The sequence below is a fragment of the Talpa occidentalis genome, unplaced genomic scaffold, assembly GCF_014898055.3.
Source record: "Talpa occidentalis isolate TD23 unplaced genomic scaffold, MPIMG_talOcc4v2.1 talOcc4.13, whole genome shotgun sequence".
Classification (NCBI taxonomy): domain Eukaryota; kingdom Metazoa; phylum Chordata; class Mammalia; order Eulipotyphla; family Talpidae; genus Talpa; species Talpa occidentalis.
In genome coordinates, this window is record NW_023601322.1 from 3,075,403 (window position 1) to 3,147,491 (window position 72,089).

Here is a 72,089-nt window from a genome sequence, read left to right on the forward strand (position 1 = left end):
AAGATCATTATTTTTTTGGCAACTTATTCACGGAAAAATGAAGAAGTATTAGGTATAAAGGATGATTCTTTCAGAAGGAAAAGCAGTGATCATTTCATTTTTCAAATGAAATTACTAAATACAGAGCACTTATAGTGACCAGATCTCATCATGTCTACCCAATGCTGCTTCTTCTTCAGCAAACAAAAAAAAAAAAAGGAAAATCAGGCTTTGGTTACCACCATCGTCAGGGTAATAGTGTTTACTGTGGATATTGGTTGAGAGAAATCCTGCTTTCCAGGAGACCTCCTCGGGCTTCCCAGAGGCACTGTTATACATATTTGGCATGTATAAATTTGGCACATCACACATTTTTGTACAGAGCACATTTTTGTGTCCCTTATCAGCGTGGAGCCTGTTTGGCGTTGGGCCGACTCCATCTTGTTTTTCCGCGGCCATCTTGAGCTTCTAGGCGGAAGTGATGGTCTGGCTCGGCCTCCCCCAGACCCCATAAAAACGGGAGGCCTGCAGGCAACGATAGCGGCCCCCACAAAGCAGCCTCTGTCTGGAGACATGCCCACCCGTCATGGTCAGACCCACGGGCATAAGCAGCAGACAAAGGTGTCGCAGGAAGCGGCTGCAGCCCGTCAGGTCGCGTCCCTGACGGGCACTTCCGGCCCCGGGCCCCGGAGCTTCACGCCGCCCTCTTGGGCCTGGGCCCGGTCGTGCTTCCGTCTGGCATAAACGCCTTCCTGTTTATACTGCAACCCGGTTATTTTGTCTTCAGTGATATTTGTCTTCAGTGATTGTCTTCAGGCATAAATATTTAATTGTTTGTGTGTATTTATAAATTGAACTGTGGTGATCCAATTGCTAAAATGGAAAGTTGCTGCTGAGTAACTGGAATAGTCACTCGTCAAGGTTGTGCGAGGTGTCAAGTCCACGTTTTTATATCGCTGACATTTTTATATCACTTTTGCTTTTAATCTTTGCAGAAATCTGCCTCCTCAGTCTTCTTTATGAATGATAATGACTGGAAGTGAAGGGAAGAACTTTTTTGCCCTCTAAAATGAGGAAACTATAATCAGTGGTCTACATTAGCACGATATAATCAGTGATTTACAATTAAAAAAAAACTGCTTGGAGCCTGTGGAGCCAAGGTCTGGCTCATGGAGGAGGTACGAGCAGAAAGTAACCTGAGGACCACGCAATGCAGACCACTGGCGCGACAGATAAGAAAGGAAAGGCTGCAAAATTCAAATGACTTTCCAAGGACTTTCAAGATATCAGAGAATATAATTTCATTTTTTCTAATTGCTGGTTTGGTACTATTTACATAATGTACAATAAAGACTACAAAGCAAAGGATGTGTGGAAGAAATAAGACAGATTCCAAAGCATCTGCAAAGCAGATTGCAATTGCAAGACTGTGTTTTATTCAGCACTAACAAATCCAACAGGAGAAAACATCATCTCTTTAAAGAGAAAAAAAGGAATGCTAGTCATGATGTTATGGAATTTAATAATCTCTTGAAATAAGGTGAGTTGGAGGGCTTGGGAGGCCCGGAGGAAATGTCTGGTGAGCCATTTGGCATCCTGCTTATCACGTGCCTTGACACAGAGCCCTCCGTGTTGCTATTGTCACAGCAGATAAAACACATCCTTTAGGCTCCTGGACTCTTTGGCATTCTTTCATGTAACCAGATGGATTCTAATGAATGCAGTAACTATACACAACCTTCTTTTTATTCCTAACTGGCAGCCTGAGATCCATTTGGGATTTACCTAAAGAATCTATTCCAGGAAGCCACCATTTGCATTAATTAACTCTCTGCTATGAAGAAAGGGAGCAAAATTTAGAGGGTTGTTAAAATGAAGGGGAGAATGATACTCTCAATTCTCTGCACCTTTCGACTGTCCAAATTAAGAACTCTGTTTTAAAAGAAGGAAGCTACCCCCAAGCCCTCAGCCTCTAGAAGAGTGTTGCCACAATTCCAGGATTTTCCTCCTAAATCTCACCTCTGTGGAGAGCATCACTGTGCTCCATCCTGTTCATCCCCAGCGAGGCATGGCCACATGAGCCAGCTTGACTCAGTGGCAGATGTGTAAGTGAGTAAAAGTCATCTGAGTTTTGACCAAAAAGAATAGGACTCAAGGGCCTCCCCTGGTGGTGCAGGTGGTTGAGCGCAGTGCAGTGAAGCTGTCAGCAGCCTCTGCAGCAGTGGTTGGATCCTGGGCCCCCAGGGAGGGTCCTACATGGAGCAGCAGACTTTTCCTGTCTCAACCGCTGCTCCCCTCAGCAGTAGATTTTGTTGGTCTGCCTGTTCTGTTCCCCTCTCTGTCTCTAGTGAATCCTCTCACCCTCCAGCGGCTCTGGCCTGTACCCTGGTTCTTGTATAAATAAATAAATAAATAAATGGATAAATAAATAAATAAATAAATAAATAAATAAATAAATAAATAAATAAATAGATTAAAAAAAAGAATAAGACTCAAGCAGCCTATAATTTTAACTTTCCTTCTACCCACTTGGGCGGTAGATATGGTGCTTGAAGTGGGAGTGATTGCTTTGATTTTATAAGGATAAAACCCCCAGAGAAGGGTGGTGGACAGAGGGTCAAGAGGCCCAAGCAGCAGCACATTGGACTGGTCTCTGCCTGAAGACACAACTCCCCATTTTCCTAATAAGCTACTCCTTGATACCCCACATCCAAGAGGGTTCAAGTTGTCCTTGAAATAACTTTGTCAGTTAAATGAAAGAAAGTCCTGTGTTTTAAGGGCTTCTTTGCTTGCTTGTAACAAGGTTTGTCCTGAAGGAGCTTGAAAATACAAGTGAAACACCTCAGGCTCTCACTTTCCCCTCTGCACTGCTGCCATCACCCACCAATGCAGAGGTGGGTCAAGAAGACTTGACTGAACACTTGAGGATCATGGGAAATACCTGTATTGTTGAATCCCCATTGACATCCAAACTCACATGGTAGAGTTTTTTACTGTTGCCTTTCGGACACCACAAAATGGGAGTTTTTCTTGACAATTTTCCATGAAATGAGAGGATCCTGCTTTTCCCTGGCTCCTCCTTCTCTCCAACTCTCAACACTCACTTCTATGGGCTTGTTTTAAGTTTACTTTATTATAGTGTCAAGGGGACTCACAAGTATTGTACTTTTCCTGCTGACAGAATCCTAATATTTAGAGGGGATTTTTTCCCCAACAGGCCTTGGTTTTCAGAACCAACGTGGAAGCTACTATGCTCCCTTGGCAAATTAGACTTACTGTGTTATTTCTCTCCCCTCTGGTAGAAAACAAAAAGTTTGTCCCAAAGGGGAACTTAGGATAATGCTGTAAGTCACTTATTTCTGTATGTTTTCCTTTATTGAGGCAACATTGGTTTACAATACTCTGTATGAGAAAATGAGTGGAACTGGAGGGGATGATCCTGAGTGAATTAAGTCCGGAGCGAAGACACCGAATGATTCACTCGTAGGTGGGAAATAGAGAAAACAAACACACAAACAAACAAACAAAAAAAGCACAAAGGAAGTGAAAAAATGAAAACAAATTAACCCTAGAAGTGTGACTGTGGAATCCAGGCTGCTGGGGAGGGGTGGTGGGGACCACAGAGGGAGGGGCGAGAGGGACCACAGAGGATCTTTGTTAAAGAACTAGGGGTGCTCAGAGGGTGGGGAGCCTGAAGACACACCTGAGGAAGTGTGAACCTGTTCCGCTCAATCACTTTTACATTTGCCACACCTTCTTTTTGAAAGCTTGAGGGCACGTAAGCTGGTGCCCATGCTGCTTTATCTCGCGAGCAATGCTTTTCCTGAAGCCATCATAGCAGCACAAGCCGCACCAGCCGTATCTTAAAGGACTGCATTTGTGTCTTTATAGTTTTCAGAAAACTTTTATTATTGTTTTGCCAAAGACAACATTGGTTCTAGTTATTAACATAGACTGTTCACACTTTTTTATAAGTAAAACAACGCTATGTATACATACAACGTGAATTTCTGTCCACTTCCAGATTTCTAAAACTGTCTACTTATTTTATGGGCCTTGGTAATTAAATTTCTACATCAAAGGGCAGACATCGTCTTTATAAACACCTCCTAAAATAGCAAGAGATTCTCAGGAGATTTTGCAGGGTTGGCTAAGCGTTGCACAGTGAGAAAGTGAGAATGGCCACTTCGTGGCTGTGTCTTGATATCTCTGCATCGCTCTGATTTCTTCTCTTTTAAACAGAAATAATAACACTGTGCTTATTACCTGACTTCAAAGATGGTAGGAGACTAAAAAGTTCAAAGCTCTGGAAACAAGAAGGAACTGCTGTCAAAGGTTAGGTTTGTTGCATTGATTTTCTGTGGAGAAACGTGATAAGTTAGATTTTGATGTGTGGGCTGATTTTTAGGCAAAACTCATTCTGAATGTCGGTCATTGTGGTTTGCCTGACATTTCAGTTATCCGTGTCTATTCCATGGTGTGTAATTCAAGAGATGAGCTTCTTGTCTCAGGGAGAGACTGTCATGCCCGCGGGTGACATGTGACTGGTAGTGACTTCTGCTAAACCACAAAGCAAGGGCAGCAGTTACAGTTGTCTTGGGTAGTGAGTGCCTGACACCAGGCACCCCCACTAGCACCCCAACATTAGTAACCCCGGCATGACTCATTGGAAGCACTCCCCTTTTCTGCGAGGGTAAGCATCTGCAGATAGTTAAAAAGGGAAGAGGTGGTTAGGGAGGGCCGGTGCAACTCAGCTGATGATCATTAACCTAAATTAGCACCCGCCCACCCCAGAAACACTGAGCTGCTAAAACTAGGCAGTTTTCCTGTTCGGATTTCAGAGTTTTTACAACCCTGTGCTAGGAATACCTATGGCTCCATCCCTCTGGAAGAACTGAGCTTTTCTATCTTAGAATCAGTGTCAAGATTTTGTTTAGAATGCAAACAGGACAAATGCATAGGCTTTGTCTGTTTACTTACTACAAATAATAGTCTACCATCTAGTAGATAAAATAGATAAATATTTCTCATGCTTTTAAATTTCTTCAAGAAAGGAAACTCCATTTTATCTTGAAATTCTTATCTATCCCTCTGAATTGGTAAGTTATTCTTTTTCCTTTACTACTCGATTGTTTTGGCAGGAGATACAGAGCGATCATATAGAGGGGTGTACATTGCTTTGGGACACAATTTTGCATTTAAAAGGTCTCTAGTAAAAATAGAATGTATGCTGCAGGCATATCAATGTTTTCTCATCATATAGAATGATTTTCTCATCCCAGTGACACTTGGCAACAATGACATACAGAAAAGGGAGCTGAAATTTTTAAAAAAATGTTTTCTTCCATCATCTATTTCCTGAAAGGCATACTTCATGGTTGAGGGTTAGGCAGAAGCAGGTTGTTCAATGTTGTGCAGACTTCATCCACTCCTCAGAAGCAGGAATTCCTCATGAATGGAACTTTACTAAGAATATTTTTATAATATATAAAACCTACATTATACAATACCAGAAAATACATTAAAAGACTTTATTAACTCACTTGGAGATATTCTCATAGATCTTGGAAATAGCCACATTTCTGTAAATTGAAGTACCAAGGATCTGTAACATTACAGAGGTTTCCAGTTGTATTATGAGTTGGCATCTGTACTTACTCCAATGAGATTACCACCACAAATCCAGAAAGAGGATTGAAATAGACTCTAATATAGCTTATTGCTTAAATGTACATAATAGTGTAGGCATTTGAATTTTTTTAATAGCTACTGTTTATTAAGTGATTTCTATCTGCCAGGAACCATACTCAGCAAACAGGCATTTTCTATCCAACACCCACAGCTCCCCTATGAAATGAATATTATTAATGTGCCCATTTTAAAGCTAAGAGTCCTGAGAATTTGAAAGGTTGAGGGTCACTTCACTGGGAATTGTCTTGCCTTCTTTTAATTGCAGAGCTCATATTCTTAACAAAGGCATGCTTGCTTGCAAATATCCTGCCAATTTCCTTATTATTTTCTTTAATACAAGTCTTTTATCTCTGTGTGTCTGGCTAATAATCTTCTTTAGTATTTTTAAAATGATTTCTGAAATGCTTATGATAAGACTCTGGCATTTAGAAGTGCTTGTCTTGGCTCAACATATTCCTAATGGAGACACAGCATTGACTTTGTGTTCAAATGCCAAGCTCTGTAGGAAGGATACCATGGAGTTCTCCACCTGATCACACTGGCATGTCTACCTTAACCCCATGAGAATCTGGCTGGGCCGAAATTCCAGGACAGGAGGTCTGTGGTCAGAACTCGCCTTCTCTGACTTAAGAGCCATTAACTGCCTATGTGCATAGTGAGTCACCCACATCCTGCATCTGTTCCAATGGACGATTTGGGGTTTTCCAATCTAATAACATCACAAAGTTAGTCAGCCCAAAATTCAAGCTAGGCTTGAAAATAACTTCCCTGGGAATCTTCAGTTTTATTATTGAGTCCAGTTCTCCATCTAGAAAATGGAACTTATAATGGTTAGATAGAGCACAGTGGGGTGTTGTGGACATCCAGACTTCCTGTGTGGGGAGCTTTATTATTTATTATCCAGCTGGATGGCTCTGTCCAGAGGGAAGGTTGTGGCGTCTGTTAAGACCTGTCTGTCAAGGTCTGTCAACTGTGGAGTCTTAACTCCTCACTCTCTTGTGATGCAGTGGTGAAATGGGACCTCCTTTTTTACTGTATAATTGTTTAGAATAGAGAGATTATTGTCTAAAATACTAAAATGTTATCTCTCAGAGCTCCCGGCCATTCCAGACATTTGGCCAGAATGCATACTTTTAAAAGTTTTTTTTTTTTGTTTGTTTGTTTGTTTGACTGTACCCATTCACGTTTCTGGATGTTGGTAGAACTCTCCAGTTCCACATCTGCAACACACAAGGAAAAAGAAAGCTCAGGAACTCAGTTAATTCCTTCCTTGCATTTCAAGATCACTAGCTGGTCTACTATTGTCTCGTCACCTTTCAGAGTCTTCAGAGTTTTATAATATCCAGAGTTTTATTAGTGGTTAGTAGTAGAAAAGGGGGAAAAATAAACTTCTGCAGTAGCTTCACTAAAGCTGAAGTCCTCTAAGGGTTATTTAAAAATATGTCTACAAACATGTCATTCCATTGATTTAATGGAAAGGCAAAATGTCCTGTTCAGTGACAATTCAAAAACCTTGTGGGGCATTCTTCCCTGGCCTGCAGCAGAGAAGGGATGAAAGGATCCATATCCTTTGTATTTAGAAAGAGAGGAAATGCATCTTTTCTATATTAATAGTAATATAAAATTACAAATGCTCAGATATGGCCACCAGTTATATTTGCAATTAAAAGAAGCTCATATTTACCTTAACAAACTAAAGATGGAGATACCTTATGATCCAGAAATCTCACTCCTGGGCATCTATTCAAAGAACATAAAACCATCAAAAAGCTCATGCTGTCCAGTGTTTACTGCAACATTACTTACAATCACATGGAAACATCCCAGGTACCCTCTGATAGGGGGTTGGATGAAATGTGGTCTAGCTACCCAATGGAACATTGTTTAGCCATAAGGGAAGATTTAACACTGCCATCTACAACAAAATGGGGGAATTCAGGGGAATTGTGTAGTAAAGCAAGTTAAAATGACAAAGTCAACTATTGGGTATTTACGTAGCACACAATTCAAAAAGCAAATATTTATAGAAAACAGTGGACATTAATAAACAAAGGTTTCCAAGGTTAAAAGGCAGGGAAGAGGGAGAAAGGATCGAGGAGATATAAGGGATGGTGGTGGAGAAAAACTGAAGTCTTCAAAAGCAGAGATTCTTTTTATAGTGGAGTGTGGCTTGGAAGCTGCAGACTTGAGTTTGAATTTCCAATCATGGAAGTTAGATTTTAATTCTCTCACTTGACCTCCATGAAGTTTATTGCTCCTCTTTTAAAAAGATGAATTTCAAGATTGAGTGATTAAGGAGCTTATTTGAGTACTTCAGAGCATTTTCTGGGTCCGCACAGTTTCACTCAATATCTAGTGGAAACAAATGTAAAGGAAACAGCATTTCAAGAAAACAACTTCCTCCCCTGCTCTCCAGACCCATTCTGTTCACTGAATGGAAAATCACAGCTGTTAGCCTGCAGCTGTGCCGATGCCCCCTGCAGAGTGGGGCAGCATCATGAAGTCAAACTAAGATGTGATCATCTCGCCCTGCAGCAGGCGTCAGAGATACATTTTGCATTCCCAGAACCCTGAGGGCTCCACCCTCATCCTTTTCGAAGAAGGGAAAGAGAGCGCAAGCATCTCGGCCAGCAGACCATCTCTTCCCCAAGCTTCGGGTCAGCACCAGCGGTAACTGAAAGCTCACCCAGCCTTTCTGGGTTGTTAGGACGTTGTTAGAATCTTCCTGCCATTCCATGTAAAGGCACGTGTAGGAAACGGGACAAATTTCCCTAATGATGACATGACTTGAAATTGATTTTCCAGACACACAAAGCTTCAAGAGTGGACAGAATCACTAAACATCTCTAGAGACTTTTAAACTCATTCCTAATGTAGTTTCCAAATTCTTGAGGAGGTGTAAGAGAGACATCTACTGGGGAGGACAAGGCATGTCTTCCTGTAGGACGAAATTTCAGTTTCAGGAAAATTTTACAAATTGATTTCCAGAACCCTGAGATTTTATAACACATGCTTCAGAGGTCACCTTGTTACCAAAGTTATGAAGATTCATTTATGAAATTTGTGAATGTCATGTGGTTAATTGTCTGGAGAAGGCTCCATTGATTCAAAATCTGAATATGGAAACCACTTAGGTAAATAAACCAATGCTGCTTGTCTCAATGGTGCAGAGGAAACACCAGCCGGATACCAGCTGACAACTGCACAGCTTCCTGATGGATCTTGCTCATGTTAGGTCCTGCTCACCGCACTGGGAGTGGCTGTGGTGAAGAGTTCTAAGTCACTGAAAGTCTCAGAGAGCTTGCTGGAAGCTCAGTTCATAATCATCACGAGTCTCACCTTATATAAACAAACAGAACAATCCCTCTTTGCTTTAGCCTGGACATGTGCTAAGGACAGTCTTGCAGGCAAACACAATACAGTGTACTCAAGGAGGCTGTGGATGATGTCTTGTCCGTTCTAGCTGCTATAACGAAACACCGCAGACTACCTAACTTAAACGACACAAATCTACGTCTCACAGTTCTGGAGGCTGCAAGTCCAAGATCCAAGTGCCTGGTGATTTGGTTCCTGGCCAGGGCTCTCTTTCTGTTTTCCAGAGACCCTCTGCCAGAGCCTCACCTCCAGGAGAGAGCAAGATCCCTTCTCTGACTTTGCTACGAGGACACTAACCCCATATTGATGGCCCCACCCTCCCACCTAATCACCCCCAAAACTCCCGCCTCCAAACACTGTCACACTGGGCACAAGCAGTTCAGCATGTGCATGGAGGCCACTGTGGGCAGCGAGGATGTGCTGGGAGTTCAGGACCTTCTCACATGCATTTCTGGAAATCTCCACAGGAGTTGCACTTTTCCTAAGCAAACATACCCTATTAAAGGCAGATTTCCTTTCTGATTTGCCATCTCTTTAGCCCCACTCTGAAATAGTAGATTTAAACAAGACTTGTGAAATTCTGCAAGTTTTAAAAACTAGTACTTTTTTTCTTTATAAAGTGAAAGAAAGATACCTCAGTATTTTTCTAGGAATGCTAGATTTCTGAAAGGTATTTTCTGAGGGGAAAGATACTTTTGTTCTGGCTACATTCAATATCCTGTGTTGGAAAGACAAAGATCAAGAGTTGTCAGAGGGGAAAATTGGACACTTGCTGAGAATGGGTTGTGTGTGCTGTGAAATGATACTCTTAAGGAGATAATAAAATAGCTTAAAATAATTAGTTTAAAATATTAAAATAAGCTTTACCAAGAAAGTGCAGTTTCAAGAAATCTCAACCATTCACAATAAAGGTCTCGCCAAAGCCAGTGGAACATGGCACATTTTCTGGTGCCACCGGGAGGCCCCTCCAGGTGGCACTTACCCTAGGAATTATTATCTGAAGTTAAAAGCAATCGGAATGTTCTCTGGTCAATAAATCATTTTAGCAGCGAGAGCACCAAATTCACCTTTGCATTCTGACAATATTTGGCAGTAAAGGATTTATGAGCTCCCTTCTAAAATTTTCCACTGAATAAGCTAAGCAGACTTTATCCAAATATTAACAGATCTCATTGCTTCTTTCAGATTCATCATTTGAAGTTATTATAAAATAAGATGAGTAAATATATTTCCTGCTAACATTTTTACCTTTCCATATTTATTCATGCTTTTTGTCTTTCACTGTCTTCTAGACACTCTAGGACACTGATGTCCTTGCCTTTTTCTTTTATAAACAAATATAAACCCATAGCTTGTACAGATGTGGAATTCTTCACCTCACCTACTGCTCTTAGCGTCATATTAACTTCATAAATAGAACATTTTAACCAAAATTATTCATTTTTATTTTGCAGAGAAAATAGGAGTGTGCATTGACAGTGACTGCCATTTTCAAGAATTTTGGAAACTAATAAAAGCTTCATGAAATCCTAGAGCTATACACATTTCTTGCCTACTTTCTCAAAGTGGCAAAAATAAACACATGCGGGAGCACGACCCTATAATGTACCTTTTCTCAGCAATGACAATTAGAAGCGAGGGCATATAGACTACATTTATGTTTAGAAAAGATGCTTCATTTTCCCAGCCTAATTAGAAATCCTCAGCGTGTTAAAGAATTACCTTACACTGAGATCCATTTCACATTCGTGTATGGTTTTAAGTGACCTAAAGATAGTGGAAAATAGATTGATGCCAATAGACTTTGAAATCCAGTTAGAATTGATATAAAAGTTTTATAATGAAAGTAATTCATTTTAGTTGTGGATAAATAGGAGAAATATTTTCTTAATTGTTCAGTAAACTTGTAAAACATAGGGAAATTCAGATTAACCATTCTCTACTGAGAAAATGAAACATAATTTACACTGATACTGTTTGTAAACTTTGTGGTCAGACCAAAAAAAAATAGAACTGATTTTAAAGACCCATCACTTTACTAATAAACCTTATTTCTCAAAACTTTCATTTTGTGAACATGGATTCCTAAATTGTATCAGTGTTATCAATTCCTAATTAAACATTAGGATGTTTAATTTCATAGGATTTTAGGAATATATTACATTTACAGAAGCACTTATTTATCCCTTTGAACTGAGTTCCTTTACTTTAAGAGGGTTAAAACCTAATTTATGACTGTTTGTATTAAGAAAAACACTTAAACTCACACAACTTCTCATGTAAGGGGCTGTGGATGCATAAGGGGTGTAGAGCTTTAATGTTACAACTTCGGCTACATGTGAAAAGTAAGAGCAGAAAAAAGAAAATCAAGTTACCAGGTCAAAGTGGACGTAATATTCTCCTTCTGAGTAGGCTATGAATTCTTAAATGATTGGGGCTCAAAATAACACAAACATAGGTAAATACTAAAAAACTAGAATCTGTGTTTACTTATAGACAATAGAAAACCAGTCCCCAGTCACTGTCGCTACCAGAAGGAAACAGTGTGTAGATCACATACAAGCCAGAAACAAATAAACAAGCTAAAAAACAAACGTCCCCAGCCCCACCACTGCATTTTTTTAAAAACCCTGCAGGAACAGAATTTCAGATCTGTTCTTTAGAATTCACTCTGGAGGGGCCTCCCCTGTGGCGCAGCGGTTGAGCGCTGGGTTGCAAAGCTGCCTGCAGCCTCTGTGGCGCTGGTTCGATCCCCGGCTGCTCCCCGGCCACCAGAGGAGGGTCCCACATGGCGCGCAGACCTCTCCTGCCGCCCGCTGCTCCCCTCAGCAGTGTCCTTCGGTCCTCCTGCCTGCTCTGCTCCCCGCTGTGTCTCTGATGAATTCTCTCACCCTCCCGCGCTTCTGACTGTACCCAGTGCATGTATAAACAAACAAATAAATAAAACATGCCTCTAGAATTCACTCTGGCACCAGAAAAAGAGGGGCCTGGGCTGAGTTTGGCCCTGAGGTGACCTCAAGGAAGGCAGTGGTCCCTCCTCTAGGCAATTCAGTCTACCTGCTAGATGGGTGAGTCCACTGGGCATCTCCAGCACCCAATAGGTTAGCTTTTAAGATATGTGACATTGTGACCTTCAAACAAATGTAAAATAAGCACACGCCAAAGATGTTGAAGTCATTAGTAAACGATGTAATCAATGAGAAGATAGTCATTTCAAAGACTAGTCCAAAGGCCCACACCCACACACACAGGCATGCACACGTGCACACACACACCTCCATCAGTGCACACACATGCACACCCACCTCCTCCCCCATCAGTGATGATGATCGCTAACATATGCTAAGAAGTGTCCTGGGTCAGAAAGTGCAATGGTGGGCATATCTTCCCAAAGGTGGAAATTAACTGAATCTTCAATAAAAATCAGATTCCGTTTGAACCTTTATTAAAAAAAATAAATAGAATATATATTAACAAATTTTAGCATTGCTACTGGGTTTCTGTAACTTACATTGTTATAAAACAGCTCAGTCCCAAAAATGAAATATCTAATACCGACAGGATCAGCTAATCCCAACCGTCTGCTAGATGCCCCGTTGCTCCAGTTAAAGAAAACAAAGAAACCCTTCACTCATTTTGAAACTCTTTAACATTTTTTTCCTGATGGAACTGAATCAGGTTTTTATGATAAAATAACTTTGCATCATAGATAGCTGTGTGAAATTTGGAATATATCTTGAAAGACGTTCAAATAGATCAATGACATTGTTAAATCTTTCTGAGTCGGGATTTTAAACACTTTTCTCTGTAAAAGCAAAATATGGAAATAAAATTATACCCAGTTCTACCTTATTCTAGCAAGAAACAGTATTTTTTAAAAAGATTTATTTATTTATTTATACAAGAACCTGGGTACAGGCCAGAGGTGCGGGAGGGTGAGAGGATTCACCAGAGACAGAGTGGGGAACAGAACAGGCAGACTGACAAAATACACTGCTGAGGGGAGCAGCGGGGAGACAGGAGAGGTCTGCCCCACCATGTGGGACCCTCACCGGCTGGCTGGGATCGAACTGGCTCTGCAGAGGCTGCCGACAGCTTCACAGCGCTGCACTCAACCGCCTGCGCCACCAGGGAGGCCCACAAGAAATAGTATTAAGGCACACCTGAAATTCTTGAATCTAAAAAGGTAGCCTCATCTATCTCATTTCGAGATTCATTTCCAATGAAGGGTTGCCTTTTCTATGTCTAATACAACATTAGTAATGTGTTTTCAGTCCCCTTTTGCTAACAATGATTGCAATAGTAAGTTAATCTAAATTAATTTTACCCCTCAATGCCTTTTTGGAATGAGGAAATTTTTTTAAACTAAATGCAAATGCTCAATTATGTGGGAGATATCTATTGACAGGGCATCAGTAAAACCTGCATATAAACATTTTTTGATGTTCTATAAATTCTATAAATGAAGACCTATAAATTCAAGGAGAAACTGATCAATGCAGAGTTGTTGGCTTTTAAGGGAGAGCTTTCACCAATGTTTTAAGTGGCTTATGGCAGGTATCAAATTGCTATTATATTATATTAATTCATTGGCAACATTCAAATGATCCCGTAATAGTTTAATTTTGCATTGTACAAATATACTTTAATCTAAAATTTACATACATTACAACAATGTATATTATGATGAAAAATTAGAGAATATGAGGGCCCACAGTTTTTGAAAAATGTAACAAGTGGAAAGGAATAAAAGGACAACAATCAAAAGAAAGAGAGACAGAGGCAGGAGGGAGGCAAGAGTGTCATGGGGTTGCTGTGAGTCACAGGCCACGTCACCTGTGGGAGAAACAGACCTACCAGAAAGGAGAAACCTTGATTAGTCAATGCAGGTCCTTGGCAGAGCGAATGGAACTCGTGAACACCCATCGGCCACCAAGAGTCTGTCCACCTCCCTATGGTGTCACGAAGATGTGTGGATGGATTCTCTCAACACATTTTATGAACATTTATCTTATCCAGGAAAATGTGCCTTATCCAGGAATCACTTGTGGATCCTGTTTTCAGTCAGACTCCATCTTGCCTCCTCACCGCCATGTTGAGACTTCTGGTGGAAATTAAACAATCTGAGTCAGCATTTCCAGGACGATAAAGAGAGAAAGCGACTTCTGCGGATGGTGACGGCAAACTCCACACTGTAATTTTCTGTCCGATGACCTTTGCCCACCAATCAGAGATGGACCAATGGACGTGAGATCCAACCCAGAAGTGTCTCCTCAGCTGTCCTAACCCCAGACCCTGTCCTGCCTGATCATTTACGCCCTTGTGCCCTGATTCCTCTTGGTCTTATTACACCCTGGTTCTGCCCCAGCCAGCACTGTGGTGGCTTGGATCCTTCCTCAACATATCTTCTCTCCTCTCTCCTCCTTTGCCCGGCACATTTTCCAAAGCAGCCAGCATAGGTGTTCATCAGAGAAGACTAAAGCCATGGTCCCTGGAAGCTTCTCAGGCTCGTGGTGTAAAGACCCTGTGCAGCACCTCTCACACCTCACCTTCCACCCCACCTCCTTGAATAGCCCCTTCACTTGTACCCTTTGGATTTGTTTCTAGCTCACCTTCCTACTCCCTTTTCCCCACTCAGCTTTTTCTCATCACATTTTAGATCAAATAAGACCACTTGAGGGAATACTTTCCTCGCCAGCCAGATCAGATCAGGTTTCTGATTTTACTTTCCTCTCGCACCACATACCATTGATTTATAGAACTTAGCCTTTATAGTACATATTTATTTGAGTAATCAATATATTTGCAGGAAGATTTGATGTACTTCAGTCTCTCCCATGAGACTGTCAGTCCTGAGAAAGTGGGGTACCACATGCTTTTGTGCACTACAAAGCTATCGCAGCCACTGCAGCATGTGTTTGATCCCCGAGGGAGCTCCCCACATGGCGCGGCAGACCTCTCCTGTCTCCCCACTGCTCCCCTCAGCAGTGTATTTCAGTCTGTCTGCCTGTTCTGTTCCTTACTTTGTCTCTGGTGAATCCTCTCACCCCCTGACCTCTGGCCTGTACCCCAGCTCTTATATGCATAAATAAATAAATCTCAAAAAAAGAAAGAAATAACCTCCCTTCCCACCAGGCCTTCTCCTGTCCTATATGAAAAGCCAGCAGCTATGTCAAAGATTGAGGACTTGCCAGGCTGGGCACAGTCTTATTGAAGTCTAGGAGGAGCTGTTTAATATCTTTGCAGAAACTGGGACATTGCTCTCCTCTTCCATGGATGTCAGAGAAGAAGGTAATAAGCTGAGAGGTTTGACATTACCCTGTCTGACTGAAGGGGACATGGCCAGCTGATGGCTGGATGATCACTCATTGTCCCCTCCAGCTTCATGAGTCTCTGAAATCCCTCATCAAAAGGTGGGTTTTTAGTGTAAACTTGGGAGGGATGAGTATGTGTGTGTGTGTAGATGTGTTTATATGCCTTGTAAGCATATTGGCTTTTCACTTTTGCTAATGAGTTATATGACACTTCCATAATTTATTAAGAAGCATTTTTCACTTTTGTCAACTAAGCTCCAATAATCATTCCAGTTATGACAAAATATCAATGTCTATTAATGTCATCTTCCTTTTCATTGTCTTGACCAGAGAGCTGCCCCCAATTTTTTGTCCCTCGAAGGTAGAGCGTCAATAGAGGAAATGGATAATAAAAGAGAGAACAGGCAGGGAGAGTTGGCTAAGAGAGATGGACAGGGGGGGAATGTGGCTACTCCATGTTGCCAGAACCAATCAATATGCTCTTGACATAAAATTATGCTCATTTTTTTCTGTCCAACTATTGAAAGCTAAATGCACATTTTAACAAGCAAAATTTAGTATCAAAAAGGGAGCCAGTTACTTAATAAAATGATTTGTGGAATAACAGGAGTTGTTTTAAAGGTCTCATAAAACATCATGAAATATATTTACTTTGAGAGCACCGATGACCTCTCCTCAGCAGCCCAAGGGCCACACATCTGCACTGTTTTTATTCACTTACTGGAAAGCCTGTCTTTGAGCCAAATCTTTAATTCTCTTTCCCTTTGAGGCTTAGTGGCTGTCAAACTGAGAAGAGGCAAGGATGTCTGCAAAGGGGAAAAGGAAAACAAAAACAAAAAGAAAAACAAAGATAAAAACCTCTTGATGTGTTAAGATTTTGGGGGGGAGGTGTGGGGTGGGGGCACTCGCATGCCCTGGGAGAATTCCCTGTGACTTCTGAGAACATCAGAGGAGACAGAAAAGGAATCTCCTCGGGACTTTGGTGGGGTAAATCCAGCAACTACTGAAAAAGAAACCCTCTGGCAGGATGAGGAGGTGGGAAGGTCTGGGCCACCCAGATGCAGAGGTCACCTAAGGGTGAACTTCAGGAAGAGGAGGCCTAATGCTAGTTTTCCGAAAGGCAGTATTTGCATACAATCTTTTGGATTGGAAAATGGAAGATTATAAAAGCCTTGGGGAGTAGAACCCTACCACTGGAGTGCCCTGAGGGGTAAGCAGAGAGAAACTGCTCTGAAGTAGACAGAAGCTGCAGCGCCATCTTCCTGTTGCTGTTGCTGAGGTCACCTTGGCTTCCAACGTTGTGTGTGGGTTAGAATAAATCTCGTTGGGCGTATGTTCCCACACCACGCCCAACACCAGGACACCACAGTCCTCCACGGCAGTCATCGCACCCCACCTCCCTGTGCCCCCTCAGCCCCCTCTAGTAGTCTCAGGGCCGCAGTCCTATTTCTAGGCTTGTTTTGGTTATTTTTCAGTTCTTTTGTTTGGTGTCTCTATTTTTCACTTACTAGTAGAATTGTCTGGATTTGGGGGTGCGCTGGTTAGAATCTCAGGTGGGAGGAAAGCAGGAGAGACCACAGGGGAAGAACACACCAAGGATGATAGGGTGGAGACTGCACCCCATTACTCTCCACTCAGTTTTGACTGTGGAGGAAAGTGGCATTTCTTTTTCTTTCTTTTTTTTTTTTTTTTAAAGATTTATGCATACAAGAGCTGGGGTGCAGACCAGGGGTGTGGGAGTGAGGGGATACAACAGAGACAGAGTGGGGAACAGAACAGGCAAATCTACTGAAATCCACTGCTGAGGGGAGCAGCGGGGAGACGGGAGAGGTCTGCTGCGCCATGTGGGTAACTCCCTGGCCGGGGATCGATCTCAGGCCTCAGCAGTGATGGTGCTGAGGCGAAACTCCGAGGCACCAGGGAGGCCCGAAAGCGGCCATTTCCATCTGCTCAACTGCAGTGTTCACCAGACGATGTGGTCCAGAACTGTGCCCTAGAGAGGGCTGTAGAGATGTACGTCTGTGTACATATTATCTCCTCATATATAGGAGGTGAGGGATGACAATTTCTTCAGGTAACATATTAAACATCATTTATAAAAACTATATATATTATATATAGACATACATGTACTTAGACTGTATCTACCTATGTATAGACACATCTGCATCCCAATGCCTCTCTATCTGCATAGAAACAGAATTTCTTCAAATAGTTGCTTGAAAACCATATGAATTACCTATCAAAAATTTCCTTAAACGCAATTGGATTTTAGTGGTGAATTTGAGGTGGTCTATGTGTTAGGGGGAAAAGGCTGTCCTAAAGCTAATCCCATACAGGCTTTGTGGACTCCACCCCCACCCCAGGCCAAAGCCAAAGACACTGGGAACTCCACATCCCATCCCCACCCAAGGGAAGGGGGCTGGGACCTGAGGGAGGGGTTCAGCAGCCAGGTTGGTATAAAGACAGACACGTGGGCTTCGGAGGGGTCCCCCATTTTGGCTCCCCGCCAGCTCCCAGTGTAACAGGGTGGTCCCCAGGAAAGGGGGAGGTTCCAGCTTCCCTGCCCCACCCAAGGAAGGGTGGAGCAGAGCAGGAAGAGGAGAAGCAGAAGAAGAGACTAAGGAAGGAAGGAAGCAGGATGGAGCCAGGAGACCTGGAGGAGGCGCATGGAGCCTAGAGACACGTAAAGAAACTGCGCTTGTCTTTTGGTCGTGGACTGGGTGACACAGATGTGGGTGAGACCCGTGGGGAGGTGACCATGGCAGCTTTTATCTTGATGTTGATTTTGCTCTTTTCCTTCCGGGCTTGTCTGGTTGTTTCTGACCCTTTGCTGTGGGTCCCCACTGGAAGGTGCTTTAGACTCATGGCAGGCTTTGGGGCCTTGCTCTGGGCCAATCCCATTTGGATGGACTTTTACCCACGAGGGGACGGGTAACTCTGGGTGCTTCATTTAGAAACTAGACTCTTTGCCTTACCTGTATTGTTTCCTAGTTTTATTAAAGTTCCTTCCCATTAAAGTCTCCTATGTTTTGTGTTGATGCGGCGGATGGCAGAACCCATTTAGAATAGGCAGGTTTGCGGGGCTTGGGCTGCCCCTCTCCCTGTCCTATAACACCAGCATCCGGCCAGCTCGGGGAGTGCCTTTGGGTTTCCAGGTCGGCGGATGGGGTAGGGCGCATTAAAGACTTTATTTCCCTATTTTCTCCCTGAGTTGTCCATTTTCCTTCTTTCCTTTTCCCTTGTAAATAAACCTTTTATTACCCTTTCGTGCGTGTCTGTAGTGGAGTATTCATAAGTCCCTTGTAAGCGCGCGGGTGAGGACCCACAGCCAGGACACCGTTCAGTATCGGGGCTGCTCTATAACAGATGCGCATGTGGATATTTTAAGAGGAACCCCTGCGACACTCAGGTTTAGAATGTCACTTCCATCAATAAAAATAAACAAAGTATAACGAGCTATTAAAAAGCAAAGGCCTAGAGGTGCTGTCAGAGCTGCGTCTTGATGGGATTGCTGTGAGCAGGATCTATTTTTTACTCAGAGAAACGTCTCTCAAGGCTGGACACCACGGGCTCAACGCCCACACCTGAGCGCGCCGTGTGCTGTGTGGGTGCAGGTGCACCTGCACACCTGAGCGGAGGGGGATGGCGGGGCCAGGTCCCCCCTCAGCGTCCTCTCGGGTGCCCTGGCTGCTCCTCGTGGGGGTGACACTGTCCACAGTGGCGCCTGGCACGGCTGCCCCGGAGGCGGCCGCGTGGGGCCTCGCCAGGTGCCATCACTGGGCCACCTGCACTGGGGCCTGGGCCATCCCCCTGGGGCAGGGAGGAGCCCGCAACTGGACTTCTGGCCTGGCCACGAGCCCCACCCGCTGAAGCTGCGGCCTGGAGTCGAGGTTCGGGTCCAGGGAAGGGGACTTGGCTCCCCCAAGGCCCAGAGCCGCTTCGTGTCTATTCTGTTCAGGCGTCTTAGAGGAAAATTAGCTTTGCTTTTTTTTTTAAATCAAACTAGGCATCTATGGAAACCGTTTGGATAATTCTAAGACGGGCTGCTGTTGAGTGAACAGACTCTGCTCTCTCTTCCAGGCCTCTTCCCAGCTCAGCCGCCACCAGAGGGGGCTGGTGAATTTCACAAGCGCCCTTATTTCTCAAGCAGGGAAAAAAATGAGGCAACTTCCCATAAACTCAGATTCTAAAATCTTACTTTGATGACTGGATCTTGTCCAATGAGCGCAAATTCTAAAACCGTGCGCTGATTTTTAAAAACGCGATTAAAGGCTTAGTGTAAGACGAGCTGGCCCGGCCTGCCTGGCCCAGAGCGGGCTGGAGGGGTGCAGCGACAAGGAAAAAGCCAGTCACGTGTGCACAAGGCAGGCCTCACACCCACACTCCACTCACAGCCCCCCCCATATTGATCTCAAATGAAATAAAATGCAATATTAATTGCAAAATACATCTTGACATCCTGCTTCCAAAGCTGATTAAAAATTCATGCTGCGCTTCTCTTTGGTTGATGCATTAACTTTTTGTTGTTAAAAAAGTCGGTTTCTAATCGACTTGCCTTTTTGTGTGCTGGCAGCGGAGGGCGAGCACAAAGATGACACTGCCCGTGGTGTGCGCGGCCTGTCTAAGCAGACCTGTCTTAGTCCCGGACCAGAGGCCCGTCCAGGAATGTGTGTGTGTCCAGGGTGAGACCCTCAGAGGCCATGAGACCCTCAGAGGCCTGGGCTCTGAGGGTCCAGCCCTGCCTGCCTTCATTCAGCCAGCAGGGGCTTCCCCGTCGGCCCAGTGTATGCTTCTGGGAAGTTTAAAGCAATAATAACTTCAGAAGTTAATTGGAGTTAATGGAAATGTTCTCTTAATGGATTATCATTTAACCTGAATAACCTCTTTTATTATTTATTTTAATTTTTCTATTTCTTAGATGTACCGTTGGTGGGGAGCAGAATATGCCACCCCCAAATATCTCTCTTGTGCTTGGGGTTAGTCTAGGCTGCAGACAATGGTGCATTCTGAAAACTGAGCTGCAGTTACCTTTTGTGAGAGATATTTACATTTATAGAGGAGATCTCCCCGAGCTAGGGCATGGCCCAGTCAGTACCAGGATGGGGAAGTCCTCCCAAACCTCTAGGAAGTCTTAACAACAGAGAAGACAGAGATTAGATCTGCATTACAACATGACCCTTGTTTATGAAGCCTTTTCTCCCAGGCCCTCCCTCCCACACTCATGTTTTCTTGTCTTTAGATGGAGACAAGGCTGAGTCTTTGGCCTTTTTAGGAAGACACTCAGTCTCCCTGGGTCTCCCCCATATTATATATATACTTCTGGTTTTTTTCCCCCCTCCTGTAAATCTGTCTTTTATTTCTATGGGATCCTAGCCAAGAATCTAGAAAGGTAGAGGGAAGATGATATTTCCTCTCTGACACTGTTATCCATCCTTGAGCTAGTGCTGCTCCTGACTTGGCGTATTCTCCAGAAATTTAGAATTTCTGCATCTTTTTGATGGAAGCCATAGAGCATGAATTTTGGGAAGGAGACATCACAAGACGCTGTAGAAATGATTAGCATAGTCATTAAACTCACTATAGAAAAGCAAATGGACCCAGACAGGGGGTGGGGATTTGGAGATTGGGGCCATTGTAAAAAAAAAAAAAAAAAAAAATCACCAGCCTTTCAAATTGACCTAGCCAAAAGAAATATAGAAAAAACTCTGAGGCACTAACCCTAGAAATAATTAATTTAACAGTAGCTAACAATCCCAAAGCGAAGAAGACTATCTTAGCATGTAAAGATCACCTCCCATTCATATAATATATAAACTCATGTTTTTACCCCTATGAATGTTTTCTGGCTACAGATATAATTTGTCCCAAATATCTAGGGAGAAGCAACAACAAAGAAAAGTTTCCATGGCCAGATATATCCCAAATGACAGGGTGTAGGACTCACATCCCCTAATTTCGGATTCCCGCTGACCCTTGAGCTCAACCATCTCTGTGTCCACCTGCTTCTCATGCAGCTCTGAATGGGAAATTGTTCTTTTGGACTTTGGAATTTGCTTCGCAGGCCTTCTGCCTGCTGAGTATTTATGGATTTGCAAACATCAAGTCCACATGGCCTTAGGAAACATCAGCTAACTGCGCAAAAATACCTTGTAGCTCTCGATGCCAAGCCCGACATCACAGAGGGTCTCGTAATTTAGAGTCATCTGCAGAAGTACGTGGAGCAGTGGGGGAAGCATGTTGCAGGAGCCTGGCCTCTGAGGGTCCAGCTCAGCCTCCTTTCTCAAGCACATCCCAGAGAATTCTGATGCCCAATTACTGCAGGAGCAAAGGCCCAGAAGTGGAAAAGTTTAATTGTTTCTCCAAAGTGAGACTCCACTTGAAAAGCTGAATCAATTCCAAAGTAATTACTCTTCCTCAATGTCTCGCTTTAAAGTTTAGCTAGCATTTAAAAAAAAAATACAGTCCTTGAACTTTAGGTGGGATGTGTGAATTGAAGTCCAGAATCAAAAGAGAGTTGTTTTTCTGTAAGGAACCGCAGGTTTTCTCCCTGGGAAAACAGAACTACAACAAGAAAGGCAGAGCTGTTTTCAAACGGCTTTCCAGTTAATTTAAGTGTATTAGTGAGGTTCATGCCTGGTGTGCCACTCTGAAGGGAAGCAAGTCAAGTGGAGAGACAGGTGGAAGAGGCACAATATTTATATTTACTCCTCAGTGAAATAAACTTTCATCTACTCCACTGAGGTTTCCAAGAATTTATAAATAAAACCATATTATGCACGGTGATGGTGATACACGGCTACGTGTTTGTTCACCAAAATCCATTCTTTTCTTCCAGAAACTCATGGGCAGTCAATATTAATCATGAGTCACAATTTCATGGCAGACCAGAGATATTTAGAGAGGAAAGAAGAGAAGCAACTATTTGGTGTTGGGTCTTTCCTTCGCTCTCTCCCCAGGACTGCTAAGATGGCAGCTCCTGGACCTCCCAGCACTGACAGGAGCCGTGAGGAGGGTGGCCTGCGTTTTGGCCTACTGCAGCACGCCCTTCTTAGAGGTTGAGTGACGTGCAGTTGCATGTATATCTCACTTCTAAGGGGTATCTGGAGTAGTCAGACTCCCCCAGTCGGAGGTTGCCAGAGGCCAGGGGAAGAGAAACAGAGGAGTTGCTAATTAATCGGCATGAAGTTTCGGTTATGCAAGATGAATACAGTTTAGAGATCTGCTGAGCCACATTCTTCCCATAGTTAAAAAAACTGATGTTAAGATGATAGAATTACATTTGGGAGCTCAGTTGGAGAATCGCATCAAAAAGGGATATTTCTATGCTTAACGATCTCTCTTCTTGGCAACCGCTTCATCAGGGAGAAAATGTCCTCCTTCAGTTTTTTCCATAACATCATCTCCTTCGTGTGTCTCTTCTCTGAGACATACTCATCACTAACTCCATGCCTAGCACATAACTTGATTGTTGCACTTATCACTGAATTATAATTATTTTTAATATTTTTGTCTTCACAAAGAGACTGCTAGACTTGCAAGACCACAAACTATTTTTATCAGGAGTCTAATAGAAGGGTTGCCTATTCTAAGTGTTGACTCGGCCCACTTCTCACAGTATCTTTGTTCAAGGCCTCTCCATAGGGAAGTTGATGCATCAAATAACCCACTGGCGTTGGGTGGGAAAAGATATGAATCTCTTGTATTTACATTCAATCTTATTATTTAAAAATTTCTATTTTGCATGTAATTTATAATTTAAAAATACAGCTGTATGATAGTACACCTATATCATTCATAATTTATGATACATATTTTGAGAGTCAACTCAATTTCATTTTTCTTATAGAGGTGTGGAAAAGATTTACACACGTGGAGGTTGTTAGAACTCACGACCATAATGATTGTATAGACTTCCCCAGTCTGTGAGGGCAGGGCAGGGACCCACCAGCATAAAACCTGAATTACCAGAGATTCCAGGCGCTTCTTCATCACACCACTGGGTTTAATATGGGCAGCTGTGACACCAGCTAAGGGACTACATTCCTAACACCCTTGCAGAAGTTGTGGACATGTGACCACATTCTAGCTAATTCAGTGTAAGTGAACAGATTGTTTGTGGCAGCAGGAAAGGTAAGTTTAAAAAATGCCAAATCATCTACAAGGCATGCTGCTTTTTTCGTCCTCTTTCTCATCCCTAGAATTTGGAATACAGATACGATGGCTGCTCTTCTGCAGCCACCTTGCGCCGTCAGTTGCTCTGGAGAGGGAAACAAATGCTGGGATGGCCGAATAGAAGGAGCACAGCCTTGCCCTCGGTGACACAGGGTCCTCCCAAACTGGCCTTAGATGGCTCGCCTCCTGATTTCTGTCACGTGTGAAGGAAGAATTTCTCTCGGATTTAACCACTTTGTTCTATCTTATTTTTCAGCCTCGTCCCGCCAGCTGGCCATCTGCTCAATTTTCTGCACTCTGGGATTAAGTCACCTCACCTGCTGGCCCTGAAGACTCTGCATCGGTGCAGCCCATCCGCTATCGGGAGTGGTCCCTTTCCTCAGGCGATGGGAGGTGCCTCCCTGCATTAGCTGCTTCTCCCCAGTGACATCCAGTTGCCCAGAAATAAAGTATAATTAGGGTACAGTGAGAGCCCAGCTCACTTCTCAGGGACAGTCTCTGGGGATCCGTGCTGGGGAGGAGCGTGAGGGCAGCAAGGGAGAGGGTAGAGAGAATAAAAGGGGTAGGGTGGGGGGACGAAGAACAAAAGTAGGGAAGAGAGAGGGAGAAAGGAAAGACAGAAAGGAGGAGGGAAGGAAATAAAGAATCCAAAAAGCTGCTTTAATAACTGAACCATGTGCCTCCCTGGTGGTGCAAGGGGTTAAGCACCACACTAAGAAGAAATCTGCAGCCTCTGCAGCATGAGTTTGATCCCCGGCCTGCCAGGGAGCAACCCACATGGCGCAGCAGACCTCTCCTGTCTCACCCTCTGCTCCCCTCAGCAGTGTTTTCGGTCATCTGCCTGTTCTGCTCCCCACTCTGTCTCTGGTGAATCCTCTCACCCCTGCATCTCTGGCCTGTACCCCAGCTCTTGTATGCATAAATAAATAAATCCTTAAAAAAAAAAAAAAAAACCAAACACTTAACGTGGATAATACCATCTGAACGTGTGTGTATTAAAAATTCCATCTCTAGATAAGAGTAACCAATTAACCTATAAGATTAATTGCTTATGATGAAGAAATTATTAAAAAAAACATAGCAAGCAAACAGAGCCAACTAACTAGGTTTTGTAGTTTGGGCTCTTGCCTCTGTTTTTCCCTTTGGTTTGCTTGGCTCAAGTTTGCACTTTAAGGAGCGCTCCTTAGTCACGTCTCTTAAACCTTAGGACAGAAAAGCAGCCAGATGCTCCGCAGCCAGGTGGCTCCAAGTGTGGAACAACCGAAACACAGCGTGTCTTCCCCAAGGGCGTGGCACAGCGTGACTGAAGAAAGAAACACTTTTTAACCAGCGTGCTGAGGGCTCTTTTTGTTAAAATTTGAGAAGAACTTATTTTTAGTTCATCACATTGTGAAGACATTATTGGTGGAATGGATTGAGCCTATGAAAGAGACAAGAAGAAACCTTGAGGACGCCTCAGGGGTTTGGAGAAGCCAGTGGGTCGGTGGGGTCACCGCCACCCTGACGTGGGCAGTTGTCCGACCAGGAGAGGAAGCCCCCCTGCTGCAGGGGGCAGAGGCAGCTTTTCACACATGTGAAGTGTGAAAGCAAAAGCTTTATAAATTCTGAAAATGCCTCTGGTTAAAAAAAGACGTAGACAAGAGGTAGACAAAAAGTGCAAAGTATGTGGATGTCTGTCCCAGGTGAAGGGGTAAATGAAGTGTGGTATGTCCATTCAGCCAGAGGCTCCACGTGGGGGAGCCACTCACTGAAGGTCTGAGCTTCCATCAGTCAGGGTTGGGCCATCGACAGGGGCAGACGGAGGCCCAAAGTGGAGTACGCTGGGGGTGAGGGGGTGTTTGTGTTGCTAGTGAGTACTGGGCTTCAAGGGGTGACGACAATGTAATTATGAATCGCGGGTATGGTTTCACTAAATATACTTGAGACACAGGCTCATACATTTGTAAATGAGTGAATGTTATTAACGTACATTATTTCTCAATCAGGTGGGGTAAAAGTAGACAAGACATATTTTTAAATAATGCAAGACTAACTTCTCCACATAACAGTCGGGTTCCTTCCTCCGTCAGGAACGCACACCCTCTGCCTGGACATTTGGAGCATGTGTCAAGGCTCCAAAGCCGTGGTGCACTGACCACATTTAACCATCTAAATTATGCAGGCTGCCCAAGCCGTGGTGCTGAGATGACACAGCACATCTTTTCCTGTGGAATCACAAGTCCATTTTAAAATAACACATTTATGCTTAATTTAATAAGAGTGCCTTTTTTAAAGGATAAAGACCAAAACCCAAGTTAACCTAAATGTGCAGGATGCAGCACGAATGGAAATACATTTATGTAAGTTCTGTATGAATTATTCAGTGTTCAGACACCAATCTGATTCTGCATTAAATTACATTGATAGAGGCTACCCAGTCCTGACACAAATTAAACATTGGTGAAGTCTGAGCCTCTCTCTCTTTCCTGCCCTGAATGGGGATTAGGGGGTGACCTTCACCATACACAGTTGGTTCCTTCATTTATTTTATTCCCCAAAAGCGGCAGGTCATAAACTCTGCCTGGTTCTATTACTTTGAAGGACGTGATCCAAGTCTCAGGACCGACATCTGCCAGATGCTCCTGCGGGGCTGTGGGGGGCAGAAAGAAGCCAGGGCCCCTGACCTCAAGTGCCTCTTCCCTCTAATTGGAGAGAGGGCTTGACCACGAGGAGTTAATAAACTATTATCAGGGAAAGACCTCGAAGCCGATACCCTTGTGGGTGTCTCTGGTGGCTGGTGTTCGTACGGGTCTGGAAGTCTCCTGGAAATACACAAAAGACGTCTCGCGTGAGGCCCCTGGAAGTGTAAATGCAGCGTGCAGGTTTCCATATGTGCAAAGGACTGTGGCTGCTGTTTCCGAGGTTGCCTGTATTTTCACATCTCTGCAGTTGCTACCGAGGCCCCGAGCTACTGAGAGCTCATTTTAGGAAATAATTTCCACCTTCCTTCCCTCTCTCCAGGCCTGGATGGACTGAGTGTTGTTGAGCTCCTCGCCAGAGATGGGGTCTCAGAAGAACAGCTGACGGGGCTCGGGGAGGGCTTTTGTGGGGGCGGGGGCGTGTCTGCACATTTTGGATTCTAGCCCAGACCTCCATAGCTGAGCTCCACGCTCACACTAGCACGCCCCGTGCCCGCTCTGTTGCGCTCTTTCTGGCCACTGACAGGCCTTCTAAGCACTTGGCCTGTGGCCTCGTGTGTCTGGCCGCACGGACTCCGTGCACGACTCCTGTCTTCATAGGCCACTTGGGGGGAAGAGGAGGCCCCCATTTTTTCAAGCTGGCCTTCTTCCCACTCTCGTGCCCTCTGCCAGCTTTCCCTCTCACACCAGCCCGTGGGCTGTTTTATCTATTTTGGTTTCAAAGATTACAGAAAATTATCTTGCACATAAAAATCCTCTCCGGTGTTCCTTGCATCTTGTAAAACGCCCGTTGAGCGACTCTGGGCGCTGTCAGCACCCCAGCCCCGAGACGCAGAGGTCACGCTGGAACCTGTGAGAATGAAATGCAGAGTGAACGCAACCCTGAGCCACGACAGCTCGGCAAGAAGAGTGACCGGGTCCTGGGGGACCCTGGGTGGCGTGGGCTGAGGCCGCCCCCACACTCCATGCAATTAGAAAATAATCTCCCCCTGAAAACTAAGTGTCCGGTTCCTCACTTTGCTGCAGAAGTGGAAGGACAAGCTCTGGCGAGCCGGGCTCCGCCGGCCCAGCACGCTCCTTGAGCAGATTTGACCTGTGGAGCTTTTGCACCTGAAGTCACTGACTGAACGCACTGGGAAAAAGCTTTTCTTTACCCCGATTGTCATTTTTCCCAGCCTGCGCTATTGCTATGACCCTTCACAGGTCATTAGGGATCCATTTTTTCTAAAAATTAATAGCAAAGATCCCTTGGGGCAGGAGCAAGGGAGACGGGGAAGTGATCACTAGATCCCTAGAAAGAAGAGGCGTACCTAGGTGTGCCGAAGGTAGTGGTCTCGACCTTCTTCTTTTTATCTTCATGATCTTCCTCATCTTTATTTTCAGTTGTTTGTGTTTGGGCACTGCCGTAAGAACACAGCCAGAGAACTAGCACCTCTCCCCAAGGCTGAGGGATGTCGAAGACATTCTCCTGCCCTGGGGACACCAGACAGTGTCTGGATAGAAAAGGCAGAGTACCCACGGACGCTCAGCAGCCTGTGGACAGTCCCTCCCCCGTCAGTGTGTCCGGGCTTCCTGGGTGGGGGTGACAGCACACAAATAGGTGGAACTTGGGGGCCAGCCTCTCTCAGTCCAGCATGTCACTAAGGACCAGGTGAATCAATGGGAAGGAGTGGAGCAGAGACAGTTGGGGAGCAGGTGTGCAGAAGTGGGGGAACACTATCATCGGCTTCAGCAGGACCCAGCCCCCAGTGCCCAAGGAAGTGGGTGCAGTTGGGACCCCTGTCCATGCACACCACCATGATTGGCCTAATGCTTGGGGTGTCTTACATGTAACCCCTGGAGCCACAGCTGTGAAGCTAGAAGGGCTTCTCATTGACCTTCCTCAGTACATCTTGGTTTTGATTGCTTTTAGTATCTGCTCACTCTTGGAATACTCTTTAGAATTCTCTGCATTAGCAAAATCCTTTAAGAAGCAACTTGATACATATTCATTGACTCTGTTCTATATGCAAGACGCCCGCAGCATGTGGCAATGTGGATGGATTCACACCAGTGTCAAAATCCCACTACAGTCACTCAGATGTGCAGAGGAAATGCGCTGACTGTTGAGAGTCGGCGCTCGATCAGGTCTAGCCTACCGGCCCCACCCCACTGGGTGCTGAAGAAATTAGGACAGCTCCTCGAGTCTCCTCCAGTTTCAAAAATTTCCGTTCCATGAAAGTTTTCTGCTGTTCTGGGCTCAAATTTCCTTTCAGGGGTTATAAAGTTCAGATCACGTGGTCTCTCGGTAAATCTGTAGCTTCTCTACCTCCTGTCCCAAAGGAGTCTGGGGGTGCAAAGTGGGTGTCACTGTGACTAACACCACTCTAGGTGCGGAGGAGAAGGACTTCTTGTCCTCGAAAGGATTCCAGGCTGGTGCCTTTGATCCCTTGATCAGTTTCTTGACACCTCCATGGTCCCTGGCCGTCTCTGAAAGGCCAGGCTAGGTCAGGATCCAGGGGTTCCTGTTAATGTGGTCTATGAACACCTGTCCCTTGCAGGTGACCACACATGGGGGTAACTTTCATTTGATCTCTGGTCTTTTCCTTTGTTAAGTGGAAGCTAAAGGACTTGAGACAAATGTGTCTTTTAAAAAAAAAAAAAAAGACGCATTTATTTATTTATTTATTTATTTTTAAGGTTTATTTATTTATTTATTTATGTATACAAGCACTGGGTACAGTCAGAAGCGCGGGAGGGTGAGAGAATTCACCAGAGCCAGAGCGGGGAGCAGAGCAGGCAGAAGGACCGAAGCACACTGCTGAGGGGAGCAGCAGGCGGCAGGAAAGGTCTGCGCGCCATGTGGGACGCATGCTGGTGGCCGGGGATCGAACCAGCACTGCAGAGGCTGCGGGCAGCTTCGCAGCCCAGCGCTCAACCGCTGCGCCACCGGGGAGGCCCCAAATGTGTCACTTTGTGTCACTTCAACAAAGCTTGGCTTTCAAGATCTGGATCATACAGAATTTCCATGTTTCCTTTTTTTTCTTTTCCTTTTTTTTAAGATTTATTTATTCATGAATACAAGAACTGGGGTTCAGGCCAGAGGCACAGGTATGAGAGCACCCACCAGAGACAAAGTGGGGAGCAGAACAGGCAGATCGACGGAAATATACTGCTGAGGGGAGCAGCGGGCGAGGCAGGAGAGGTCTGCTGCACCATGTGGGTCATCTCCCTGGCCAGGGATCAAAGTTGTGCTGCAGTGGCTGTGGACAGCCTCATAGGCTGCATCTCAAACCCTTACACCACCAGGTAGGCCCCGCCGTGTTTATTTTCTTGAGAAATCTCCCTGCTGTTTTCCATACACTGCACCAACTTGCACTGGACAGAATGTCCACCTGCAGGGGGCAGATGGATGGATCTCCAGGTGATGATGTATATGAAATAAGTCAGAAAGTGAAAGACAGATATGAGGTGGTTCACTTACCTGTGGAGTAGAAACGACTAAAAAACATACAGCGTGCAGGCAAAATACAGCAAAAACAAATCTTGGACTTAACGAAAGAATCTACTGGTTACCAGAGAGGAAAGAGAGGCTGGGGGAGCAGGGGAGAAGGGGTATCTGCACTGGTGGTTTGGTGCCGGGTGAGTGGAACTTGTGCCCAGATGGAGGAGTAAAATGTAACCCCAGAATTAAAATAAAATAAATAGGGGACTGAAAAGTAAATTCTGCTGAATTGTGTATTTGGTTTATAGTAACTGAAAAACCTAATATTTTCCAGAACACACAAAGGTTAGGAGCTGGTGTTTTGTTCAAAACACTCATTGACTCTAAGCAGATCTGTGACTCTCCTGGTCAACAGCCCATTCTCTTCCCAGGCAGCTTCCAGATCTTTACTCACTCAAGGGGAGGGAAGGCGGCAACAAAAGTCAACCCAAGGAAGAAACCATGACTTGTCTTTTTGTCATGCCGAAAATAGTAGCTGCATTAGACAAGGATGCAAAATACATATTCCTTGTCCTTGGGTAACTTCTGAGTTATTTCTAGAAGAAATAAATACAACCCCCACGCACTAAAGTTCTTCATATTGTTTGGTTCCAAATGAATGATGCCAAGGGAGCTCGCACAGTCAGTGAGTGAAGTCATGTGAGACAGGAGTTGCCGAAGATGGATTTGGGACATGAAGTCATCCCTCAAGACAGACAGAAAGACCTGGTGAAGAAGTGGGAAGGGAGCTGTGGAAGGAGCAGTGTGAGCAGAGACACAGCCCTGGGAAAACGAGAGGCGTGTGTGGTGGATGCCACGCTGAATTCGAAAGATGTGCTGTGTGTGTCCACAGGCCTGGGGGAAGATCAGGCTGTGAGCGGGAAGGTTGAATCAGCAATTGGGGAACTTGAGCTTATCCTTTCAAGAGTAACTGGGACCCAAGAAAGACTTTGAAGAGGGAGATGATGTGGTCTGAAGAGATTTAGAAATCTGGGTGCGGCAAGAGTACATGAAACAAGCTAGAGTTGTCCAGATGGTGATGCTCCAGAAGGAGGTTATGTTAAGTATATTAAATCTCCTGAGGCATGTTGTGGTAGATTGTATTTATTCAAGTAATATTAGTAATTATAGCAATGTTATGTTTTATCTAAGCCGAGATCAAGAGGAAAGTTCTAAAAGATAATGGTAATGACCCATTACTATTGGATCAGTGAGATGTGGTTCCATGCACACCATGGAGTATTATACAGCCAGGATAAAGTATTAAATGCAGCCATTTTCAACACAATGGAGGGAATTTGAGAGAATTATGTACAACAAAGTAAGTCAAAATGACAAAAACAAATACTGGTCATTCACATTACAAATAATTGGACAAAGTAAAACCCTTTCAAAAACTAGTGAACATCAATAGACACACTGAGGACTGTGAGGTTAAGAGGGAAGGAGGCATGAGGGGACACCTGGGATCATGTGGGAAAAATTAAATTAAATTTTAAAAGGATAATGTCAATGAATCTGGATTTGAATGAATGGGTAGAATCTGCTAAGTAGACATCTAAAGTCTATTTGAGGAAAATGGAGGAGCAAGAAAATAATGGAAATGAGAAATTGGAGTGACTGTCGAGATCCTATTCGGGGATCCTTTTGGTTAAGATAGGCTGAGGGTACGCAAATGAAAAAGTTTTTTGGAGACAAGTCAAGAAATTTATTGGAAATGTGTCAAAAGTCGAGCTCAAACGGCAGGTAAGAAGCAAGGGTGCTCCACAGCGAGCCTTTGAAAATGTCAGGCAGCAGGCCTCCCTGGTGGTGCAGCGGGTTGAGCACATCACTATGAAGCTGTCCGCAGCCTTTGCAGAGCGGGTCCGATTTCTGGCCTGCCAGGGAGTTCCCACATGGCGAGCAGACCTCTCCTGTTGTGCCCGCTGCTCCCCTCAGCAGTGCTTTCACTCAGTCTGCCTGTTCTGTTCCCCCCTCTGCCTCTAGTGAATCCTCTCACCCTCCTGCGCCTCTGGCCTGCACCCCAGCTCTTGTATAAATAAAAATATAAATCTTTTTTTTTTTCAAAAACAAAGAAAATGTCAGGCAGCACTTAGGGTAAAGCAAAAAATAGCACTGCACTAATAAAATTGCCACTGATCAGGTGATGTGGGAGACTTTCACAAGCATTTCCCCGAGCAACCCATTTCAGAAGTGATCTTTCAGCGTTCTGGTAACAGAATGAGGCTGCTTCCTGAATCTCAGTAAGAGGTCAGATGTCTTTTCTTATAAAAGCCTCTCCATTACAAACAGGACTCAATGAACACAAAACTGTGTTCTGGGAGTGGGAACACAGCCAGCACAAGGGAGTGCTGTAATGATACACCAGGTGACGGGCAGGTAACTGAACTAGGAGGCTGGATCCCAAGGATTTGTTAGGCTGACTCTGGTGAGGTAACAAACTTACCATTTGTTAGGTTGACTCAGTCAGTCTCTGGTGAATCCTCTCACCGCCACACCCCGCCCCCCACATCTCTGGTCTGTACCCCAGCTCTTCTATGCATAAATAAATACATCTTAAAAAATAATCACCGAAACCCCTTTTCCTGTGCTCTAATTGCATCCTGGTCATTATCTTGCTGCCCCCACCACCTGGGAGACCTGGAATTGTGGGGTCAGCAGTCAGAACTCTCAAGAACCTACAAGGACCATTTCTCCCTTAGTTTGTGCTTATCTCGGGAAATGAATAAAAACAAGCGTGAGGAATCTCCACACTGCAGACCAGGTGCTGGATTTGGAATGACTACATCGGGAAGTAAATGCATCTTGAGGCAAATCCTTAAAAATAGTTGGCCGTTTGTTCGTGTAACTTTTTCTTGAAACTTACCATAGACAGCATGGGATAAATCTTTGTCATATGTAACGTTGCCAGTGGGATGGAGGTGGAATGTGTGGAGAGAGAGAAGGAAATTAAAATGCATAACTTCGGAAAAGCCTGGCAATCTAAGAAGACAAAGCAGGTTGGGACCCATTAAAGAGTGCAAAGAACAGCTAGGGGGGAGGACAAGAAAACCATGGCGTGCTGGCAACCAAGGCAAGAACCAGTTCTTAGGGCGAGCATGCAGAAGTGAACTAGCATTAGGATGAATAAAATGCATTGAATCTTTTAACAGATGTCAAGAATCATCTGTTCAAGGATGATTTGGGTGGAGGCAGAAATCTAAAGGCATGTGAAGGATGAAGGATGTAAGGAATTGTGATGTCAGTCAGTTCTTGTTCAGAAGCCGTGTTGTGTAGATTTAGTTAAGTATGAGACCAGGGCTTGTGACTGGAGAGAGACTGTGGTGAGCTTTTTTTTGGAGGGGGGTGTGAGGGGTCACATTGGAGGGGCACAGGTATATGGTCAACTGAGCAGCTGTCATGGAAAGCACAGGTTGGATTCTTTCCCCCCTGGGGTACGTAGTTCTTGTTCCCCCAAATAGAACTTGTACCTCACAATTGAAGCTGTTGTAGGAGCTGTCCTTATTCTGGGAGAATGCTTCTTGAAATTGCATTTCTAAAAGTAGGTATCTATAAACTGTTATGACAACTTCTTCAACAAATGTCACATTTTGAACTTTCATAGCCAGTGTTCGTATTTCCACCATCTCCCCAATGTCAGCATATTTTATTTTAGCAAATTCTGCATTGTAGGGAATGGAGTGATAAATGTCAGTTTCTTAACTGCATTAAATGGGATTCTCCACGTAGCTCTGGTGCACCGCAGATGACGGCTCGAGTCATTAGCCAGGGTTTATCATAAAAGTACTGGATCATTTGAGTGGCAGCTGAGAGTTTTACAAATAGCAGATCAATTCAAGTGCCTTTTTCTCAGTCTTTGCTTTTCTCCACAGTTCTGCATGATCTGACACTTTGAGTGGCTCTGTCCATGAAGATGCAGGAACTTGACTCGCTCCCTAACTGACTTGGTCTCTTCTCCCGAATCTCAACGCTCCTTTGGTATTTCTAAAGCGACTCCTCTTTGCTTATCCCTTTTGGGTCTATGCCAACATTTTTACCCTATTCCCTCTTGTTTCCCAAGATATTTGGGAAATATTTCCCAAATTTTTCCCCCTAATATTTCCCCCCCCATCTGTCTCAATCACATCTGCATGACAACTCTTATGTTTTAGTATCACAGTGACATGTTTTAAACAGCTTCCCATTTTTTTTTGCAGTTTATCATTGAACCTTCATCACTGTATAAAACTCAAATATATTATTTTTCAAAATTGAAGTAACAGAATTATAACCATAAAAATCTGGTGTGCATCATTGAGACTCAACATGTGTAGATATGACATTAAGTTCAGCACCAACGATCCAATTCTATACTCCATCACTTTTTACACACACATGCACACACGGACATGTATATATATAATATACTTGGCCACATAGTGTGTTCAAACAACTATGGTTCATTAATATCATAAGCAAATGACAAAATAGGAAACCATTTTTATTAAAAATGGCAAAGAAGATTCACTTAAAACAACTCTTATTAACATTTTTACTGACATGCAGTAAAAAGAATGGACATGAACTTACCACTTATGAAAGAAAAATGGAAGCAAATAAAAATGATAATGATACTCATTAGTAATGAAAATGCTTGATTCACACGGAAATACATTTACTCCCATTAAATAAGCAATGATGAGTTAAGATAATACTCACTATGATCAATTTTACAAGTGAACATTATTCTTTAACATAACATGTAAAATGAATTTAAAATCATCTAAAGGAAATACATCAAGAGACTTAAAAGTGTTTGAAATGTTTGAGCTAGTATTTTTATTTCTAGGCTTCTGCCCTAAAGAATAATTGATATATTTGCACCAAGACTTAGATACAATAATTCTCACTTCAACAATGTTGCCACCAGTTGAGTCACCCATTCACAAGCACTAGCCACACTCCCCTGTAAATGCTAAGTAGGCAGGGCTTGTTTGTTGCAGAAATAAGGTCAATGCCGTCACCCATTCATGGCCACAGGCCCAAAACTATGATATCTTTGGTTCTTTTTTAATTCTCAAGAGACATAGACCTGGGATGCCTGGACACATGTAAAAACTATCAAAAATCCTAGATGAGGTGTATGGGTACACTGGTGTGGTGGGGCCCATGTCCACCCCACACACCAGGGAGCTGAGTTTGGACATCAATGGTGCCAGACCTTAACAGACACTGAAACTGCCCTAATTCTCTAGAAATAAAGGGAATGCCACAAAAGCTACCAAGATTATTTTATTTCAGTGCCGTTAAGTTTGAAGATCAGGTCTCTTGTGTAGAGTGAGCAAGAGTCTAGTCAATGGTTCTGTCTACCTGGGTTTGTTCCTCTCTATGATTTGCATGAAGCCTCCACAGCATCCTGTCATAGTCTCAGCAGGTATGATGCAGAAAGCTAGGCTGTGTTCACACACACGCACATACACACACAATATAAGCTACAGATTGGAGGAGCACTAGTAGGTTTAAAGTAGCATCTGCTAATTAAAATCACTTTACCTTAAGAGAAAGTTGTGAGCTGAATTCATCCCACCACATGGTAACGCTGTGGTCCGGTCCTTCAACCTTCCACTCCTTGAAACTTGTTGAACAGCTGTGTCTACACATCATGTCATGAGCTGAGCTTGAAACCGAGTTTTCAAAATAAAATGCAGTCTCTTGAAATCCTAGCATTCTGGTCTGAAACCGCCGGTGGGTTTCAAGGGGTCAGCAGTGTGCTGTGGACCTAGAGGCCGACGAGGCGCTGCTTCCTGTCAGGAACCATCAGTCAGTTCCCTGGTGCTCAGAAACGGCTCCTGTCTCTGAAATTCTCAAAATGCTGTTGAGCTTCCCTCGCCGAGAAGGGTCCCTGGCTGGAGGGGACCGTGCGTCCTGCCTCGGAGGGATGCACAGCTCTGCCCATGGCGGCGGGTGCTACCTTGACAGGAAAATGTCCAGGATCGCCTGTTGCGGCGTGGGAGACTCTATGGCAGATGTCACTTGGAGAAGGTACAGCTGGAACAACATTTTTCAGCACTGCCTCTGCCTTGGCAAGTCTAAAATAGACCTGTGGGAAGAGCAGATGGCGCGCCGGCCGGCCCTTGGGATTTAGGGGGAGCCTCGGGGACTCTGAAGGTCCGCAGCTTTGTGTCCACCCCCCGGGGCCACACACTGGGCTGAGCCCAAAGGACATTAGCAATGAACATGAGGTCAACGGAAGAGAGAGTTTCTTTCCCTGGACGGCTGACATGGAAGGTGATGGCGCTGGACTAGAGGGAAGGGAAGGTTTTATCCCAGAGAGAGTCAGCTGCTGGGGAACGTGGACTGAACCCCAAAGGATGTGTCATCACTAATTAAGAGCCAAGGGTCTCTCTCTCTCTCTCTCTCTCTCTCTCTCTCTCTCTCTCTCTCGGCTTTGACTTCTGTTTGCTGCTCCTCTCTCCCCATTTCTATGCAGAGGTGCACCCCTCTACGGGGCCCGGGAAGCACAGGGGACACCTGCACCTGACAGACCTTGGCGTCGCTGGCTGCAGTCTGCTCCCCGGGCACCGATTCCCTCCGGAGGAAGCTGCCAGGGAGCTGGACCCTCAGGGGCCACCGCTGTGGTGTCGACGGGGCCGTCTCTGTCCGGCGGCCGCTCGGGAGACGCCCTGGGCCCGGCTGGCGCGTCCTGGCCACACAGCAGCGCCCCGAGAGCAGCAGGCCTGGGGTGGGGGGGCGAGGCTTGGAAAATGCCATCAGATCTGGGATTTTTCACTTGTTGTCATCAAACGGATTGCTGAACGACCGGGTTTTCAGCAACCTTACTCGTCCGAGGCAGGTCCCAGCCCCCAGGAGGCAACAGAGGAGGGATAGCGTGCTTTTATTATTTTTTTTAATTTAAATTTTATTTTTATATTCCCCATACAATTACAACCCCCTTATTTTGACCTTTCCCCGCCCCCCCTCAAGTGTGTCTCTGGTTCATAGTTGTTTGTTGATTTTGATTTTCACTTTCTTATAGTTATTCATTTTCCTGGTCCCTTATTTAAGTTTTCTAGATTCCTGCTATGAGTGAGACCATCCGGTATTTTTCTTTTTCTTTCTGGCTTATTTCGCTGAGCATGATCCCTTCCAGTGCCATCCATGTTGCTGCAAATGGCATGTGTTTATCTTTTTTGAATGCTGAGTAATATTCCACGGTGTATATGGACCACATCTTCTTGATCCAGTCATCTATTTTTGGGCATTTGGGTTGCTTCCAAAGCTTAGCTATTGTAAACAGTGCTGCTATAAACATAGGGGTGCAGGTGCTCTTTGGAATGGATGTTTCTGTGTCCTTTGGGTAAATACCTAGGAGGGGAATTGCTGGATCCTGTGGAAGCTCTATGTTTAGTAGGTCCAGAAATCTCCACACAGCTCTCCACAGTGGTTGGACCAGTTTGCACTCCCACCAACAGTGCACAAGAGTTCCTTTTTCTCCACACCCTCGCCAGCATTTGTTGTTGCTAGTTTTTTTTAATATGTGCCATTCTCACTGGTGTGAGATGGTATCTCATGGTAGTTTTGATTTGCATTTCCCTGATTGCAGGTAATGTTAGATATTGTTCTTTATCCTAAGGCACAATCCCCGGCTTCAAGCTGTGGGCACATATTCAAACGCATCACAACATGATTTTCGTCTTTACGCAAAAGAAACATCCACGAACCTGCCCAGCTTTGCTGCTGGAGGCCGCGCTGCTGCCCCTGCTGCCCGGGCCTCCCCCGAGAGACTCTTGTCACAGCTGCGGTTCCTGCAGTTCTGTTCTCTTTGGGCGCTGATTTGGTGATGGTTTCTTCACCTGAAGGGGATGAGCACGTGTGTGGTCCTCCCAAGGGAAGGTTCAAGGCTGGTTTGATATCGGAAGAGAAGTCACAAACTCCCCAGTGAGTCTTCCCTGCTGGGGTTTGCCAACGTGGCTGTGCCCCTTGTGACGACCGTGCCAGGGGCAGCGCTTCCAGCCGCCTTGTGAGAACCCAGGGCTCACGGGCCTATTTTTCAGTGGAATTTCTTTTCCATGTGTTGTTGTTTGGCTGTCTACAATGTTTGTAAAAGCAGGTGTGGGGCGTTTGGGGTTTGATTGCTTTCAAAGGGAATAAGAAGATAAACTACCCAGAGAATTTGCATTTACCACCCTAAAAGGGGTCGGGGACTCTTGGGGAGACCTGGGATTACTAGCTGCTGTGGGTGCTTAGAGAATATTTGTGTTCGTTTGTTTGTTTTTTCGGGTTACTCATTTTCTTTATTTTTTTTCCTTTTTTATTTTAACATTTATCATTTTTTACATTTTTTAGAAAATATTTGCTTCCCCCACCCCCTCAGATTGATTCCCCATAGAATTTCCTTCCGCAAGGCACCCGTGCGCCATCACCCCAGTCCCCTGTGCTCCTCCCTCCCTCCCTCTCACTCCTCTGCCTCCCCCTCCCTGCAGGATGTCTCTGGTTTATAATTGTCTGGTTTTGCTTTGTGGGGTTTTGTACTGTTGTTATTTTTTTACACTGATGTCTTTTTGGGTTCCCCTATATTCCTGCTATAAGTGAAACCATCTGATATTTTTCTTTTTCCTTCTGGCTTATTTCACTGAGCATCATTCCTTCTAGCTCCATCCATGTTGCTGCGAATGGCATGAGTTGATCTTTTTTGATTGCTGAGTAATATTCCATTGTGTGTATGTACCACATCTTCTCGATCTAGTCATCTATTTGGGGGCATTTGGGTTGTTTCCAGGTTTTACCTATTGTAAATAGTGCTGCAATAATTGGAACAAAAACAGACACACAGACCAATGGAACTGAATAGAGAGCCCAGAAATAAAACTGCATGTATATGAACAACTAATCTTTGAAAAAGGAGCAAAGAATATGCAATGGAACATGGACAGTTTGTTCAATAAATGGTGTTGGGAAAACTGGACCTCCACATGCAAAAAAAAAAAAAAAATTAAATTAGACCACTACCTCTCACCATGCACAAAAATCAACTCAAAATGGATAAAAGAACTGGACATAAGACCTGAAACCATAAAATATATAGAAGAAAATAAAGGTAAAACCCTACAAGACAGACATCTCAGACACATCTCTAAAGACTCATCACCCCAAGCAGTGATAATGAGGACAAAGATACACACCTGGGATTACATCAAACTGAAAAGTTTCTATACAGCCAAAGAGACATTAACCAAAACAGAGAGACACCCCACTGACTGGGAAAAAATCTTTGAATATTTGTGTTTGGCTGGAGAGTCCTGCTAGGTGAGGGTGCTCACGGGGAAAGGCGTCCAGAGAGCCCAGGGCTCCCCAGGGAACGGATCACCTGCCTGGTGCTTAGTGATTAATTTGATGCACCATTTCATTGACCACGTGACTTTGCCTTTCTGTGCTGGGACTTGTTCAACCATCGGATATGCTGGGCTGCGTGATCTGTACAGCTGTGGGGGGGGGTGGAGTCTGTTTATATAAAAATTACAGAATGTGGGATTATTTTTGCAAGACATAGATCTAGCAATTGAGTACCTTGAGTATGATGTCCTTTAGATGATGTTCTATTTGGCCAACAGAAAAAAATAAACAAATTTGAGCTTAGAGAATGTACATTATAGTAATAGAATCAATATCACTGGGTACCACTGAAAGGTACAGTTTAGATGGAAATTTCTGAAGTGTAGAAAAGGGTGATTTTTCTTTTTAAACAGTGGCATCCAACTTTAGAAATAAATAGCTTTTTTTGGTGCAAGATAAATCTTTGTATCTTTACAGTCTTACCGTAAAATAATTTGCAAGCATAAAAATATTGTCATTCTTTTAGAGACATTTATTCTTTCTCATTTGCTTTCACTTTCCCATGGGTATCCACAAAGATAAATGCAAATGATTATTGATTTTATTTTCTGATATGACAGAGTTGAGTCTGGTTTGGGAACTTGTTTCTTTTAAATGAGAACCTGGTAAATTCATTTTTGAATAGGAACTTTCCATCAAATCAAGTTGGATCATTGAAAGATAAATATCTGCATCTCTTGACTTTGAATAATTTTGTTTTCCTTTCCTCCCTGGACTTCTTGTTTGCTGGTTTTAAAATAATTAAGGTAGATAATTTTGCTGAAAATGTCTGCCACATGTTCTTGCATAAAATGTCATTATAGAATCTCTTGACCTAAGGAAATAAGATGAAAATCCATAATGGGACAGAAGCCATCCTGCACTGAATTGTGGGTGTGTGTCTGTGTTTTGAGAGGTAGAGAGCAGGACTCGACTCCATTCCACAGCGATGGCTTCTCGCAGCACTCCTGTCCCCTGACGTGTGTTTATTGCCTCTTTGCTGGCCCCCTGGAATGTAAGAAAATAAAAACAGTGACTTGTTTTTCCATTTTGCTTCTCTGTGTCCAGCAACTCAATCAGAACCTTTTCAATGCTCAGTAAATTGTTGAATATATATGTGTTGATCAAAGTTAGGGGTCTAGCTTTTGAGTGATAGCAAGAGTGAAAAAGACACATCAAAGATGTTGATGCTGGTTTTATTTTGAGGTTGGGGTCGGTGCTACTTGAGTTCAGACAGATGCTGCTTTTTCTCAGTGAACAATTTTCCCAGTGAAAACTCAGGTCTGGAAAACAGGGTGAATATAAAGAAATTGCGAAGATTACAAAGAGATGACAATTCATGCTCTCAGAAGGCTCCATGATCAACAGTGGAAACCATGGATTCAAAGAGGAAAAGGGAACAAACCATATTTGGTTAATAAGAGCGAGAAAGAATTGGCTTATTCGGAAAAGAACAGACCACTTGTTTGTTCCAAACCAGCTGAATTTCTAAAATCTTTGAAGCAAACATTCCAAGTAAAAGGATGTGTTCAAGGAGAAGGAATTCCTGGCTTCATCCTCTTCACATCCTGCATCCTAGGGTAGGTAGGAAAATGTGTGTAAGATTTGTAAAATGACGACGTATGATTTGTTGATGGTATTTTTAGTTTCAGGAGTATTTGAGAATAACTACAGGTTATTAGTTTGTAAAAAATACCTTGTGGCCACAGGAGGCCACTGTGACTGCAGTTATGAGTCCCTGGCAACAGCCCACCTCGGGAAATCCTGTCGTGTCCTTAATATATCATGGCCTGCTCTTCTCGGCCCCCAGCACACTTATTCATGTGACCTTTCTCACACTGGTCATCTGTCTGCTTATACGTCCCATCTCTTGCATTGTGAATGTCTCAAACATCGCATCATTAATTCCCAGCAAGGACATATTATCTATGATCTCAGTCAACATTCAATGGTATGAATGAGTGAATGAATGAATGATTGGCAGAGACAGATTAAAAAAAACTAGTTTCAATTAGATTGTGGTTGTAATAATTATTGTGTTCTTATCCATTGTGTCTGACTATGCTCTGTACCACGTAGATAACACATTATTTTATGGAGTAAGTAAGGAATAAATGACATTTACCTGAATTAAATTGTCATTGACCCTAATAACAGGTTAGTAAAACAAACTGAAGGCAATGAGTTCTATGAAATGCTCTGTGGCATATTTGGATAGAATAGAAGAAATCTGTTATAATTTGTTTCTAACAAATCACAAAGAAGCTGCTCACAGAACCTCTTAAAAACCATTAATATTGTGGAATGAGGACTGTAACATATTACACGTATTGTTAGTTCCAAAATTATAAAAATATAATTCCAATGATGTCTAAATTGGTATTATGCATGCAATGCAAGTAGCTCCTTCTTTCAATGCATTTCAGATCATTTAATGATCTTCCAATTGATCCAATTAATTTCTGAATTTTTTGATTCACAGTATTTCAGAGGAGAATTGGTATGATATCACAATAAAAGAAAATATTCTCAAAATAAAGGATGTGCTGCTCATCTTACCCTCTGCTCACCATGTGGACAGACCTTTGCTTACTAGAAGTCCTGGACTGTTTTATCTATGAATTAAAAAATAGTATCTAACCTAGGAAGGGACTAAAATGCTAGGGAGACAAGAAAGAAGCAAGCAGTCTAAAGTGGATGTATACCCATTTCAACTCAGAAAGTACTTCAGGAAGATAAAAATCATCAATCAGATGATGTTATTATCCCCTTAAAAGACAAGTAATTGTTTACAAGCTGCTGATTCAGACAGCATGCCTGGTCCACCATGGAATGTCTTGTGACATTCTGAAATCCATACGTGTGAGGCTGAGCTCTATTTCACGAGTGAATTGCAGAAAACTGGGTACAGCTCTATTGGTGAGATATTTTGAGAACAGCTGGTGTGAGACAGGCCTGCCAGGCTTCATGAGGGATGGATTTCGTTGAAGGATGGTCCTGGGGATCTGGAGATTCAAATCCCACAATTTCTCACCCAGATTTGCATAAATAAGCAAGTTGGGACATGCTGCTGCCATTCGACATTTTCAAATTCCTTGAGTACTGGAGTAACATTGATGGGGAGGCGACTGTCACATCCCAGGACCTCACACAACTCCAGAAAGGGCTTTCCAGATTTGGAGCAGGTCTGGACATCAATAATTACACTGGGTCAGATTAAGAAAAATAAGAAAAGGACTTTAAAAATACACCCTAACTTCTGCTATTAATAATTACAGACATGCTTGAAATCACTACACTTTGCAAACCCAAGAAAGTTGAACTGGGACCATGTCATTTTAACCAACACTCAGGATCAAAACAAAATGATAAAAATTCCTTTAGGTTGTCTTTTTGTCTTTCCTCCAAAGCTTAGTTGCCATAAATAGCACTTGAGTTGATCTATTCCCATAAGAAGACAGGTATAGATCAGTGCAGAACTTTCCAGTTGCTAGGAAACAGAAATGTCCATTAAAAAAAAATCGAGCCATCTCTTCCTCAAGAAGTTTGCAAAGCTTCTAATCTCCTTGCTAGCGTGTTTGTGTCACCGAGTCCTCCGCAGGAAAGCATATTTTATGGATTTCCTTGTAGAGAGGGACAAGTATCCTGTTATTATTAGATAGGTAACCATTTCTTTTGTTACTATAAAGGTTTTGGTTTTAAGGCAGAAACAGTTAAATAACTGCTCTGACTCTTTTGTGTTTGATTTCAATGAGGATGATTTTTACACTCGCACATCTACAGCTGGTATTAATTTCAGAATGTGAATGGATCCTTTATTATGTGCTAAAGTAGAACAATTTTAGTGTAAGGCTGTTTGTGCTCTTCAGATTCATGGGAAGGAAAACAGCAAAAGATTTCAGCAGATATTACAATGATGGCAGAGGACAAAAGAGCTAGTGCCTTGGGAGATCACTGGGTAAGGAGCAGAGATTTTGTGTTAGGAGAGTTCTACACACAAACTGTGTTTGCATCGCCAGGTAAGTCTCGGATCTCAGTTTCCCAGCTAAACACTGTCAATGTGTGTGTATGTGTGAGAGTGTGTATGAGCTTGTGTGGGTGTGAGCGTGTGTGAGTTTGCGTGTGAAAGAGTATACGTGTGAGTGTTTGTGTGAGTGAGTTTGAGCATGTGAGTGTGTGTGCGTGTGTCTTCTGAGCAACAGTCTTCACCAATTCCCCCACCCTTTCTTTGGATAATCATTCATGGAAACTTGGCTGTAACCCAGCACGTGTTTGGAAAATCCGGGTTAAAAAGTCATTGACTTTAGAAAGTCCACAGTGTAATGGAGATAAACAGAGCATGTAATTAAATTATTAGGAGGCACTTGTAATGCTCAAAGTAAGGTCTAACCACAATGTTTTACTTTTTCTCTTCTTACAGGCGTCTCTTCTCTGACCCACTAAGCTTTCTCCCTGATTCTCCTCCTACAGCCTCTATTTACATGCTGCAAGATAACCTGCCCTATGGTATAAAGCACACAGGGGGTGTGTGGCCCTTTGGAGGATTAACAATTTCATCAAGTGTAAATCTAAGTGTATAAACCTATGGTAATGTATAAACCTAAGTATAAATCTTAGTGTATAAACTCAGACATTTTCAGTTTGTTGGATTAGTCAGACCTTCCAGTATATCCAAAATTGTATCACATAAGATTTTATTTTCACTTTTTAAGGAGTCATAACCCAACTACCTCAGCTAAGAGTCAGGTAGTTGGTTCAAAGGCATTTCCAATGTCTTTGGGATCCAATATCAAGAATGGGGCTCTCAGAAATATTCAGAGATACTCGAGATTTTTTATTCTCAATACTAAGGATGATGAAAACTCCTGGGCAACAGTTACTTTTTACAGCTTCTGCTCAGTTCTTTAAACACTGTGACCTTCCCAGCATTTTATAGAATCTTAAGGGAAAAAGGAGTCAAGTTGCAGGAGAAAAAGCCACACCTTCAAGGCATGGAGAGGCTCAGCCCTGAGTTTATATAGAATAAGGTAATTTTTTTTTGTTGTTTGACATTTCAAAGAATTAAAACAGAACCAAATCATCTCCTTTGATTAAGCCTTTCGGGATCCTAATGCAGAGCATGACACCTTTAGATGCCAGCCATCCTGTGTGGTGGATGGCAGGGCTCCACCCCATGAGGCCAGCCCCACAAAAGTAGAAATGACTGTTTCATCAAGAATTCAGACAACAAAAAAATCATAGTTATGATGATTTTCTAGAATAGATTATACTAAAAGGACAGAAAATGCAAAGAATGTGATAGTTCTAGAATCCCACAAATGGATTCCTATAATATATAATTGGTCACAGGCATTTTATAAAATAATTTGATGAGAGACATCATGTTACTAATTTCTAGAAATACAGACCAGTAATAGTTAAAGTCATAAATGTGTGGAACATACAAATTTTAACTTTCTAGACAGGCCCTGATCTTATGGAAGGCAACACAACAACGATTGTTAATATATGCAAAGCGTTGTCCCACATGTTTGCCTATATTAACACATTAGCTGTTATCGTCTATCCCCACAAATGGTCACAGTCATTCCAGTTTCACAGATGAGAAAATTGTGGAAGAAAAAACTTTGTCAAATTCAGGCAAGTCAGAAAGAGTAAAGTTAGAGTTAAATCAGTAGAAAGCTTGTCTAACACCTCGCTCAGACATCTCATCATACCAAGAGAAGAATCATTCATGATATTTCACTTGAGCAATAACACAAAAGAAGTCAAATGGGACCTGTTTAGTGTGTCCTAGCAAAGGATTTATCCAAGTTTATATGGAAAGGTAATGGAGAAGAAGTGAGTGTATGTTTGCAGTATATGAAGAAATAAACTGTGCTCTTAATGCATCCAAAATTAGGTTAAAGCGAAGTCTTGAGCACTTGGTCTAAGAAACAGGATCCTATGTACTTATCATTTTACTCTTTAACTCATTCATTTATGAATTTATTCATTTTTTCCAGAAATACTAAACAGTGGGCTGGTACGACTCATACCAGAAGAAAGAAATTATGGCCCATGCATTCCTACAATTTACAATCTGGGTAAAGAGGTGGCATTTAAAATTCACACAAGCAAAGCTGAGTGGTAATGCCAAGAAGGGGAGAAATCTGGTTGATGAGAAAATGTAATGGGGGATTAGATCTAATCTAGTGCATTAAAAATACTTGACTGGGAAAATAAAAAGAACTAAGACCTGAACAATCTGTGGATTTAATCTGAAGTTGTGAGGTGTTTTTAAGACAGAAGAGAAGAGTGCACAAAAGGCCTGTAGCAGGAGAACTATTGTGCATTGAAGGAACTCGCAGTTTTATTACAGCTGAGAGCAGGTCCACGTAGATGGGGCAGAACTTCAGAAAGCCACATCCAACATCCCCGAGAAGATATCTAATGGTTTTCTGTGTTGCTTCTAAGAGATTGGGGAAAATTTTCACATATATTCTTAAATGCATGTTTTGCCAAAAAAAAAAAAAAAAAAAAAAAAAAGCCCCAGATTATACATAATTGATCTGAATTGGATGTAGAGGAGTAGAGAAAAATCCAAGACATATTTGGATTTTAAGTATATTTATGAGCAAAATAAACAGAATTGGGTGCAAGGTGGATACAGGAAACGAAGAGAGGAAGATGGTAATGATGAATTTGTGGTTACTGGTGTGGGCAACTGATGAATTATGTTGCAATTCCTAAAATAGGAAAATTCAGAAAATGACAATATTTGAGATAAATGGGTAATTCTTGGTTCCGTTTTATCATATTGATGTGCGGTGCCTTGGAGCATTCAGGGGAAGGCATCTCTATGCACAGCCTTGTTAATATCACGAGCCATTTAAGCAACTAGGATGGATTCCTACACTCGGTTCATTACACTGAGTGCTAGTGAGATCCTGGAACAGATGATGGACATCGTTGAGAAACAGCTCATCTGACCAGTAGTTACTGACTTAAAATTATTGTGAAAACATTCATGATTACAAAAACTCAAGAGAATAGTATAAGGAATTCCTATACACTAGTCACCCAGATGCAATTTTCAAGATTTTGCCAAATTGCCTTAGCTCTTTTTTTAAATTTTTTAGACATTCTTTCTGAAACATTTTGAATGCTGGCTACACACTTTATTATATGCCTTTTAAAAATATCCCACTGTTGCTTCTAATGTAAATTCCACTCTTAATATAATAAGCCATAACAAAATTAGCATTCTTAATATAATTAATGATAATTTCTCACCCAATTTAATGTCACATTATCAATAAAATGGCATAGTCTGAAAAGACTCTTTTAGAATGTTTATTTGATTTGGGACCAAAATCTACACCTAATTCTTTCATCATCTCATTTATTTGATAGCAGTTCATCCTTCCTAGCCACAACTATTTTTTTTGGTTATGCAACTAATGAGTTGCACAAATTGGATCATCCTATAAAATATCTCACATCCTAGATTTGTCAGCTTGATTTCTTAAAATCATGTAGCTTATTTTGTTATCTATGTTTTACCTGTAAGTTAAAGTTAACTTTTGAGAATCCTTAAGGTTCAACCTGTAACAGTGATGTGGTTTGCTTTGCTTTAAATCAACATTCCAATATGGTCGTGTGAGACCCACTGGTGATAGACTGACCCCATTCCTATAAGTGCAGTATAAATTTTTATTTAGTTCTTGGGACAGGATTCATGTGAATCAACTTTTATGAAGTATTATTTAATGGGCACTTCCTAATTGTATCATTTTTGTCACACGTAATTGGCAGAATTCTTCTGTAAAGAGCTTTCTCCCATAGACCATATTATTTGCATATCATAAAATGCAATTCTTGCAAAAAAGGCTTCATGATCTCCTTCATTCATCCAAGTAACAAAGAAAGACACTATAGGTTATTATTTCCAAAGTAATTCCTCACAATGTTACTGCTGCTGATTTGGTGGATTTCTCTTCTCTCTGTCTTATCTAAATGTCATGATGGGTTTGTATATATATAACCTTTCAACAAATTGCATCTATTCTTCTTTTGATATTTAATTCATACCACCTTGACTGGTGGCTGAACCATCCCTACATCCACATCCTGGGGCTCCACTGCTTGGTCCTGGGTAGCTACTTCCCTGCTTGTCACGAGGTGCCCCAGGACCAGCTTAGGTGCTTCCTATATCCCACCCCACCAGCCTTTTCAGTGAGGATTGTTGGCTCCTTTTAGTGGGGTATGGTATTTAGAAACCCTTTTCTAGGTGTGAGGTTGCTCCTTCTTCTTCCATCAGCATTTCTTTGAGGTTTTCCAGAGTGCAGAATTAAGATATACATGTTTTGAGATATTAAAAGAAGCCAACAGTTCATGCAAATATTTCCAATTCAAATCTAGCACGATAAGAGTTTCCATTTATCTCTTATTTTTATCAACATATTTTCCTCTACACACAAAAAGTAGATGTTTAACAATCTTATCATTATTGAGTAGGAACTATAAGATAGTGTTAAAATAATCTTAAACTATTACTACTGATAATTAGATTAATGAATGAAGACTAAGTTTAAAACCAATATGTCTTTTACTTATACTTGTCTTTGGATAGGGAAGCTGGTGTTTCCACGTTGTTTAAAATTATTTTTTTCTGAGCATGTTTATGTCACCATTTTCAACGTTGATTAGGTTTGTTTTCTATCCTTAGGTATTACTTTTTTAACTTACTTTTTCAATATGTGAACCATTCCAATCTTTCAAAGTTAAAAAAATGCATTAAGTATGTTCAGTGCTTGCATTTCCCTTTCTAACCTCTCTACTTTTCCACTTGACTTGAAAGTAAGTTTTTATTAGTTTTTGATTTATCCTTACACTGCTTCTTTTTGTAAATATAACCAAATGCAAACGTGCATTTTCCCACCCCAATCTTGTACAAAATATAACATATTATTGATGTGATTTTGCAAAGCTAAGTGTTGAAAGAAGTAAGAAAAACATAATGTAACTAAAACACTATTTTCTCAGAAAATGAAGAGCTACAGCAATAATAGGAAAGATCCAAGGTTGGAAAAAGATTCATAGAGATTACCTCTGGGTTAGTTGATGTGATGATGGCCACAGCCATCCTGCATGCTGTGGCCACCCCATAACTTACAGCACTTAATGGAGACTCAAACCTGGCTGCTTGCTCAGGACCACATAGTTCATGTCTTTATCTGTTTTGGAAGAAAACACATATGGTCACCCTCATAAGCAACTTGCATTTGCCTTTGAATCACAGGTAAGATCTAAACTGTTTCTGTATTAAAGCAGGATTTATTGAAGAGAGGCCACACATAGAAGAATTGTAAGATGGAAACAGATTCTTTTGGAAGTTAAATTGGAGCAAGACTGAACATTTACTAATGCACCACATAAAATAATTCAGATAGTCCACTATTTTTTTTTTCATAATTCCCCTTCAACTGTTAGGAAAATAGCATACAGAAAGAAATGTTTTATTTTATTTTAAGATTTATTTATTCATACATACAAGAAGTGGAGTACAGGCCAGAGGTGTGGAGGGTGAGAGGATTCACCAGAGACAGAGTGGGGACCAGAACAGGCAGACGGACTGAAACACACTGCTGAGGGGAGCAGCAGGCGAGTCAGGAGAGGTCTGCTGCGCAATGGGTTATCTCCCTGGCTGGCCTAGTATCAAACTCGTGCTACAAAGGCTGTGGATAGCTTCATAGTGTTGTGTTTAACCCCTTGTGCCACAAGGGAAGCCCAAGAAAGAAACGTTTTAGAAGTGCTAGCCTTCAGGTTGGGCTTAGAGGGGCTGCAAGGAGACAAATACAGTATTTATCACAACACCACACATGAGCTGCTGGAGAGGGAAGTGCCTGCCTGGGATCCCTGCAAAGAAGCAAAGAAACTTCTGCCTCCAGAACAAGAAGAGCTAACCTTCAGAGTGAGGAGCGTGAGCCACTGTGTCCCCGCAGAGTCACCAAGAGTTCACCAGACAGAGGCGTGTGAAGTGCTAAATGCACAAAGGGTCTGGCACAGCTGGATGTTCTTTTTCAGATTCTAGACCCTCCTGTCATCCCCTTTGACATCCTGACTGCTGGCTGTTATTTTCCAACTGATTAGAGAAAGGTATTTGGAATATTGTAGGTAGATATTGAAGCAAATGGGAAAAACGGGAAATTTGACAGGGTTGTCATTATGGTAGGGCAATAGGATACTGTACAATTGGTAGTTTATTGCCAATACTGACTTTTTCTGCAGGAGAACAAAATCAAAGAACTGTTTGCCAGACAAGACAAGCTACTCATATCCAAGTGACCCTTAATTTACCAAGAGGTACAAAAATATAGCCCAAGACAATGGATGTGGTTAGAACCTGACCACCCATGAGGACAGGCTCCAGACCACACACGTTTCCATTCAGACACATCAGTTCCATAGCCTTCTGATCAAAGCAATCCCAAGGAAAGATTATTCACGCAGAATGAAACTGGTCTCTTCAGATTTGGCCTGATTATTTACACAGGTGCAGCAAAAATGCTAATTTACCACATAAGCCTTCTAACGCTTGCCTCACTCAAAGATTTTATAATTGAAAGTTTTACAAGGACTTTTAAAATACCTGAGGGAATGGGGCCTCCCTGTTGGCCTAGGGCTTGTGTCTCAGCACAGTCACCAGTGCGGCCTCAGTTTGATCCCCGGCCAGGGAGCTGAACTCATGACGCAGCAGACCTGTCCTATCTCCCCGCTCTCCCCTCAGCAGTGCATTTCAGAAGATCCACCTGTTCTGCTACCCACTCTGTCTCTGGTGAATCCTCTCACCCCTGCATCTCTGGCCTGTACCCCAGTTCTTCTAAGCAAAAAAAAAAAATCTTAAAAAAAAAATACCTGACGAAATCTAGAAAGTCAAGGCAGATATCAGACAAAAAATTGTGCTAAGTCCTCTCTTCCCAAGCTCCACAAATGATTTAAAATTGTTGAAGCTGCCAGATAATAATTTCTTTTGCTACCTACAGGGTTAGAAAACTGTAAACCAGGTACAAACCTAGAAAAACTACTGATTCCAAATTCATGATCCTAAGGTTCTAGGATGATGGTCAAACTCTGCAACAGGGCTGGCCAGCTACATGAACACTGAAGCCATCAGGCGGAGTCTGAGCTGGACTGCTTGTTGAACTCTGAGGTCTCCAGGCTGAGGTAGGGCCCACCAGCTTATCTACACACGCTTATGCATACAAGCTGAACTCGGGCCAGCCCAGGTTCCCTCCAGACTGAGCAGGGTTCTACCTGCTGCGGACCTTGGCAATATCCAGCTTAGCCTTTTGCCATCCTGCTCATTGACTGCAAGACGCTCAAGGTGATTTGGGGGCTCACTGCTGGTTGTTCTCTATGCATGAGGCTTCACCTGAGGCTGGTCTGCTTGTTGATCCCGGTATCCTCAAGGCTGAGACCTGGCCCAGCCTGCTAGTCAACCCCACAGCCTCCAGACTGAGCCCTGTGCTGTTCTGATGATCGACCTCAAGAGCTTCAGGTTGATTGGGTGCGGACTACAACATGACCACCGTGCTTCAAGCTATGCCGGGGCTGGCCTGCTGGTCACCCCCGCAGCCTATTTGTTGATCCCAGGTTCAGAATGCTGGTCAACCCTTGAAACTTTTCAGCAATCCTGCAACTGGCCTGCTCATTGACTTCTAAAGCCTCCATGCAAACACATGTACTGTCATCTCCTTGACCCAGACAACCTCTGGGCCGAGACCTTGACCAACATGCTCCTCGACCCTGGCAGCCTTCTATGTGAGTCTGGTGTTGGTTTGCTTCTCTTTCCAACATCCTCCAGGCTGAGCCCAGGATCGGCCTGCTGGTTAGTGTTGGCAATCTCCTGGCTGAGGCCATTTCTAGACTGCTTTTCCACCTTTGGTGCCTCAGCTGATATTGCCAATACTCTGTTTTTCCTCAGTGTTTTGTCATCAACAAACTGTATACCACGTAACACAAGCTACTCATAGCTAATGGACTCTTTATTTACAAATAAGCACAAAAAAGTAGCCCAAGACAATTTACATGGTTAGAATCTGACCACCCAGGAGGACAGGCTCCAGACTATGCACTGTTTCCATTAAGACACATCATTTCCACAGACTTCTGATCAAAGTAATCCCAGGGAAACTTTATTCTCAACCACAGAATGAAACTGGTCTCTGTAGATTTGGCCTGATTATTTACACAGGTGCTGCAAGAAGGCTAATTTACCAGATAAGCCTTCTTGTACTTGTTTTGCTCACTATTTTTAAGGGAATGCTTTTTAAGGACTTTTAAAATCACCTGAGGAAACCTAGAAGTCAAGGCAGAATTCAGTAAAATTGTGTGCTAAGTCCACTCTTCCCAAGCTCCACAAACGTCCTAAGATTGTTAAGCCTGCCAGTTAATCATTGCCCTTGCTACCTACAAAGTTGGGAGCCTGTCAACCAGGTACCAGTCTAGTTTGCTAAGAAGTCTTTGTTAATATCAGCTTCACAAAGAAAACCTAGATCCTTAAAAGTGTCTAACAGCATCTGATTAAATGAGCATCGTTCTCAAATATTACATTCCAGCTAAGACCTCAGTTCCATAATCAATGTTTCCAGTTACATTCTTGTAATAAAGACAGGCAAATAACTATATTGTATTTTGTAAATCTATGCAGACAATAGTTCTATGTTGATAGAAATACTCATACACATGAAATTTTGAAGGAATCAGGAAGGAAGACAAATATTTCATAAAATGTTTTGTCTCAATTTATAACATTGATATCAATTTTCTAAAGTATTTTGAGTTACAGACAACTTCAGAGAAAATAGTTCTTTATATAGCCACAAATTTGAAAATCAAAATATCGATAAAACTTACCATCATCCTTCATCAACGCATTCAGTCCCACTTAATCTAATGTATCCATGTGCTTTCTGACTAGAGTTTGGAATTCCTGACTCAATTGACTTACAAAGCACCCCAGGTATGTACATGAGGCCTCAGAAGCCAAGGAGACTTGACATGGTGACCCTGCACGGGGTTCTGGGGCATCCCCTTTGTGGAAGACAAAGCACACTGATCTCTGTAGCTGAGGAAAAGAGCTTCTAGGAAAGTATCAGAATAAAACAAAAACTACATGTAAATGACTAAAGACTGAAAGTGACTGTGGTTACCTTTTTCCGATAATTTTCAAAGCAAAGATCAATGAGATTTCATCACAAGGAAAACTCTGTTCAAAATATTTTGGTTATTCTTGGGATATCAAGACAAAGAAGATTTGAAACAAAATATTTACAAACATATGATGAGCTGCTTCTAAGAAACTATATTAATTCTAGTTTATAAAAATGGATGGACAAAATAATTATAGAGGAACATCTTCAGATGTTGAATGTAATAAACCTGGGATGTAATATTCCATGACTACCCTCAGTATATATTTATACCATATCAACACTATTCAGTAAAAAGATGATGTCAGTCTAGAGAAGAGCCTAGCACTTGATTATTGAAAGAATCTGTATGTCAGTGAAGCAGTTCCCTACTTCAAAATCATGACCTAGTAGTGTCTCCATTCAACTGAAAGAACTAATGTTGTGTCCAAAGAACAGTTAGAAAACAGCCAGAATGATGGTGCCAGCACTCTGGTGCCACTACCTACCCAGTAGCTCCAGCATACACCAACCATGTCCTGGGCCGTGGGGGCAATGGTATGTCTCTCCGGGGATTTCCCAAGCAGAATATAATTTCTGAGATGTTATGTGATGGCATTTTGCCCATATGGGTTGAACCTGGAGAAGGAGAAGCATCTCTTCTAACTATGATGCTCACCACGTGCAACAGTAACAGCAAATAAATTTTGTTATTTCTAGAATTTTTCTTTTCACAGGGTGAAAGAACAAATCCTCTGTGATTTTCCAGGGACCATTGGGGAAATTGCAAAGTTGTTTCACTGAAAATAAAATAGGATTTGGAGTGCGAAAGGAAAAATATCCAAAGCTGTCAGATTTGAAGATTTGAATAAGAAAAGATCATGGCTTCCTAGGAAAGAAGCAATGACTCTTTGTTCAACCAAAGAGACAAAATAAATAAATTAAAAGGAAGCATAAGAGGTGATATGATTGTAAAGATGCTTAACTCCTTCATAAGTCAACAACCATTGTTTTTATGAAAACCCAGGGCATAAACAGTCATTCCATTAAAGGCCACGGGCTACTACTCTGATAAGAAAGAGAGATTTTGCTGTCCAGGCACAGTGCAGAGAAGGTCAGATAAACTGTTATGGCCTCTTATTAAGAGATCAATAATCTAAGAACAATTCATTACATCAGAGAAGAAGACAAAATTCTAGAGTTGCTTCAGTATTATTTTTGCCAAATTCCTTTTGAAAATCCTATAAAGAAAGCTGTGAAACTTCAGCTGGTTTTGACCATCTTGGCAACCCAGATTCTTTATCTGAGAGACTATCAGTTTTCTATATTCATTCAGATTTCATCCACTCTTGAATGTTTCTCTTAGAATAGCAACCATCTTATATGAGGGAAAAAATTAACTCTGTTTCCTTAACAAGAACTCACCCCACATGTCTTGCAGACAAAGCTGTGTGTACATCTTTGCCATGATTACCACTAGAGTCTCATTCACAAATGCTGGTAGTAAGTTTTGACATAGTAACTTCCATTTCACTTCTATTTCACTTCCTTCTAGGAGGTGAATATATGTTCTATGCTCACCAATACAGCAGCACTTTGCAGAAGGCTATCACACATTACCAATATGCATCTCCAATTTTTTAAAAGATTTATTTATTCAGGGCCTCCCCGGTGGTGCAGCAGTTGAGCGCTGGGTTGCGAAGCTGCCTGCAGCCTCTGCAGCGCCGGTTCGATCCCTGGCTGCTCCCCGGCCACCGGAGGAGGGTCCCGCATGGCGCGCAGACCTCTCCTGCCGCCCGCTGCTCCCCTCAGCAGTGTCCTTCGGTCCTTCTGCCTGCTCTGCTCCCCGCTCTGGCTCTGGTGAATTCTCTCACCCTCCCGCGCTTCTGACTGTACCCAGTGCTTGTATAAATAAATAAATAAATCTTTAAAAAAAAAAAAGATTTATTTATTCATGCATACGAGAACTGGGGTAGAGGCCCAATGTGCGGTTGGGTGAGAGGGTTCACCAGAGATAGAGTGGGGAGCAGAACAGGCAGACTGACTGAAATACACTGCTGAGAGGAGTAGTGGGCGAGACAGGAGAGGTCTGCTGTGCTATGTGGGTATCTCCCAGGCCGGCCGGGATCGAACCCGCACTGCAGAGGCTGCGCCGGACAGCTTCACAGCGTTGTGCTCAACCACCTGTGCCACCAGGGAGGCCCACATCTCCAAATTTTTATAGCCAATAAGCATCCCTTATAGAATAACCTGTCAACATGTGAAACTGAATAGAATCAAAATGCAAATAAATGTAGCTTCTACATAACATGTAAACAATGAGAGGCAAATGTGTATACATGGAAAATCAAGCTCAGGGATCAATGTGCTAACATTCTGTCTTAGAAATTATCTAGGAAGCTAATCAATACCCATTAATTAACTCAATTTAGTGTCAATCTAAGGTAGGGTGGTTTATTAGTATTTTTTTAAGAACCCAAGTGAAGTTTAACATTATCAGGGACAGTTATATCAAAAACAGCGGGAGCTAAAATTTTAATTGTTCTCGGAAACTTCTGAAAGGTTTACCCCTAGAAGATTTTTTTACTGGGGAATCACCAGAAGTGCCTTGAAAAATAGGTCATGGATAGAGGAGGAAGTAAGAAATATGGGCACTTTATTCTCAGACTATTTAAAAACTTACAGGACTGAATCTTGTATTTCAGATGACAACTTGATAAAATCTAAATATTCATTTTGTGCTGGGATTATTAGTAAGATTGCATCATTTGTTACATTGTACAAATAATAGAGATCATGAACTAAGTAAATTTGTCCCACCAGTCACTTTCTATTTATTTATTTTTTAATTTATTTATATATTTTTACATCATTGTTCATTTTTGTACAATTTTCATTTCTCCTCTGAGGAGTAGTCTCATAAACTTACCACCAGCAAGACACCCATGAACTGTCACCATAGTCAGTTGTGCACTTCCCTCCCCTGCTGAATGTGTCTGATTTATAGTTTGCCTGCTAAGTTTGTCTCTCCGCCCCCCCACCTGTTCCCTTGCTTGATCCCCCTATATTCCTTCTATAAGAGAGACCATCCAATATTTTTCTTTTTCCTGCTAGATTATTTCACTGAGCATAATCCCTTCTAGTTCCATCCATATCAAATGGCATGAGTTTATCTTTTTGATTCCTGAGTAGTATGCCGTTGTGTGTACATACCACATGTTCCTGATCCAGTCATCTGTTTTTGGGTATTTAGGTGGTTCCCCTATCTTTGCTATTGTAAATAGTGCTGCAATAAACATAGGAGCACAGGTTCCCTTTCAAATTAATGTTTTTATGAACTTTGGGTATATTCCTAGGAGTGGAATCGCTGGGTCATATGGTAGCTCCATTTTTAGTAGTTTGAGGAAACTCCACGCAGCTTTGCATAGTGGTTGGACCATTTGGCATTTCCATCCAGTGGTCAATTTTTATAGATATTCATCCAAAGTAAAACAAGACACAACTAAACCATTTCACATATGCTTTAAATAATGCAAATTTGTATTTCAATACCTAACATAAGGCCAAATATCGGTTAGAATTCATTTCATACCATCTCATCCACATTTTAAAAGATTTTTTGTGATGTCCTTGAGTTGTCAACTTACAAACAGAAAGCCTATTGGTTTTACATGTATAGTCAAAATAGCCTCAGACCTAGATGTGCACGATGCTTATAGCAAGAGAATTAGCCTTGTAAAGCATAACTATGTGACTCAGCACCAGCCAACTATTAATATAAAACTGTTTAAAACTCATAGTGGATATTTTTCTGAGACAACTTATCGTAGCTTCCTGAATATATAGTTTAGCTTTCAAGAAAAATTAGTCAACTTGACAAAAAAAGAGTGAATTTAAGAACATATATTTAACTTTACAGTCTTTAGTCAGAGTTTCAAAGACACTTTATATTTAACTTCATATTAAATCAGTGATTTTTTTTTTTCAGTTGACAACCTAGAATTTTACATAGGCTACAATTTAACACCAACAGTTAGATCACTGTGGTTATGGTAAATAATATTGTACATTTTAAAATAAATCTTTGTCTCTTTCAAAGAAGATAGGCAATTCTCAAACCAGGAAAGCCGATGGCCTATCTTTTGATTTTCCAAATAATTTATGGTCTAAACAAGTCCTAAACACATGAAGAAAAAATTCAAGGACTCTCCGGCCATCCCTCCATATAAAAAGAAATCAAATTCCAGAATGAATGAATTTGCCAGGAGAATGCTAACAACCCAAGCCGATGAGGTCCATGAACAAGACTGTGACAAGTTTTATGGATGGCTGATTTTCATTTTGAGACTTAATTTTAATTGATTTGAATTGCTGATAAAATTTGTAGAAGACTTTTCAGCCAATGCCTCTGTGAGGCACATTAGGACCCGCAGGTGGAGTGGCCCTTTCAGGTGAGGCTCCCCGAGTTGGGCAGGCAACACCCCTGGGCAGCCGTGGTCTGACAGTTGTAACGAGGACGGTGAAAAATGATGACAGCACAAACACGATCCAAGGCCATGTGGAAAGCGCCTTGACAGGACACAAGAAACAGCAACTCGCAGAGGAATATCCCCGCCGGCCGAGGGAGAGGCCCAGCCTGAGCGCAAGGGCCACCCGCACTGGACGCCGGAAGGGAAGACAGTAATATCTGAAAGGCAACTGTGTATAAAAATAAATCTGGCGCTTCCTTTCTGGAGTCAACATGCTTGGAATCTGTGAGGTTTTCAAGAAACAGATGAGCGGGAGCTGCAGGGAAGCACAGAAATGAAGGTGTCTCCGCAGCCCTGACCCTGGTGCTGCGCACCTCAGGGCTTGTGCGCAGACGAGGGTTTGTCCGCAGACGAGGGCCTGTCCGCAGACCAGGCACTGTCCACAGACCAGGCACTGTCCGCAGATGAGGGCCTGTCTGCCTCCCCAACAAGCTGAGCAGCTGTGCAGGGATGGGTTTTCTCCCCTTCTCTGTTTCATCTTCTGTGCCCCACCAGCCTCCTCAGGTCTTTGCCGGGAAGGAGAGCTTTCATGACCCAGCAGCCACCTGGTGTGGAGGCAGGAGGGCAGGGTAACCTTCTTACTGACTGCCCAAGGCCAAGAGCAGCCTGAGAAGAGGCCACACCCTGGCTCTAGAGGCATCAGGGTGCAGAGCGAGAACACTTCACACCTCACACCTCACACCTCACGTCAGCTCGCTGTTACCCAGTCTCTGTGAAGGTGACCGCTGGGCAGTGCAGGCCCTGGGCAGAGAGATAGGCAGAGCCTTTGTCAGGGGCTCGTTACATGTAGAAGCCACCCCCCCATTCACCTGCTGAAGTCCTCATCTGGGGGTACCCTGGAATGTGACCGCCCTTGGGTAGGGTCCTGGTGGGGGTCGTAGGGTAACATAAGGGCCTATCAGACTGGGCCCAGTTCATTAGGACTGTCCCTGGAGAACAGGGACACTCAGGCCCAGGGACAGAGGAGGACAGCACGGGTGAAGGTGGAGACTGTGAAGGTGGAGACTGGGTGATGCTTCTACAAGACATTACCCCAAAGGTCACCAGCACCCCCAGAGGCCAGGCCCTCACAGGCCCTCACAGGCCCTCACAAGGAGCGATGGGGAAAGCGCTTCCTTCACCGCTGTCCTGGGAGCTGAGTCGTGCTGCTGCTTTGCACGGAGGGGCCTCCCTGTGGCAGCTGAGAAGCAAGATGGAGCCTCTTTAACTTAAAGTAAGCGCCGACGCCCCGCTCCTGTCCTCGCACACTCACGCGCTCGGGCCATTTCTGTGTCCCAGACGCGGCTGCTGACAAGGACACTGGTCTCTTTGGACTGAGCCCTCCCACATGACCTCAACCTTCTCCTTAAAGGCCCCTGTCCAAGTACAGTCAGATGCTGGGGGCTGGAGCCAGGACTTCAACACGGGGATTTGCAGGAGGGGACGAGATTCAGCCCAAGGCACTTTCTGTTCATAAAACTGCATCAACCTCCTGATTGTGAGAAAGGTCCGTCACCGCCCCTGGCGGCCTGTGGGCCCAGAAGCGCGTCTCCATTGCTGCTGCGGCCTCCGCCCACCCACACCTGTGCCCAGGCAGGGGTGAGCAGACCCTCTCTCGCCCACCCTGGGCAGAGCCTCCTCTCCTGGAGACTCGTGGGACAAGAACCAGGTCCCCCCGCTAGCTGGGGGGTGCTGAGCCCAGGCTCACTGACAGCATGACGAGCAATGTGGGGACACAGGAGGGGCACAGGCTCAGGACTTGCAGGGGGAGCCCTGCTGGTTTGCATGGGCCTGGTGGGCACCAGCCCCCAGGAAGAGAGGGAGCTCACAGGTGAGGGCTCAAGGAGGGGGCAGCGGGGCCTGGAGGTCCCCAAGTGGGGGCAGAAAGAGAAAGGCAAAATGAGGAGGGACCTGCAGCCACTTTATTCGCCCCACGTCCAACTCCCCAGGAGAAAGGGGAAGTTAAAATGGAGATTTATCCGAGTGTCGAGGGCTGTGATGGGAAGGAAGCGTCCCTGGGAAGACTTTCTCTTTCCAGGGCTTGTTTACCAGGAACAAAGCGATGCCGGGTGAGGAGTATTGTGGGAAATGCGATTATAAATTCACCACGAATAACTCTCAGATAGTTGTGCAGTCACATAAGCCTCAGAGAGAAGAAAAATTACAGAAGTCTAGATGGCTCATTTTGGCAAAAATAGTCAGATAAGAGGTTGCAAGCCAGTTGGAAGGGTTTGGGGACTGTGCCTTCAAACCGGCCTGGGCTCAATGCTGTTCTCTTTGGAAAGAAAACAGCTTCCAGGACGGTGTCGCTCAGAAGATCCCAGGGGCGCTGGGGAAAAGCTTTCACCCGTCTGATGCTCCCAATAAGGACGACGACGTGGTTTGGGCTGGGAAGGCTGATTAGGGGAGTGGGCTGAGAGGTCAGCGTTCAAAGACAAAATTGAAGTGTTGAGGAGGGACTCCATCACTGCCCGGGCTTTCAAATTAAGAATCAGAGGGAGGGAGGGAGGCGCACAGGGGACTGGGGTGATGGTGCACAGGGCCTTGGGGAAGGAAGCTCCATGGGGACTGCACCTGAGGGGGTGGGGGAAGCAGATATTGTTTAAAAATGAACAGTGATGTAAAAAATAAAAAAAATTATCATTAAAAAAAGGGGAAAAAAAGAATCAAAAAAGTTCTCCATCGCTCCTCCTTCTGGACTTGCCTTGGGGAAGGTGTCATTTTGGTAACGTGTCCGTGTGGCATGTTTGGAATGTGAGAAGCGTGACACCGTCAGGACACACACAGGTTCCTTACCAGGAGACCACTCCTTGCTCCAGGGGACACTCAAGCAGATTAACATACAGGAAAATATATATTTATATAAATTAATACTGTGGCGACCTGGAGTTAATCTGGGGAGAGGCGCCCTTCTCACCCGAGGTAGGGAATGTAGGTGCAAATAGGTTATGTAAACAGACTGTGTTATTTCTTCACTAATCTACAAACTTTCTTTTCCTCTCAATTCTTCTTTGCCTAAAAAAATGACAAAAGCAAACGTTCTGGTTATTTCTCTAGGTCTCAGAGCCATGGGCCTCTATGTGCGTGAAATTATATTGACCTTATTCTCTTGCTACACCATCTGGTGCCATTGCATTAGACCAGGCAGAAGAAGTGAGAAGGAAAGGAGACGTTTTCCACTCTCCAACCGCAACATCTACTTTTGCAACAAGCTAGTCTGTGTTCATCTATGAGTAGACCAGATGGAGAGAAATAAAAGCAACTCTGGGAAGCAGAGGACGAAGGAAGAGGGACCCTGGTGCATCTCTTTAAGGACACTTTGCTCTTGAGTTTTCTTGGTCATGACCCTAACAAAGAGAGAACACGAGAAGTGAAATAGTGCCCGGGAATTCTTGTTGCACCTGCACACGACATAAATATGCAGGAGCTCAGATCCATGTACAACCAGTCTTCAAGGGACCCTTGGTTCCTATCATTCACATTCCCTTAGTTCTCATTATACTGGAACCTTCTGTATTGTCTCTGAGTGTGGGTCAGTATAAATGGCATCATTTGCATATAATAAAAAAAACTGCAAATGTCAGAAAAAATCTATTACTAAAACATTATTTTATGTCAAACAATGTATTGCATTATCTCTATACATCTGTTCTGGATTGGGAAAACACGGGGAGTCAGTTGGGTTCGGTTCCCCAGATCCCTTGGCATTCGCAGGAGAAGGTCAGTAATTAACTTGTACCTTCTGTTAAAAAGGAGCCACGCAGCCTCCCTGCCCAGAGGGAAGGGCGACGTGGGGAGTGTGCAGAATCGTAAACTGGATACAAAGAGGCCTGTATTTCTGCCCCCTGCTCAAATGTCACTTCCTAGCACAAGCCGAGGAGTGCCCGTGAGGAAAAGGGGCAGGCAATCACCCTTCGCTAGACTCTGAATTAATTTCAATTAGAAACTTCCTTTGCGAGGGAAGAAGGAAAAGTTAATTCATCGTGAAAGATAGGGTCAAGTGTTTGGATATGACAAGGGCCTAATTAGATACAAAACAGCATGACATACTGTAGAAATTTCCTCTAATCTGCTAAATTCCTCTCTTCTGTCTCAGGCTCAGGTCTGAGGAAATCTCCTTTTAGCCTTCCGCACGCCATTCCTCCCTGGCCGGACCAGGGGAGACTCTAGCTGGACCCACCACACCGAGCCCGGGATACACACCAAGCTGTGTGCGTGCTGCTCAGTGCCCACCGAGAAAGGGAAGGAGCAGGAGATACACAGGTGGCGTCCTGCGGTGTTCCAGGGCTATTCCCACCCACTCCCTCCCCACTCCCTGGCCCTGGAGGGGCTGCCCATATCCCCCTGCCGGGGCAGTGAAATGCACAAATTGAAATTAACACAAGATTCATCCAAAGAGCATATTCACATATCCACGTATTTCACAACTTCATTTCCAGCTCTCCCTGTCAGGACGTGCAGTGCAGGCGTAGGTCCATTGTGACACCCCCAATTCCCCCACCCCGCGGACTTCCCTGTGAGGTAAGCCTAACTCCATTCTTTTTTTAAAAGATGTAAAACTCCATCTTTTTTTTAAATATGTATTTATTTATGCATACAAGAGCTGGGGTGTAGACCAGAGAGGTGTGGAGGGTGAGAGGATTCACCAGAGCCAGAGTGGAGAGCAGAACAGGCAGACTGACTGAAATCCACTGCTGAGGGGAGCAGCGGGCGAGACAGGAGAGGTCTGCAGTGCCATGTGGGTAGCTCCCTGGCCGGGGATCCAACTTGTGCTGCAGAGGCTGCTGACAGCTTCATAGTGCTACGACTTTAACCCCTGCACCACCAGGGAGGCGCCCTAACTCCATTCTTGTCCAGTTATGCATTTACAACATGTTTTAAACAAATTTAAACAGAGAAACACATTTTTGCATTCCTGTAGCAGCAGAAATCTATAATGAATTAGTAAATCACTGCACTTTGTAAAAAAGTTTAGAAATTAGCAATGACAGAGAATTCTACAATCCCACCCCTCAGCTATTTCCGGATGGCTTGGAATTGTTTTTCAAAGTGAGGCAAAGCTGTCATTCCATCGATGGTGACTGATAGCAATCCCGTTGCTAATAACGAGTTCGTTGGACGTTTCTTTTTTACCTTTTGTCCTTTTCACTAAATAGTATTTATCACTCCCAATGAATCACGTTAGCCTAAACTATGTAAGCAAGTCAATCACTCAACTTAGTATTTTAAACCTTCTGTCTACCTGGGTGGCCTGGTTATATGTCAGTAAAGGATGGAAATTGATTTTAATTCCCTTTTCCCAAAAACCCTGCTGATGATCAAAGGCTTATCTTGCTGACTTTTGGCATATTGATGTTTCAATCCAAAAAACACATCCTTTCAGTTAAAAATTGGCCAAACATATCAAAGAGCTCTGAATCACAGCGGTGGCTCTTTGTCTCTGGCAAGGCCACAAAGACAGACTAATGAATGCTGAAGAGGGATTCTGGGAGCGGTGGGTGATTTGCTTCATATGGGTAAGTCCGACAGATTCAGTGAGCTACTGGAATATCGTCTGCTGCTTGTTTTTGTAGTTTATTTTATTTGGTCTTCACGACTTGGTTTTGCAACTCCAGTGGTGATTAGAAATGAGAAGGTTATGACTTGATCGTTATTATTCACCTGAAGGAATCAATGATTTATTATCAAACCATAGGCTACTTGACTAGATAATAAATGTGCAAGAATATTTATGGGGTTTCAGTTACTCCAGCATCAAGGACATGCAGCCTTAAATCAAAAGCCATGCACCGATGCCATAGCTCTAGAGCCAGGGCTTTTTCTTGCTGTCATTGTTATCTGCTTTAGTTTTATGTGATTTTTAAGAAAAGAAAATCCAGTCAATATTGCGGACAGCTCCACCCAAACATGTGTTCGTCAATTTGCTATTGCTACGCTCATTCCGGTATCGATACTATTGAAACTCTCAAGTAACCGGGATCCCAGGCTGCTCGTGGATCTTACAAAGTAATTATAAAAGAAGACATTTTTCTTACTCTTACTTCCTGTCTCACCCATGTTTTCTAGGATCGTGGCATCACAACCTGTCTTTACCATTTTATCTAAAAGCCTGTCTCGGCGCGTGTGTCTTAAATGAGAAACTAGTCTATGGAGTCACCACCAGCAAGGGCATGCTTGCTAGGGATTCCCTTTATGGTCTCATATTATGACTCCTCTACGCTTTGAGTTTGCATTCTACCCAGTTCCTTAGTCTGCATTAGCTCCTGCAGCCACCTCGTCTGTGCCTGGGACTGAATGTCACCACCACGGGAGTCTGCTAACCCAGGGACGGTGGCCCCAGCTCCAGGACGACTCCATCGGGGCCTCCCTCAGGCACGGCACATCCAGGAAGGAAGAAGAACTCACCCTCCTCCCAGCTAACTCACTCCTCTTCCTTCACTTTCGAATGTGTTCCAAAATTTTATCTGCCAGTCAAATCAGAAAACTGATTCTAATTCCTAACTTCTCCACTCTCAGCAATGGGGTGACCTCAGAAAGCAGCCAGTGAGTTCATCAACAACATGAGTTAATCTGGAGACAGCGGCACACAGCAGTTTGGAAAGTGCAGTCTGCTGGTGTGACGCAAGTGCCTTTCCTCAGAACAGGAGCAGAACCCACCTCAACGGCCACTATGGACACTCTTTCTGCACAGAGGAGGCTCCTGTTATGTCTGCTGGGGTCTGGGCACATCAGCACTTCCCACATGCGTGGGGCTTGCCTCTCTCCTCCAGACCTTATTTCAGTGGGTTTCTGTACACTCATTTTCACAAGTCATTTCCAACTAATGTCCCATCCTGTAGATTTTGCTTCCAAAATATTTCTCAATGGCCCTCCCCCTGCCTCACCTCTGCCCTGTGTCTCCAAGGATGTCAATAACCCCTGCAGCTGGTGTTCCTCTGCCTCCCCGCCTCCACTCCTGCCCCACAGTCACCCAGCTCTGCAGCCAGCTCATCTCCTGAAGGGCAGATGACCCAGGCAGCTCCTGCTTGCCATTGCGGTGGGTGAGCTCTGGAAAAGCCTGCTTTCCAGTGAGCATTGTGATCAGCCTCTGTCCCAGCTTCTGCCCTGTCCCCTTGCTCTTTCTACTGTGTCTGCCCGCCATGCTGCAGCTGTGGAGAAGTGCTCTCAGCACACATTCTGGCCACATTCTTGGCCCCCGATCTGCATTCTGTTCCCCTGGAAAATGCTTCCTTTCGCCTCCTTGGAACCAAGACATTCTTCTTCAGTCTCCCCAGCTCCGGCCCACCTGCTCACCCACCCCAAGGAGGGTTCCCTCCCAGCCTCATGGACTCTGCCTGGTGACGCCACAGAGTGCTGAAGGCTTCCCCTCAGAGGTCAGTCTTCCCCATGATCTATGATTTTCATGAGCTCACAAATGGTGTCCCTTCTGCCTGTTGTCAGGGCTTGGCACAGAACACCGTCCAAACGCAAGCTACAAGGTATTTTTGGTGGTTGGACACGCCTGTGGATATACCAAATTGTGCACCTTAAAGTGGTTAATTTTATATTGTGTGAATTTCACCTCTGAACAAAACAGAAAAAGAGGAAAAATATGTCCAACTTCACATTCAAAATATGTAGCTTCAATGGGTGAAAAAAACCCAAGTTCAGAAAGATACTGAAGCATTTCACAGGTCAGAACCCACTGATTCCGTGTAGGGAATCAGTTTGAACTCTAAAAGATTGTGATAACAGACTCCTTTGGAAACTTTAGTTCCGAGTCAGTGGCAGAACAGGAAATTTCCTATGTGAACTTGTTTAGGGTGACTAAGCCATACCGTTGCTTGCAGCTGAATGAGCCAACTTACATAATAGTGATTTCAAAGCTCGAAAATTCTATTCAAATACAATGAAACATTGTCTTGGCTAATACTCAGGGAATTCTGTGAATTATCTTAGCCAATGTGCATTGTTGCAGGAAAGGCATAATTCATTCATTTAAAAAGTTATCAACGGTTTTGTTACTTCAGAGACAACTTGTACAAGGTAAAGAATGAAGGAGCTGAAGTCTGAAGATTTATCTTTGGTGTCTCTCACTTAACTCTACAGGTTGAGTTTCTTCATAGTTACTGTATTTCATAGAACATGCATGTTCAATTGTTTTGTAAAATGTGAAGCTCCATTCAAATGCACTGCCACTGAAATCAAACAGAAAAAGTAACCTGTGTCCTCAACAAATATGGAATTTGTAAACAAGTATGGAATTTGTAAAACTGTCCTCAGCCTCTGCTGCGCTGGGTTAGTCCCAGGCTGGCTGGTGAGAATCCGATATGGTGCAGCAGACCTCTCCTGTCTCGCCCACTGCTCCCCTCAGCAGTGTGTTTCACCAATCTGCCTGTTCTGTTCCCTTCTCTGTCTCTGGTGAATCCTCTCACCCTCCCGCGCATCTGGCCTGTACCACGGTTCTTGTTTGCATCAATAAAAAAAAATTTAACAAAAAAAGAAATAAGAAAGAAAAAACTTTCCTGACTAACTTCATAGTTTGTTTTTTTAATCCATTTCAATCATAGTTAAGTATCTTGAATTCTTACTTTTTTGGCTATAGGACAAATTTGTTTGCGCATCCACATAAAGAGAATGAAAAATAACCAGCACCACCTTCCTTTTCTTTCCAATTTTGTTTCACTGCAGTAAAAATCTCAATTCACTTTTTATATGAACAAAATGAAGGAGTGATTTATAACTCAAGGTACATATTAAGTGAACAACAAAGCAAATCAATATAAGTATTTTAGCTTCCTTAAGGAATTACATTCAAAAGCTTTCATTTTTCTCTCATGTTTTCTGTTTTTCTTGAAGATATTGCCACTTCATGCCAAATTGATTTTAGGGAATGCCTCTATAAATTTTAAAAATGGAGAGAAGAATGAATTAAAACCTTCATTAGTTTTGAATCCACACAACTTTTTAAACCTCCGTAATGTATTTGCACGTGTTATTTGAATATTGACGACATGCTATTACAATGACCACATTAAACAATGCCAGTGCTCTCTCTGACTTGGGGACACGTTGAAACCAGAGAGCATGTACATGGTCATGATTTGCGGCTATCGTGCAGACAGTTGAGATTTGTAACTTCTCACTTAAGGTTTTCCTCTTTTGTAAGGGCAGGAAAAATAAAAACAACAACAACAACAGCAACAACAAAGGTTGAAATAGCATTCCAATTTGAACTCTCAGAAGTGACACCCCCAAAGACCTGTTTCCCTTATTCTATTTTGGAGAACTCTCTTAGATAGTTAATGTCTATTTATATGGCAATTGCTCCCCTCTATATGTTTCTCTTTTTCCCCTTTCAGCCAGATTCCATTTTCACCTAATAGCCCCCGTCACCAGCGCTGACGTACCGTGTGGGTACAAATGGTTCTCGTGACTACAGCTGAACAGATCAATAATAGGTTCAAGTGCGGCTTAAGTTGAATGTTTAACAGTCCGTGAATTAAAGTGAGGTGTGAGAACACGTGTGAGGTGGAGCCTCCCTTATGTTTATAGCTGTCACTCTTTGCACAACCCCCTCCCCCCCTCTCTGCTCGGCCCCCCTGGAGCGCCACCGGCCTCAGTGCCACCTGAGAAGTCATGGGAACCACAGCACTGCTGACAAAGTCCACGACCTCAAATATCTACCTACACAGATGAGATCACAGACGCCGCAGCCACAGATAGAACATGAAGAATTAATGAGGTAAAGAAAAGGGAGAGAGAAAACAAGAATACTTTAAGCTTTATGTTGTTCAATTTTTATTTAAAAGTTTTTTTTTTTTAACTGGGCACTTACTATGTCCCAGATAGTCTTTTTCCCCCCAGGGATACAGCAGCCAGCGAGCCAGAACAAGTGAGCGCTCTCAGGAAGGAAGGTCCGAGCGCCTGCACACATGGAAGCCAACACAGGGCTACGGAGAGAGGAAAACTCCGAAGAAAATCGAGAGGCACTGTGACGACGACAGCCTCCCTGGGGATGGGCAGGGTGCTGGAGGCCCAACTGAGCCGGGGCACCGGAAGGGGGACCAGGGTTTGTTGAGGCAGGTGCGTGTCTGGAGGAAAACTTCCGAGGGTTACAGAACTTGAAGTCTGGACTGTCAGCCAGGATCAGGTGTCTTGGATGAACAGAAGACTGGGGTGCTAGAGACGAGCAAGGAAGAAGAGAGTCTGGGAGTGCAGCGGGGGCCCTCTCAGGCCCCCCAATCCCTTGCAGCCAACCAGAAGTGTTCACTAAACAATCAAGGAAAGCAGCAAGTGGGCAGTGCTTGGGCACAGCCGGAGCCAACTGAGCCTGACCCAAGGCTCCTAATCTTTGCCAGGAATCACCAGCACTCACAGGAGGATGTCCTGTCCCCCAGAGGCGAGCCCCGAAGCATTGAAGGTGGGGGGAGAGGATTGCTGGGGGGAGTAGGAGTGAGGGGTGGGGGGTGCAGGCAGGGTCCTGACTTGCATTTTATACTCAAAGCGCTTACACTTAGGACAACCACCAGCAGCCAGCGAGTTGCCTTGGCTCTTCACACCCAGGGTTTTCCAGAACAATCTTGGGCCAGGCCCTTCTTCTCAGGCTCCTGGTACATTGAACAAAAGAATAGGCACTACTGCATAGGGCTATATATCTTGGAAGGCCTCATTTATGAAATTTATGTTTTTAATTTCAAAAAATAAAAAAAGGATAAAGGGCCTCCCCTGGTGGCGCAGTGGTTGAGCGCTGGGCTGCGAAGCTGCCTGCAGCCTCTGCAGGGCTGGTTCAATCCCCGGCCACCGGCGAGGGCCCCACATGGCACACAGACTTCTCCTGCCGCCCGCTGCTCCGCTCAGCAGTGTACTTCGGTCCTTCTGCCTGCTCTGCTCCCCACTCTGGCTCTGGTGAATTCTCTCACCCTCCCACGCTTCTGACTGTACCCAGTGCTTGTATAAATAAATAAATAAATAAATAAATCTTTAAAAAAAAAAAAAGGATAAAATCCAATCATTCCTTCATGCTGGGGAAAGGTCCAGTTTAGGGAAAGTTCTGGCAGCAGAAAGTTCTAGAAGCAGCCCTGTGAGGCTGAGATGGGGTCTGGGGCTGCTTGCCTGAGTTTTCAAGGCCCCTCCTTGCCCCACAACCACAGGGCGCAGCGGCTTTGCCTCCTCCAGACTGCCCTGCAGCTCCACGTGGGGGGACCAGGTCCCTGGGTGCATTGGCCTCTTGCCCAGGTTTAGCTTTGTGGGGTGCTGGGGCAGCCTGTACCTCCTGAGCTGCACGTGCGTGGTTCCTTGGATTGATTGTTTCTCCCCAAATGCATCGACGAGCCCTAGTCTTGACCTTGGACTTGCCGCCTCCACAGTATGAGAATTAAATCCTGGGTTGCTTCAGCTGCGAAGTCCACGGCACGTCCGTGACAGTCGCCAAAGCTGAGGACGGCACGTGGCAGAGAGAGGAAGCTTCCACGCGGCTCCTCCTCGGTTGCTGGGAGAAGGCTGGGGCAGCCCCTCACAGCAGTTTCAGGGCCTGCCTGGAAAACTCATGTATCTCGACCCAGAAGGCAAACATTCGCTGCGTCTGGGTGAGGCCTTTGAGCGCCAGGTGAGCCTGTCGTCTTGCTCTCGCTGTCGCGCTCTGGCTGGTGTGTGAGCTGAGGGTGGCTTCGGAAGGCCGAGAAGTGCGCTGTTTTTCGTTGGATTTGGGGGGCCCTGCTCTTTAAAGGGCTCTGCACACACACGTGCAAACACATGTATAACAGCCGAGCCAGCACTTTCCCTCTGGGCCCGGTGCTCCGTGTTGGCCCAGTGTAGCCCACCAGCCTCCTCCTCAGGACTCTCTGCCTCTCCTGCCAAAATGTCTCTGCTTCCAAACACCTGATATCTACGGTCAGGTCAGAGCACCTCTGACAGTTGGGGGAACAAGAATGAGGGGCCTGGAGTTTCAGGAGCCCAGCAAATGGCCTTGAGTGAGCTCCAAGCCCCACCAGCCCCACCCACTTTGTTCTCTCAGGAAAGGTCAGCTCCAGAGGCTCTGCCTGCCAAGATGCCACTCACGCACTGCTCTTTGTTCCACCCCTGTATCCCTCTGTCTCTAGGTGTTTCGGGCTTTCTCTCGAAGCAAGCGTATGAATATTTTGCATTGTCCTATGTCTTTTGGAAATTCTGTTTTTAATGTGTTTGCCGAAATGCCTTATTAAGTCGGTCATCTCAGTGGAACAGGTATTTCTGATACTTTGAAGTGATTCATCTTTTCCTTTATGTGTAAGTCTGCGTCCTGACTTAGAGATTTTTCAAAAATCTCTAGCTGTCTTAAGGGTTTTGGAAGTAGGAGAGACAGAGAGCCAGGATGAATACACAAAATGATGGAATGAACTTAAAGGATCTCTTATATGATATTCGGATAGTATCCAGCGTCAGTGTTCCTTTCAAAACAGAAAATCAAATGCATTAATAATTTTTAAGTATTTGCTAAGTTTATGGAAGACTTAGTCACCCTCATTAAATAAGGTGCCTTTAAATAGAAACAAGCTTATGTTTCTAATCAGTCATCAAAAATACGGCCAGAGATTGACAGGGACCAGGGACTAATGGTCCCACATGTTCTGTCCAGTCCCCTGCGGTGACTTCCTGGAATGTGACTATTAGAAATCAAAGGATCTTATGACGTGTCCAACAGGGAGTGCACAGAATATCAGAAAACTTATAAAAAATATATTCAGGGATTTAAAATAGGTGTAGTAATCAGATATAGATTGCTCATGTCTTGTAAGATTCAAAATAGCAAAAATGTCAGATCATCACAAATTGTCTATATAGTTTTAAAAAAATCCATAAAAATAACAACATTTTAAAGGGAGCTTGACAAGATGTTTCTAAAATTTACAAGGAATTGCAAAACCCTAAAATAGCCCAAGCACTCTTAAAGGAGAATACAGTGGGAGGACTTGAGCTGCCATATATAAAGCCAAATTTTATAGCATATGGTTCTGATGCAGGGGTAGACAAAGAGAACAGGGCAGAAATAGATCGCCTTCAAATAGCCTATCTAGATCTGAGCACTGGATTCAGGACAGAAATGGCACATCTGATGAGTTGAAGAAAGTGGTCCTTTCGCAAATGGTGTGGGGACAAGAGAAACTCCTCAAAGACAACAAATAAAATCTAGAACCACATGGCATATCACTCCCAAAAAATAACTGCACGGTGATTGCAAATATAGATGCAATGTACACACATGAACTAACCAGCTAAGCAGGCAAATAAATAAATTTAATTAAGTTCATAGAATAGCTTCATGAGATCAGCATCGACAGATATTTAAACAGAATTCAAAAAACCCTCAACCATAAAATAGTATAAACTGAATGGCATTAAATGTAAGAATTTTGTCAACCAAGATACAGCATTAAAAGAGTAAAGATTATTTTTCACATATGGAATTGCAAAACACTACTTTCAGACTAAACAGCAAAAGTCTAAACTCTAATAGAAAAAGGCAGACGACCCTGAGAAAATGGGTTAAGCACCTAAGCAAGAAAAAGAAGTTATGATGGGACCTCAAGGGGCTATTCCAATGGCTGGGATGGTCAGTATACAAGGGCAAAGCTGCTTCACCGCATTAGTGACCAGGAACATATAGTTTAAGTAACAATTACATCCACTCTGTATCCCCAGGAGAGGCTAAAATCCAAACAACCAAGGGAAAGCGAAAATGGGACCTCAAGGAACTTCAGTATTAACTGTGAAAGTGTGAATTGTTATACCCATGACAGAAAACATGAAACACTGTTTAAGTCAAAGATTCTTATGCCCTAATACCGTGCCCTCTGACTACGCAGTTCATTCCACTGCAGACACCATTAAAGCCAAAACTTACCCCGACACTCGCTAAAACAGTAAGGAAAGCTTCATTCAAGATCATCGCCATAGGGAGAGCGCAGGTTCGGCTCCCAGGAGAGTAAGTCTCCTGGGTGTGGAGGGACTTATGGTTAACTAGTAGAGTGAGCTGGTCAGTGGATGGAAAATTACTAAAATTAGGAGACATCAAGTGTAGGGAGATGCTCGCTAAACTGACCCAACTTGGTTCTTGCTAAAGGCAGAGGAAGGACTTGGGTGTTAAAGGTAGGGATGAGGAATGTCAAGGCAGGGGCTTGTCACTAGGCAGGGGCATGCTGGGAGGGCACTGAGGTCAAAGGTTGGAGGAATAGGGGCCTCCTAGCTTTTGGTGGTGGGTGCACCCCAGGAGGAGAGGCTCCTGCACAACCATTCCCTGTATTGTGGTGCATCATCACAGCATTCCACACAATCTAAATGCCTGTGGTCAGCAGCAGGATAAGTAAATTGTGGTTTAATCCTACAGGGTATTTATTACCTTAAACTTTGCAATGCATATCAAGTACAACTGACTTTCAAAAATGTAATGTTTAATGTGAACAAATAAGGCAGGTAAAATATATGCATACAGATAATTCCATTTATATAAAATTCATAAGCAGATAAAACTGTAGTGTAGTATTTAGAGGTGTGTATTGGAGAGAAGCAATGAATTAAAGGCATACTATTTAGGCAGGTGGTTTTTGTAGCTCAGCAGGAGGTTGGGAACAAACTTAGAGGGGATTCCTGTTTCCTAGCAACATCCTTGTCCTGGTCAAGTTGTAGTAGGTGGTTATAGCAATGCCTTCTACTCAATAATTCAATAAATTGGATATTTTCCTTTAATACAGTCTACTTCACGAGTTCCTATTTCATAATTAAAAGGGTTTAAAAATCTATCCAAACATATTTTAGTATGTATATTTACCATGGGGATTTCTGACATAAAGAAACTGCCAATCATTTTTTGAAGATAAAGATTAAGAGAGGAAATTGCAGTCACCTGTATGTTTTTTTCTCTGTGTTCATTATATTACTGTTTTGAAACGAGTAGTCTGGACAGCTAAATATATTTGCTTTTGAAAGAGGACAACAAATCTCCAGTTTTCATATTCCTATTCAAGATTATTAGCCATGGACCTACGGCAATTCCAAAATACTTTATTGTCATCATCTCCTTACTTCAGTATTGACTTTGTGCAATCTTCCAAGACAAACAGCATGACCAGGAGGCGTCAGGTCAATCAACTCTGTAGTTCTGGAAAAGCATTCAAAAAGATGAGCAGCCTTTTTTTAATTATTACCTGGTTCTGGAATGTGAAATTCTTCCAGATCAATGACACTTAATATTTTTGAAACTGGCACTTGCTAGCGACTTAGTGGTTTGGAAAGTTTACTGAAAAGCATTATATCCAATAAACAGATCCATTTTAATTAAGGTGAGTCCTCCGTATGTATTTTTTCCTGGTGGATACTTTCATCACGCTGTTGGAAAGGTGAAAACATTAGTGGCCGTTCTTATC